Genomic DNA, 72,089 nt, shown 5'->3' with positions numbered 1-72,089 from the left:
GGAGAGCTTCCGGCTCTGTTGAGCCGAAAGCTCTCTGAGGCTTGCGATGAACGAGACCCTACCACAAGGGTCTCGTCGCAAGCCCGTTGGTCGCGATGGTCTTGACCATTGCAACCATCGTCATGGCCGCTCGCTATAGCTGTGGGTGGTTACCCACAGCTATGCGAGCGGCCAAGAGGCCGCTCCAAAAAAAATAAATCCTGGCCCTGATTCAGAGCGAGCACTCTTTCAGAGCGAGCGGCTCTGAATCAGGCCCTCAGAGAAGAGTCTTTATCGAAGACTCTGAGAATCTCTAAGTGTGTTCCGCAGCTACAGATATTTTTCTAGTTTTTGTTTACTGTTTTTTTTCTTGTTTGACTTAAAGTGTGGATGGATTGATCCATCCATTGTGACAGATTTCTCTTCTCGTGCCATGGGTGTTTTTGGGCGGCAACCGGGTGGGAACAGTGTGAATGCACAGAAAAGATCCGTATCATAGAAGTAACAAAGGCATGCAAGTCAATTTCCATGCTCATTTGGAGAGTGTGAACGGAGATGGGACCTGTTTGTGATGGGTATGGTGTGGGTGAAAGTCCAGATACTATACCAATGGGCTGCGAGGGGGAAAAGTGGACAGTGCAGCCTTCCGCATGAAGGTGGACGGATAATCGTCACGATGGGAATATATTGGCATTAGCATATGTTAGTAAGCTAGTACTGCAGTCCTGAGGCAAAGTGCATGCAGATGCATCCGACACAGAATCAGCATCAGAATGAGGGTCGGCAAATAAATAATGGTTGAATTTTAAAAAAAAAAATTTAAGATTCGATGAGTTTTCATTATTTTTTATAATTATTTTTATTTTTCATTTTATACACTGAGCAGGAGTTTAAGGACTGTTGGTGTGTTATACAGGTACCCCATTAAAGTAAACCCAATGTATAGCGTGTCCACTCACATCCCCTATCGATTGTAAGCTCAAGCAAGCAGGGTCTTCCCCTCCATGTGACACTGTTACCTTGTTTTTATTAGTCTCTACTCATGTACCGTATTGTTAGTTGCATTCCTCCTGTTCAGCACTACGGAACCATTTCTAATGATAATAATAATAACCTTAAAGGTGGCAATAGATCCATAAAAAGCAAAATAAATACACACTGTCTTGTTTGCACTCCTGATTCACCTTGACAGTATCACACCAGCCTCAGGACTGTGACGCAAAGAGCCAAATATACTCACAATAAATATTCTACCACTCTGCCCATGATACCATACACTGCTCTTTACTGCCACCATCACAATTGCGCAGGCTCTGCGACACAGACTACTACACAGTTAGTTGGTATCCCCCTGCTTCTAGCATAAATAACGGTTATAGCTTACACTCTATCACAATTGCGCAGGCTCGAGACATAGACTACCATGCAGTTAGTCTCCCCCTGCTTCTAGAACTCAATTAATAGTTATGGCATAACCTGGGGCGTTTCTAGAGAGGAGGGGGCCCGTGTGCAGTCTCCGTCACGGGCCTCCTCCTCTCAGTGTGCCCAGGGTCTATAGTGCATACGCAGGTCACTGGGAAAATGGCCATTGGATCATAATGAATCTGCATACTAATGATATTACACAGGATCACCTCAGGGCGTCCTGAGGGTAAATGAATCTACCTCTTTGTCTACGTGGTCACAATTATAACAGTACATCAAAAGAACATAACAAAAGCATGCAGATTATCTACCCTAAGGGGTAAATTTACTAAAGTGAGAGTTTTTAGAAGTGGAGATGTTGCCCATAGCAACCAATCAGATTCTACTTAACATTTAACTAGCACCTTCTAATAGATAATAGCTAGAATCTGATTGGTTGCTATGGGCAACATCTCCACTTCTAAAAACTCTCAATTTAGTAAATTTACCCCTAGGTGTGAGGCAGATCTACCTAACATCAAACTAAAAACGGAACTCTCAATATGTCCAAATATATCTATATTTCTACACACATAAACAAAAAGGATAAACAGTATGTACTGTAATAGTAATAGTTACTATTATTATGGCTAAATAAACTAAGTGATCAATAATTTTTACTGATTTTTCATCAGCTTATTGTGCAATAATGATTATGAATTATGAAACTAAAGTGTGAATTTGATACCCTTTCTCTAGCTAATAATGAACAGAAACCACCGACCTTCCACCATTACCACTTACCCGAGAACCCATTACACCCTTGTTAAATTAATATTTTACATCAGGAATTCTTTTTGTGCCCTTTATTACTGACCTTAGCCCAGGTGGACGTTTAATATTTATTCACCAATGTAAGGCAACAGAATGTTCTCATTTTGCTTGTTACCATCAATGCATCAGAGTCTAACGTTCCCGGTATCCCTATTCCTAGGCTGCCGTTTGCAAACACGGAGATAAATACTTCAATGGATCCATTGCCAACGGCAGAAATCTCACTGGGCACCTAATGGTTCTCTCTCAAACTGCTTCATAAAGTACAGATTGCAGCAAAGCTCAGAGAACATTTGATTTTCCCAAAAGTATTCTGTAACTTATTCTTCATTGGAAAAATGAACTTGTTTAAAAGGCTTCTGAGCGTCTAGTTCAGAAACCTAATAGAAGTCACCATTCTCCCACTAGCGACAAATATTGAAATATTGACAAAATAAAGGTCCCTTGTACTCCAACAGTCTTTGTAAAAATCAGATTCCTGTGTTTCCCCCAAATAAATTGTTACTATACAACTCATTGCTGGCTAATGACATGTAAATGTAATGGGCGAAAAAGAGAAGAACGTATTAAACTAACAAATAGGAGTCTACGCTGGTTGATTAAAAGACACATTAAGTAATTAAGTGATGTAAAACATGAGAGATTAAATGCATTAATTGGTTGTTTAATGCCTCCAGACACAGATATTGCCAGCAGTCTCTGTTAAAGGTAATAAAATGACAGTGTATACAGCCCGAGGCTTGTTCACTCTCAGGATAATCCATTTTACAGGAGAACAGTATGTTTTAAATACTGAAAGTAAAAGGTGCTTAAAGGATTAATATACCATTTTATCAGCACGAGTTAGTTTCTTTCAGATTAGAAGAAAACGGTTTATGGAATAGTCTGACTTCAGTTGTTTCATACTGTATTTCCGATCATACAGAAAACTGTATATAGATTGTGCTAAAGTGGGGGTTATTATATTGGTAAATAAATAAATATGAATTCCAGAAAAAAAAATATTTTCAGAAATGACAATATAAATAATGGTTATTTCAACCTAAAATTTCTCATTATATATTTTTTTAACCTGATACCCTTTTTCCATTGCTGCTAAGACCTGGATTATTACCGTGTCAACCTGGCTTGCGGCTCAGTGGAAAAGGCTTCTAGGAAAAAAATCCCGTGGCGACTGACCCAGCATTTCTTCCCGGGTCTAGAGCAGGGTTTTATGTGGGTTAAACCCGGGTGAGGCTGACTAGAAACAGAAAAAGGTATTCTGGGCCATCTGAGCCGGGTCCCGTTCACAGCATAAGGAAAGATGCATTTGCTGGAGCTTGGTGATGATGTAATCTCCAAGCGCCGGTAGCGGTAAGACCTGGCAATATCCCGGTTCCAGTCTGCAGTGTAAATGGGGTTCAAGCCGCTGTGACACAACTTGAGACCCATGTTTTGTGTCATGGGCTGGACCTGGGATTTTGGTGGAAAAGAGGTATAAGAAGATCTGTTGTATTTCTTATTTATAAGGTATACAAGTAAATATACTGAGGATATAGTGGAGTGATGTCACTTTGTTGTGTGGTAAAGGCCAGGCACTGTGTTAAAATATGCCATTAGGAGCATTGTGTTAAAGTGGCACTGAGTTATTAAAAAAAATGCCATAGGAGCACAGTGAGGCACTGTGTTGTTTGTTCAGGGATTCATGCACTTTGTTGTGTGTTCAGGAACTTTGTTGTATGTTTAGGCACTTTGTTAAAAAAAAACCATTGTGTTGTGTGTTCAGGGCTTCAGGCAGGCACTGTGTTTAAAAAAGCCATTAGAAGCACTGTGTTAAAGGGGTACTATGTAATTAAAGAAAAAAAATTAACCCCATAGAGGCACTATGGACTGTAGGCTGCAGCACTGTTTTCTGTTTTGTGTGCTCAGGGCTGGACACACTGTTAAACAAATTAAAATAAAACTCTGTGTTAGTGTGTTGTGTGTTCAGACACTGTGTTAAAAAAAATCAAACTGTTGTGTGTTTGGGCACTGTGTTAAAAAATAACGTCAATAGGTTGACATTACTGGGAGTGCCGTGAGGTAATGTGTTGTGTGTTCATGCACTGTTAAAAAAAAATAACATAAAACATGTGTGTGAAAAAGTATATTGACATTAGAGTGTTACCATTACTAGGAGTATCATGAGGCAGTGTGTTGTGTGTTCAGGCACTGTTATAAAAATTTTAAATAAAACTTGTGTGTTAAAAAATATAATGTCATTATGGTGCCACCATTATTATGAGCACTGTGAGTCTATAGAAGAGCACGAGAAACATCCCCAGTACTAGTGTTGCGGCTGTTGCCAGCAGTCATGATAGTACTTACAAACATCTAAAGGTGATCGAGTGGAAATTAAGGGCACCTGCAACCTAAACAATATTTTACATTGTTAAAGAAAGCATCACCACTAATAATAAAGAGAAAATGTATTGCCGACAAGCATAAAATTGGCAACATTCCATACAACACATGCAGTGGCAAGGAAAGGCTTAGGTTATGGCCTTCACTTGTGTGATGGTCCTGCTTCTGCTACTTCATGCACTTGAATGCCTATTTCAGAAGACAGGGCAAAGCACAGAGCATCTTCTGAAAGCTCACATGCAACACCTCTCTTTATTGTCACCTTTAAAACAGGCAAATCAATTCACCAAAACAAAACTAACTGAGTGTTCACAAACTTCTCAAATCCCTGAGGAGAGTCTAAGTGAGTCCACCTGTGCAATATGTGAGTCTGACATTTCTGACACTGCCCTCCTAGAAAAGCCTCCTTTCACCATTTCCAAACCCTCTGCAAATGTGGGGATGAGCAGCAATAAAACTAAAGATGGTGACTTAGAAATTGAGGATGCTACTGTGGACTTGCATGATGAGGGGGATATTTGTGCTTCTGAGACTAATGAGTATGTTAATGATGAGGATGTTGTTTGTGTCAAAGTAAGTCAGCCACCAGTGGCAGAAGTTCCTGCCCATGATAAGAAGAAAGCCATTGTCATGCATGAGCAAAAGAGCAAAGAAGACCCCTCTTTCATTGGGAATTATTTTTACCCAAATCTGACAACATTTGTCAAGCCGTCTGTACCAATTTTGAAGCTAAAGTAAGTAGAGGCGTTACCCATCTAATAACCTCCTCCCTGTTATGACATTTGCAACAAGTTCATGCAAATTATTTGGGAAAATCTCCAAAATCCTGTAAAATTATACCAAGCAGTCCAGCATCAGCTAGTAGCAAAATGGCAGCAACATTGATCCCAGCACATGCAATCTCCACCACCAACACTTTCAATATCAATATTCTCATTAATAATGGAGGTTGTTATTCTGCATCCAGTTTGCCAAAGCTAACTGACTTCTCCCTGAACCAGGATTCCCCAGAAGAATTCTTGTCTGCTAGAGCTGCTGCAGCTGAAAACTAGTTTCAAGCAACAATTGGACTGTGAAACTAACCTTTTCAAAGGAAGCAAGTATGAAAGCTGCCATCCAGTTGCTCAGCAGATCACTAAAGCCACGATGGCTATACTAGCATTAAATCTGCATCCATTATCCACCATCAATGCATGTGGTTTTAGACGGTTAATTAAGGTTAACAAAATTAAATTTTACCAGAACATCAATACCTCGCCTGTACAGGGATGTTAAAAAAAATTGTTTTTGGCCTACAAAATGCCATTGTATCCACTATCTATGTAATAACAGATATGTGGATAAGTGGTACTGGTCGACCTAAAGATTACATGACTGTTACAGCCCGCTGGGTGGATGTATCGCCTTCAGCAGCATCAGCAGTTGGTAAAACAAAACACCAGCTCATTCATAGGCAGGCTACTATCTGTATCACTGGCTTCACTAAAATGCATATCAGTTTCAACCTGTTAGAAAAACTCAGGGATGCCATAGCAAAATGGCTTACCTCGCTAGGACTCTCCTCAGGGTTTGTCATTTCCGGTATATAATATTGTGAAAACATTACAACTGGGTAAATTTGAACATTTACCATGTTTTGCCAACACAATAAACTTTGTGGTTTAGAATTTTTTCAAAAATCAAAGGGGCATGTGGGAGATGCTGTCTCTGGGCTGAAAAATTTCTGGACATTTTTGGCATTCAGCAACTGCATATAGAAGATTGCAAGAATAGTTCAGTGTACCATGTCTTCAACTGAAGCAAGAGGTAGTGACCAGGTGGAATTCCAGTATGCTGCACCTAATGGAGGAACAGCATCAAATCATCCATACAGTACTTACACAACAAGCCATGACATAGGGAGAGGAGGGGGAATGTACCTTAGTCCAGCACACTGGAGATTACTCTCTGTTTTATGCAAGCTACTGAAACCATTTGAAGTAGTAACTAATTAAATTGAGATCAGACACTGCCAGCTTGAGTAAGGTAATTCCCTTAATAAAACTACTGAAAAAGCAGCTAGAGAAACTGGAGGATGAGATGAAAATGAGGTTATTTCACTAAGTATGTTGGACTTGTAGATCGATGTTTTTATTCGCTTTGCCAGATCCAAATGGTTGTCAATATTTTGCAATTGGATTACTACATTTTGGTAACCATGCTTGATCCCAGGTATAAATCTTACATAATGTCTTTATTTCCAACTGACACAGATCTTAAGAGATGTAAAGAGCTCTTAACTAGCAAGTTTGTCAGCTCAAATGGCAAAAGGTATGACAATGTTTCCTGCTTCACTTTCTCCTGGAAATGCTGCTGACAGAAAAAAAAAATGACAATTTTCCAGAGACACATGATGAGTCAACTCAGCGCACCAAAGTAGAACATCATTTTGACATCTGGTCACGCTTAAAAGAATTTCCCCCAATTATTGACACCCCTACCGTCATTCAATCTGATGCACAAAGCATCAATAGGATGATGGAGGATTATTTAAGGTAATTTGAAGCCCCTTGTACAAACTAGTTTTGGTATAATTAAGATGCCCACCCTCCAGTGTGTACTTGGAAAGAGAGTATAGCACTGTCTGTAACCTTGTGAGAGATTGGCATAGGAGGCTACAGTAGTGAATTATATGAGAAAGACCTTTGCTTACAATTGCAACAAAGTACAGAGATTTCTGTAATGGCAGATTCCAGTGGCAATGAGCTAATATTGTATGATGCTGATAATAACACTGATGAGGGTTTCATAGATGTGCTATTTTCTTTTATACTGTTGTGTGTTTGTGCTGCTGCTCTGTTGTTTAGTTTAGACTAGAGATGTACGCCGGCCCCCGTGTTTTCGTTTTGGTTTTGGATCTGGATTTGTTTTGCCAAAACCTCACCTCCATTTTTTTTTGTTTTTGTGTTTTGGTTTTGGATCTGGATTTTTTTCTTAAAAAATTAAAAAACTGCTAAAATCACATAAAATGCATCTTTTTTTGTTCCTACAGTACTAATAACCTCAATGACATTTATTTCCACTTGTTTCCAGTCAATTTTGGTTACCTCACAGCTCACAATATTGATTTTTCTCCATCTAGTTAAAGGGCCAAAAGGTTGCATCCAGCTTGCTGGCTCAAAACTAGGGATGTGCAGGCTCAGATAGGTTTGAGTTTGCACGCCGAGTTCGGATTTTCCCCTCCAAAAAACGGGACTCAGAAAGAGGCAAAAACACCATCTTGCATGGACAAACATCATCATTCCTGGACTTTTGTCCAGGAATGATGATGTTTGTCCATGCAAGATGACGTTTTGCCTCTTTCTGAGTCACGTTTTTTGGAGGGAAAAATCCGAACTCGGCGTGCAAACTCGAACCTATGCGAGCCTGCACATCCCTACTCAAAACTGATTGATATAATTATTAACAGAGTTGAGGACTGTGCAGAGATGATGGTTGGGATACCCTTGAGGATTGAAGGCATAGGCCTTCAAACAGGACAAGGAAGTTGATGGCCTTGCATTATCATGATGACTGCTGGTGGCAGCTTCAACATGTGGTTCTTGGCCTTGCTCTCCTGTCATGTGACAGCCCTCCATATTTTCTGCGGTCTTGAAGCAGTGTCACAAGCACCAATAGTGTAGCCAAGGTGCGGTTACAAAATTCACACGTGCAGTTGTGCACACACAGAAAAAAAATATACAAAAGACACTATTTTTTTTTTTTTCGGGTCCAGAGCACAGATTGGTGACGACTGGAGTCGGACAGCACTAGGTTGCGTAGCTGTATCTTGTGGAGCTCAGCCTAACACGCGCACACGCAGGGGGGGGATTTTCAGGTCCAGAACTTGGGCCCAGAGCACAGATTGATCACGACTGGAGTCGGGCAGCACTAGGTTGCAACTTGCATTGCTGGCTGGATCTTGTGCGGTACTGCGGTTAAGCCTAACACGCGCACACACAGAAAAATATAAAAGACACTTTGATTGATTTTTTTTTTTGACTATATATATATTTTTTTTTTTACTCCAGAACTTGGGCCCAGATGTATCTGCAGTTCTGCACCAGCCCATATGGACACAGCAGACAGCACAATGACAGCTGTCACAGCACCAGCCCAGAATGGATCAGCAATCACCAGCCCAGTACACAACAGACAGCACCAGCATCTCTCCCAGCCCTACACTACCCACTCTCCCTGTTCAGTCTCTACAGCCGGAGTGAAATGGCGTCCGTCGCGTGGTCCCTTATATACTACATTGATCATAGAGACGAAAGCTTAATTTCGTCTCTATGGTTTTGCCTCGATATGAGACATCCGAGCCGGCTTGGATCCGACTCAGATCTGCTAAATTCGGGTGGGTTCGGATCTCTGGAAACCGAACCCGCTCATCACCAGCTCAACAGTATTGTGAGCTGTAAGGTGGTCAAAATTAGCTGAAAATGACTGGAAACTAATGTTATTAAGCTTAATAATACTGTAGGAACAAAAACAGACCCAAGTTACATGATTTTAGCTGTATTTATCAATTTAAAAAAAAAAAAAGCTATATCCTAAATCAAAACACATGAGGGAGGTTTTGCAAAACCAAAACAAGACGATAAATCCAGATCCAAAACCAAAACTCGGGTCAGCACACATCTCTAATATATATATATATATATATATATATATATCTATATATATATAACAGCCCTTCTAGTCGTGCCATGCCGTGGCACGACTTGGTAGTCCCAAGCATCTTTTCATGCAACTTTTTCCCTTAAAATGCACCTTATTCACAAAACAAATATTCTGTGTGCGACTGTGGCTGTATCTGCATGCAATATGCTACTTACTTTACAGTGTCACAGCTGTTGACACTGTAACGTAGCACTTTGCATGCATATATAATCGCAGTCGCACACAGAATATAGACATGCTGCATATCATTTTAATCAGCATAAGCTGCTTGTGTGTCCTATTCACACTTTGCGAGTAAGAATCATTTTATGGGAAAAAGTCGCATGAAAAGACGTAAGGTGACTTGTAGCGCACGGAGTATAGATGTATGTGTATACAAATGTCGTGTGTGTATATATATATATATATAGAGAGAGAGAGAGAGCGAGAGAGAAGTAGCTTATAGACAGATGTTTATAAGCAGAAACCAAATACTGTAGATGCTATCTTAAAATAACATCTATGGGTTCTGCAGGGACAACAGTGATTATATGGGGGAAGATTTTATTTTCCAGATTCTCAGCTGCTAACCAGAATATATCAAATAATAAGTAAGCTCATACCCTCCTCATTTACCAGCTCATATGCATTTAAAGTATCTACAGTACAGTATACCTAGGACTAGCTTTTCACTTGAACTAAATTTAGCCCCCAGCGTTTCTACGTACTGTTACCATGAGAGTGTGGGGAGTAAATTAATATTTATGTATGTATTTATTTATTTATATGTATTTATCATTTAAGATGTTACAAAAAAAAACTGGACAGGGCCTAAAAAAGGCAGAATCTAGTAACTTTAATGATACATAACTTACTGAATTATCCTTGAAGACTGGTACAGTATGTACAGATGGAGTAGACTCCTGTTCACGTTCTCAGATGTACCACAGGCAGGACGCCAGGAAATGTCACTAAGGAACATCTATTTGCTTCACTGGAAAAACGTTTTCCAAATAATTTATTTTCCTATTTGGTGGTAATGATGGGTCAGATAATCAAGGTGTTTCAATAAAGACTTTCTCAAACATACACTTGTGCCTGTTTCAATGGTTCTTTGGTTGCATATACATTAGTAATACACTTTGTAAAGCTATTTATCTTTTACAGATATTGTTTGAGTAAAAGCAAATCAGTTAACATGGCAAATGTTAGTAGAATTTTTGGAGAAAACTCATGGTCAGGGCTGGATAAAGGTTCATGGGGGTGATGTTATTCCAAATTACAATATGTAAATGCCCCCAGCCTCACAAATGTGCTGAACACACTGTAGTGCCCCCAGTTCACATTATGCCCCCAGTGCCCCCATTTCACATCATGCCACAGGGTACCCCCAGTTCTGTATGGTACACTGTAGTGCCTCTAGTTCACATTATGCACCCCAGTGCCCCCATTTCAGATCATGCCACAGGGTACCCCCAGTTCACATTACAGTATGGTACACTGTAGTGCCTCCAGTTCACATTATGCATCCCCACTGCTACTCACCTCCCTGTGCACTTGGTACCTGTCAGCTTCAGCAGGATCTTTGCAGGAGTGTCTGCTATGCTGTATATATACCACTGTTGCCGCCCACTACCTTTTCAGTCCTCCTTGCCACTCCCACTTGACTCCTCCCACCAGCATTTTTGCACCTTGGCCCCAATCTCAGGTCAATCTGACACTGGTGATTTATATATGTGTGGCCCTCCCTAATCTGGGGACCCCTGGGTAACTTCCAGCCTGCCCTGTTATTAATCTGACTCTGCTAATCTTTATTTCCACTGAACTTTAGCAACCAATTAGCAATTACAATATATCTGCTTATTGTAAGTTATTCAATGTCAGCAAGTATCTAATTGTTGATGTCATATGACAGCATCCGCTGATTGTCTAAGAGCAGTCTGATTCTTAGCCAATTATGGCTATAGTGCAGGAAATCTTGTGGGTCCTATCTTTAATCCATTAACCCGCACCCACCTCCACCAGAAGTGTGGTAAAGAACCCTGGGCTGGTTGATCCTTGGAAGGGGTACCCCATTTTATTTTGGGGGTCCCAACTTTCCAAGAATTGCTAGCCCTGAGCTGACCAGTTTGGGGTTGGATAATGCTTTGGCAGGCGGTCTACATGCTGTGTCTCACCCTGCTATGCCATTACCACCCTAGCTGGTTCAGCACAGTGCTTGTTATAGCCCCCGATTTTCCTCTACCAGAATGGGCTCAGAGGTGTAGGATTGTTTATGCTTTTTGAGGGAACCCCATAACATTTTTTATCTTAATTTTAACTCTTTATTTCACCTATTACACACGGAAGCACTTAACAGATCTCACTGAACTGTGCAGAGTTTCTGCAGAACATGCTGCTCACAGGCAGGGTCTATTCAGGTTCTTCTACATGTTCTATTCTGTTTTTTTAACACAATTCCTATTAAATCTGTGAGTTCTGTTCCTGTCTATGGATTTGCGTGTTGGTTTGATGGTCTATTGACCTCTATTTGCCAGTTTTGCCATCTATTTCAGTGCTGGACCGTGTTTTTGCACACGTGTTTGCCTTAGTAAATCTTCGAGTTTGAAAAACATGGAAAACTCACATAGGAATGCAATCTTGGCCAGACGCGATTCTTAGTAAATATACCCCTTAAATATATAAAAGTTTCTTTCACAATGCTGACCCTGGTGTAGATGTGTCTGAGATTCAATTCAATGCATTGCTGTTAATATTTTTTTAAGTTAAAAGCTGTCCTAGCTTTTCCCACTTTATCTCCTCCAAGTCCGTGTCCCCAGCTTTAAAGAGTTAATATAGTAGATGCTGACTGCTCTAAATACTTAGGAATGCATTTAAAACAAGATGTTGTTAAACAGGAGGATCTACTTTCAATGGTTTCAAGGTAAAATGCAGGAGATTCCATTTTAAGGGCGTTCAGGGAGCTCTTTTAGTCCCATAAAGTCCAGATAAAAACACATGGTGGCTTCTGTATGAACATCCAAAATGGTATGCTCCAATGTATGCTTAAAACAAGCACACATTTGCCCATGAGAAAATGTGCATTTGTGGATAACCCTCTAATGGTGGGATGTCTCCCATAGCAGCTGGAGTTAATTATTGCCCACCCCTGCTCTAATGTCTAATAAATAATAATAAAAATCTCAAAGATATATTTACCACTAGGTGGCGCTGTTGTTGACATCCATGGATGAAGCACTTTCATACCTGAAGTGAATAAGCTGCCCAGGAATAAAATATCTACAGTATGTAATTAGTGACATCTGTTCACTAGATTTACAGAAAAGACAAACAGGCCAAAACTAAATTGTAGTGTGGAGACATAGCGGTGAAGCTCCGGGAGGAATAATGGATTCTAATTTTTGAAACTTTAGGCTCCAAATTCCTCTTTGTACCAAGTAAAATTCCAACCTCAACGAAGCTCTGGAACACATTGCTCGTCACACAAGCAGCCTCTGAAGCCGAAGCCACGGGAAACAGAAGCTGATGGCTTGAATTGCACGCAACATTCTTCTTGAAGTCATAAAGTTTTTATTGGGAAGTTACGTTAGTCAGAAAGTTTGAAAGAAATATTGAAGACGACGACTGGAATAGAGAGAGGAAATTAAACAGAACATATAAATTGTGACGGATAAGTGGAATGTTGATTGTTTCTCTTGTTCCCAACACTTCCTGTTTTTATTTTATTTAATCTGGCTCTGGGAGGCATAACTGGTGGCCTAGTTTTGGAAGGACATTTTTAGCTACGAGTTTCATCACGTGTAGTGATGTTGTGCAGTATGTACAATGCTAGAGTGACTTTTAAACTTGTCCTCAGGTATTGCCAACAGCACATAGTATACATGCATTCGGTATGATTTACCGCACTAACCTCCCCCCGGGGGTGCCTAACCCTAATTCCCCCCCCCCCGGGAGCCCTAAACTTAACCCCCCCCCCACGGCTGTCCGAGCCCAGTGTCGGTAAAATGACAGGCGTCTAGATTTAGACGCCTGTCATTTAACCATCGCCGGGATTAAGTAGTCTGGAAGCTGACGGTCGGCATTGCGTCCGCCGGCTTCCTGAGCGTATACCGGTTTGCATATGTCAAAGGACAGACAGGTTATGGGGAGGGGCGTACAAGCACGTAAATATTACAGTGTCTGACAGAACTGAAGTCATCATAGATTAACCCCTGTGATCACGATAGATTAACCTGTGTTGTTTGTCATGAATCTCTCTTATCACTGTCTCTCTCTCATCACTGTCCTCTAGATCCTAAATTTCTTACTCGCATTGAACCTAACCTAAATATCAACTATCAATATCAGTCCTCAACTGCAAAGCATTGCAAAGGATATAGGATACAACTCCAATAACTCACCTATCAACATTATCCTGAGCTAATTATCCTGAGCTAATTATCTTTAGATATTTAGCAGGCAGTGTGGTTTCCCAGTAAAAATGTTAATAATCACAGTACACAGAAAAAAGAAAATTGCCCCCCAGCACACTGCAGATAAATCAAAAATACTTGAATCCTACATGATAATAGAAATTCAGAGGTATTGGTTTACATACATTTGCAAATATATGAATAAGCGCTGGGCCATCATCAAGGCTCCTCTATACCAGCGTCCCTAAAATTAAGGGGTTCACGCCCGAAAAGCAAGGCACCCCAAAAAATTCCAGCCAAGGACCATCCCCAGGGCATCACACGAAAAGGGGAAAAAAGGTGATAGTGAAGTGTTGAAGGATAGGTGTGTAAAGATAAATCAATAAGTGTTAATGAGATGTAAAAGAATTAAAATAACATAAATAATACACAAACGCATAGAAAAGTGAAAAAATATTCTATGTGAATTAAGTGGTGATGCCATGAGCAAGGTCCAGCCAGAACAATCCCGGGGGCCCCACTCCCAAACGCTCACCCCAAAATAATTATTGCTACATAATAGTAGCACCCACTCTGGGTCATATAATAACAAATTGATGTACTGCATGATAACAGTACATGTATGAGCTGAGAGCTAACTTACCTTGGAGGTACCCCAAAAAACCTCCACATGGCACTATAAGGATCAGCACCTCCTCCTAATGCTGACTCCTTTCATGCCTCCAAACTGCAAGCAAAAAATTATTCATATATTTGCAAATGTATGTAAACCAATACCTCTGAATTTCTATTATCATGTAGGATTCAAGTATTTTTGATTTATCTGCAGTGTGCTGTGGGGCAATTTTCATTTTTCTGTGTTCAGTGTAAACCCCGCCCTTTACAAGCACCTGTGGTCTATTAAGCTGATTGAGCAACTACCATATTTTTTGCTAATAATCACAGTACACAAAGATAACCGAGGTTTGTATAGAACAGAGGGCATATAAACCTCTAGACAGGGATGGATGGAGTTATTAAAGTGAAAGGAGGGGTTATTTAGGATTGACAGTTGTTAAAGTTACAGGGATAGGTTGTTTGCTGTTAAGGTGGGAGTGGTTACTGGGAGTATGGGTAATGTCTGTAATTTATGCATACACAGTAAAGTAAATGGCATAATTCGATTGGAGCATGCGAGATGCTAGTGGAAAAAGACGCAAATAACATTTTTTAACATGTTTAGAGTCCGCACAATTAAACATATGACTGGCCTCTCCATTCCTTAACAGAGGAGGAAACATAATGGTGTCGTGCAGATTTTAATTTTACAATTTATGTCTCAGCCAACCATCCGGCTTCGACACCTCTTTACCGAGGTGAAGCAGGAAGCACTACCGATGAGATGTATGAACATCTCATTGGCCGGAGAGGGGGAGCGTTAACTACCCCCTCCGGCGCTACCCGCTAGTGACCACAGCCTAGTGCTGATGCGCTCTGTCTCAGTCCCAGCCAGCTCCACAGCATGCGCGGGATCTCGCAAGTATCACGAGATCCCGCGTGCAGTCTGGAGCCGGAGCCGCTACAGCAGGAACAGCGCTGTCCCTGCTGCAGGGATAGGGCAGCACCAGACTGTAGCTGTCGATAGCAACAGCTACAGCACGCCGAACGGTCAGCCGATATGACCGTTCATACATGGCCCAGGCTAATGGCGCTGCTATCTTGTATCTTGTAGATAGCAGCACCGATAATGACAGGGGCGCATAGCACCCCTGTCATTTACCGCCCAAACCCCGATCATGCATCGGGGAGAAGCGGTATCAGCGCACATAACGTGTGCTGATACCGCTTCTGAGTATCATACATCTCCCCCAGTGTCTCATATCAAATTAATCAGCTCAGTCTGCTGGTACGTCAAAATCACATCATATTGTGACTAAGATGCATTTTCAGGTGAATAAGGCAACAAAAAGACACCCTGTGACAGTAGAGTCACACAGGACCATGTCCGCCAAGATGGCTGATTTTGGCGTGATTGCAACAAAGATGTTTGAGGACATCTGTATATATTCCTGCTCTCACAGTTAATCATTGCCAAATAAAAGTGCAGCTATGATTACCCAGGTGCTTTTTTCTACTGCTGCTTGCGTGCCTGGATTTTGGACTTTGATTGAACTCTTCCAGCCCTGACCTTGCCTTAGCCTGCCCATCTTTCTGCTTCTGTCGGTCCTGACCTCAGTTCTGGTTCTTTCCTCTCATTCATTCTCTACACTAAAATATTAAACAATAACAATTCTGTCCAAAAGCTTGGTTACAGGATAATGGGTTGTTACAGCTACATAGTTATTTGTGTCTATAAATGCATATGAACACATTACGGTCATGGAGGTTGTTCTACTCCTTGGATAACCAATATTAATGCATTATACTGTACTCATTTCAATGATCATGGCTTTGTTTTGGGAATTTTATGTATTTCACTGAGTTTCTTAAAAGTTTTCATTTTAACAAGCATCTATTGTATGACCTATTAACTCTTAGAATAGCAATGAAGGCATGTAGCAAAATAAAAATAGAATAAATGTAATCTCTTTCTACAGGTCAGGATCTAGGGCCTGATCCAGTAAAGATCGCTATTGCGATCGCAGCAGCGATTACGCACGCCGTCTCACCGTGAAGATATGCTAATGATTGGAATCGCAATGCCGTCGCAGCCTAACATAAGGACGCCCACTTTACCTTACACATATCCGTAATCTTTAGCAAGACTGCGAAACCATCGGGTACCATCGCAGGGTCCGGTTACAGGCACTTTGCTAGCCAGATGCAGGGACCGTGGATGAGTGGTGGCGCCGCCCCCACAGAGCTCTGCGCAGCCGCACCACTCGCAGTCTCGCACACCTTTAGTTGCTGCCCTGTATTCTACAATTTTCAGTTAGCTGAATATCCATAAAGTGCCAAGATCTAGCAATTGTCATCTTAGTGACTGTAAAAATGAGATCAATTACCTTTCTGATTATGGGGGAAGGACAGGTGTGTTTATGAAGTATTGCCTCTAAAGCAGCGGTTCTCAAACTTTCTTCTGCCATGACACTGAAGAGTGACATCTGCATACTTGACACAGAATTTTTAAGATATAAATATAAATGTAAATAAAAATAAATGTAAATGAACCAAATTGCACAAAAAGCACACACTCCCCAAGCAGTTCTTTACTTACCAGACAACCCTTCATTCCTCATCTCTTATTAACCATTGTAGTTTACTCACCTTAGGAATACTTTTTTTGCCTGTTACCGAATCTTCTGCGTGACAGACGCAATTGCTGTGGCTGGCTGCCTGATCCCGGCCCTCTCTAATGGTGCAGGTACCCAGGGGGCAGATGGGACTTTGGTTGACAAGCCTGGGTAATATCCACCTTACCTTGCTCTGCTGATTGGCCAGGGCACGTCCCAGAGCAGGGGGGAGAGCAGGAAAGCACACTCTCCTGCCCTTGATCTGCTGATTGGCTGGATTGGCTGGAGCGCATCCCACATGACACGCCCTATTTTTCTTATCACCCAACTGTCATTGTCCAGGGACCAACTCCTGACACACAAAGGTGTCGCAATACACAATTTGAGAAGTGCTGCTCTAAAGTATATTTAGGTGTCATGTACTAAGCCTTGGAGAGAGATAAAGTGGACAGAGATAAAGTTCCAACCAATCTGCTCCTAACTGCCATTTATAACTGAGCCTGTAAAGTGACAATTAGGAGATAATTGGTTGGTACTTATCTCTGTTGATTTTATCTCTCGCCAAAGCTAAGTACATAGGCCCCTTAGAGGTCTATTCATTATCATTAATGGGCCCGTTACTCATGCCCTGATGAAAATGTTGAATAAACATTTAAATCATACCCTAACCCTACCCTTCTGCCCCCACTAGCCCTAACCCTCCCTTAAGGGTGCCTAACCCTAAAACCCTCAGGGCAGTGCCTAACCGTTAGTCCCCCCCAGGGGTGCCTAAGCCTAACCCTCACCCCCGCACTCTAAATCTAACTCTCCCGGGGGGTTCCATCCTAACCCTAACCTCCCCCCAGTGGCGTCTAACCCTAACCCACCCTTCCCCTAGCCCTACCCTTTCCGGGGGGGTGCCTAACCTTACGTCCCCCTGGGGCTGCCTAAACCTAACCCCCCCCACCCGCCACTAAGAGCTAAGGACGACCGGTTTGATCATCCATTCTTCGGCATTTTGACATCAAGATTAAGATAGGCATCAGTATATCAACTACTATCTTAAGTCTCTTGTTGGGCTTCTGCTGTCATGATATAGACCGGCAGCATTTAGCCGCCGGTCTATAAACTACATCCCTCCGACTTTGTATGAAGCCTTTCCAGGAGCAGCCCGGAAAGCTGCTGTTGCAGGCCGGTTTGGGGGTGGGGTCGGACAAGTGACATAATTAGGCCCCGACCCTTTCCCAGAAAAGTCTGTGATTCGCGGGTCTGCGCATAGGGGGCGGGGCTAAATGAAGCAAGTCTCGTCGTTTAGTCCCGTCCCTCCTCGTGGACACGTGAATTCCTCATTAAATCTCCCTATCCTGCCCACTTCACTAGGAAGTGGGCAGGATGCGGGAGATCTGCCTACACTTCCGGAGGTGCGGGGGATTGCCCAAAAAATCTGGAACCTTCCGCGATTTCCAGGAGTGTAGGCAAGTATGATTTAAATGTTGGTTTAAGCCCCAAGCAACTGTTTATTTTGCCTCCTGATGTATGTTTTACTGATCTCCAGGTGAGACAAAATGTATCGGAGAGCATCTGCATTACTGCAATTTTTGTGAATTGGGGAGTTCTGCTTGCTACATTGTGAATATATACTGTATATGCCACTAAGTCATAACATTTAGGCTCCTACCACCCTCATCTAGAAACCTTACAGCAGCAGTGGAGTCTGGACAACATTTTGCATCAGACATCCATGTGTCTGGACTGCAGCCTTGCCAGCCAGGAGCAGGTAAGAATTATTATTTTTATATTCCAAAAGTGGGAAGTGGGTAGGAGGGTTGGTAAGCTAAAATTTTGCCCAGGGTGCCAAGAAACATGACACCAGCCCTGATTGCTATCTCTCACCGCTGTTACTTTATGCGCGATCCCGGCTGATGTCACATACTCTTTACTTCTCTACTCACTTATAACATCATCTCCTTCCCTACTGCCAGCAGCAGCACCAAACCTTTGGGATTGGCTGCACCAATACTCATTTCAGTGTTATGATCACTTCTGCAACAATGTTTGTAAAACTTGTCCATTTCCTGTAATGTTCTTCTGTACTGTGAGTCACTTTTTTCTTCATACTGTTTCTGCCTATGTATTCTGTAAGGCACTGTGGACCCCTTGTGGTGCTATATAAATAAAGAATAGCAATAATAATCATAATAATAGGGACTAAGGGCCTGATTCAGAGCCGGATGCTATTTGCGCTCGCTCGTTCAGAAAGAAGGGTGGCTATTCAAATGAACCGTTCGCTCTTTGCGGTCTGTTCACGCCTCTAGGTCTGAACAAGCGTACAAAACATGCGGTCGTTTTTTGGAAAACTACGCCCCCTGGCCGCTCGCATCCTACGTCATGTCCGCTATTTATTAGATTAATCGAGTACATCGACCAGCGTATGAACTGCTCGCTATTCTTGTGGTTGGTTTTTCCTACCGCAATCTTGCGAGCAGTTCTGACTATAAAATAACCCAGTGACGTGGTCAATGACGCTGCTGTATTAATTATGCACACCCATAAAACGCCAGTTTTGACCTTTAAGCACACCTGCGTTCGGATCTCCACTCCCCGTTTTCAAGCACCTTTCCCTGTTACCACCCACATACGCCTCCTCCTGTCACTCAAAATAGCAGGCATTCGCTATTTAGCGAACAAACGATTTTTGGCCGCACTGACTGGTTCGCGCATGCGTATTATGATCCGTACGCATGCGCAGTTGTGCAAACATCGCTCGGAACGAACGAGTGGCCGCTTACGAGTGGCTCTGAATCAGGCCCTAAGGGCCTGACTCAGACCGGCTCGCTAGATGCGGCCGCTCGCTCCCAGCGTATGCAAATTCAGCTAAGTGACGTCAAGGCAGGCGATCGCACGGCAAGGCATAAGCACTCCCACTATGTCTTGGTGTGCGATCACTTTGTGCATGCAGACGCCCACCAGCCTGTCTTTAGCTGCACACTTGCAAACGTCATCTCCAGGAAGTATGTACAACCATCGGTACATCGGGTTCCATCGGATCTGACCGCAGCGCTTGCGGTTGACTGTACCCTTCCACAAGCACTGCGAGCACTTCAGTGTATATTTCAACCTGGTGACGTGTACTATGACGCTGCCTGTTAATTATGCATGCCTCTGAAACGGCTTTAAGATGCTCAGGCACGCCTGCATTCGCACCTCCACTCCCCCGTTTCCAGTGGCTGCCCGTTACCACCCACAGACAGCTTGACCTGTCACTCATTCAGCTGGGCTGTCTATGCTGGGCGACTGATTTCTACCCGATCGCTCGGACTAGTTCGAGTACGCGCACTGCGATGCGTACGCATGCGCAATTGCATAACATCGGCCAGGAACGAGCGAGCGGCTGCTTGCGAAGGGGTCTGAATCAGGCCCCAAGTTCAAAGTCTTCCTGCTACTGATGCATGCACAAAGTATCACACCACTCATTATTGTGTCCATTCCAGCCGCAAGGGAAGTAATCATATTGCCGACAGGCTCTATGACAGTGAATATGCTGATGGGAGACTGCAGTTGACATAATACCGACATGGACCCGTATTCAATTTGAGCCGAGCCGCGATACTTTTTCGCAGCCCGGGCTTTCTGCCCACTTCGCCTGTTCTGCAGGCGGAAAATTATCGCGGCCGTCCCGGCTTTACCCCGTATTCAGTATGGAAGTTCGCAAAAACGGGACCCGGCGAAACTTAAACAGACAAAAAGTACTGTAATTTTTGGGGAAATCAGCCTGAGACCCCCCAAAAGATGCTCTGAGATGAGAGTTCCCTATGGTACCCCCCGATTTGGCTTGCTGAAGGTATTTGGTGTTTTTAAACGGGCTGAATAGCTGCTAAATAGCGTTTTTGTATACGTGGTGCAGAATAGTATTCAGGAGTATTTTTTCCAGAAAATAAGTTATCCCAGCAAATTTGGGGTACTTGAAAATGGGGGTCTGCATATTTAAAAGTTGCTAAAGTGAAGTTGAAAAATCATGAAAAATACACTTGCCGCAAGCACCTGCAATCAAAAAAACACTTGGTTCATACTTGGGGACCCCCCCCCCCCAGAGTCAAGTTCGCTAGTTTTCAACTTTGTACCCCAACATTTTTTTTGACACAGTTTACCTTTGGGGGACTGTCTGAAGGCTGCAGGGGGGTTCCCGCAACGTTGCACCTCAAAACCCCAATTCTGCACTTTTTTCCGCCTGCTATTCATAGGCGAAACTTTTTCGCCTATTACATTGCATTGACTTTCCGCCTAGGCGGAAAGTTTTCCAAATTGAATACGGGGTAAAAGTCAAACAGGCGAAAATCATGTCATCGGCCAAAAGTTTCCGCCAAAAACATGCGGAAACGGACTTTTCGCTCCAAATTGAATACGGGCCATGGTTGTAATGTTGCTTAAAGCATTTTAACCATGTCGGCATTATAACTTTAAACATGCTGCTTTATGATCATGTTTAAAGTTATACTGCTGACACTGTTTAAATGCTTTAAGTAAAATTACAAATGTGCTCTGTGGGCATATTCACTGTTAACCTAGTGACTGTCAACTAAAAATATGTATCCCCAACCAGAACTGTCACCACTCATCAGGAGTAGACTGAGGCTTAAAAGTGCACCGGCATCCCTCCTGTGCGCATACATAAGGCACGCATCATGGAGGCCATAGGGTTGTGCTGTAAGTCACAGGACATGGCACACATTGTCCAAGCATGCAGGGTGGAGCTGCTCAACCAGGTATCCATACCGCCGAACCGGCCCATCAAGCCATCGGCCCTACTGGCATGTGAAAGATGGCTAGACCAGCCATGCCCGTCACTAGGTTACATCATCTACACAAACCCCCTTCTGCGGCATGACTGTACCTTTTTAAACAGAATCAGTATCCCGACATCGGAAGCCCCTAACCCTAATTCTCCTTTTAGGGGTGCCTAACCCTAACCTCCCCCCTCAAGTGCCTAAACCTAACCCCCCCCTTCCCCGTAGCCTAAACCTAAGTCTCCCAGGAGGGTGCCTAACCCTAACCTCTCCCCGGGGATGCCTAACCCTGACCCACCCTTCCCCTAGCCTAACCCTAACCTCCTGGGGGGGTGCCTAACCCTAACCCACCCTTCCCCTAGCCTAACTGTAACCTCCTGGGGGGGTGCCTAACCCTAACCTCTCCCCGGTGGTGCCTAACACTGACCCACCCTTCCCCTAGCCTAACCCTAACCTCCTGGGGGGGGCCTAACCCTAAGTCCCCCTGGGAGCCCCTAACCTAAACAGCTGTCCACGCCCGACTTACCTTCGATCCGTAAGCTGGGTGTCGGGCTCCCGGCGTAGGTCTAATGACAGGCGTCGGGATTTTGATGCCTGTCATTAGTACCTTGCCGAGATTAGACAGTCGGGAAGCTGGCGGTCAGGATTTCGCCCATCGGCTTCTCGACTGCTTCCCTTTTTACACACTCCTGGTCTGGCAGTGACTCGCTGCAGTTGTGATGACCCAGGGGCCATCTGTCAGTCGTTAACCTGTCATTGTTGCAGCATGTATATCCGGATCCGATGCCACCCAGAGTTGTGCCCACAGCAAATAGCTACATCTCCTACAGAACAAAGGAGTGTTACTATACTGTGGTGGCATTTTTAGCAAACCCACCTGGCGACATCTAAAAACACAAACAATATATATTATAAAAACATGGGAACACACTGTAAGCGCAATAGTAGTGCGCACATTAATACACAAGCTAGTGAGCAGGTGCTGTCTTGCCGGCTAAACCCTCATTTTAAATGCCTGGAGTCCCTGATGTCATCACAGTGTTGTCATGGTTCATTGTGTCTTGAGTGCTGTGTATTCAGATTATGCGGCATCTGCTCAGGGCCAAATATAGGGACAGCAGGCTTCAATGTGTTAACAAATGATGTTACTGAACTGAATACTAGAAGAATCCTTTTATTCTTTCCAATCTGAGAGTTTTTTTCTGCTATTATCCTTTCAAAAATAAAGATTCATTAAGTTAAACATTGTTTCTGCTTAGTACTTTATCATCGTTTGCAGCAGACAGCGGCTAATCCCAATTTGTGCTTTACAGATACTCATTCTTTACCATTTCAAAACAGAATAAACACAGCAGGTAGCCATAGAGTTGCATTGTGCCTGGAGCTTGCAGTTCCTCTGATAGAAAGAAGTAAAAAAAAAAAGAGAGAGATAAAAAAAAATAAGCAACACATTCAGGCAAAACACTGCCTCGCATTTCCCAGCTTGGAATCACTCAGGGTGAGCAATGCACACGGGTTCTATCTCAGTGTTAGGCAGCGTGTTTGGATTCCGCTCACCGATAGAAACCCTTTCGGTGACAGCAAACAATCATTCATAAGGGCCTAACCTCCTAGGTGGTCTGCAAACATTTTTGGGAGTTCTCCTGGACCACCGACATACACATCTGTGGCAAATGGCACCACGCATGGCACGATTGGTGCACCAGTGAGCTAGTACGTGCGCTGCATTCGCACCTGCGACTCTATTGATTTGCATGATGTGAACGCAGCGTGCGGTGTGGCGCATGCAGCCGCGGCCAATTGCATGGCACGATGCTGTGCACGTTTTCAGCGCGGACGGGTAAGATGCAAGCGGACACAGCTGCAGAAAGCCACTATCGTGGTTAGTTTCAAATCATGAGTTTTTAAAATACAAAAAAATAAATATATGAATGCTTCCCACTGCAGCTATAAATTGTTCTACCGTCCCGTTGACTGCGAATGTACCGAAAACTGCAAGTGTGGTCTGTGCAAACTTAGCACGTAACTCTGTCTGAGCTGAATTTCAAGCAGGCCATGACTGGGCAGCGATTATTTGGATGCACAGAACAGATGTACCTCATGGGAGTATCATGGGAGTGCGGTAGCTGTGTAGACGGGATGTAGTCAGGAAGCCGGCGGTCGAAATGCCGTCCGCCGGCATCCCAACAGTGAAATCCCGGCATGGGACTAATGATAGGCGTCTATAATTAGCCCCACGCCAAAATCCTGATGCCCGGCATAACGAACGTAGATTAGCCGGGCGACGGGAGCTGTTAGCCCCGGGGGGACGAGGGTTCGGTTTAGGGACTCCCGGGGGGGACTTAGGGTTAGTCACTCCCCCCAGAAGGTTTAGGCTAGGGGACGGGGGGTTAGCGTCAGGCACCCCTGGGGGGAGGTTAGGGTTAGGCACCCCCCTGGGGGGGTTAGGTTTAGGGTGTTGGGAGGGAGCTTAGGTTTAGGCACACCTGGGGGAGGTTAGGCTTAGGCACTAGGGGGGGAGGTTAGGGTTAGGCACCACTAAGGGAGAGTTAGGGTTAGGGGGGGGCAGGAGTAGGGATAAGGTTAATACTTACCCTGTCGGGATCTCCATCTGCCGGCCTTTCGGCATTGGTATTTCATCCACCGGGCTAAGGTCCGGCGGTATAACATACCGGTTCTGTGTAGACCAATGTCTGCACTTGTTTGATGCATCCGGATGAAACTAAGGCCCTCATTCAGACCCGGACGCAAGTGGGCGTTCGTACGTTTGGCGTACGTACAGAAATATGTTAATTCAAGCACTCGCTCGTAATTTCGAACGCATCTAAACATCCTCCCCAAACTCTACCAACCCCTCCTCTAACTAACGAGCGTGCCAAATAGCGAGCGTACATCCCCAATGTGGCTTGCAGGGAACGCACGCACAAGTTCAACCCGGAAGTGGGCCTGTCAGATTCCGATTACCTGCTCCTTTATTCTGCCTACCTCCCTCAATCGTATCATGCCAATCAATATATCAATTAGCTTAATTGCTTGTCTATTTTTTTTTTTTTTGGCAATGCAATAAACTTTACTCTTGTCCGTGTTTGTGTTTACCCGCAGAATACGAACGGCTTAAACATTCGCTTTTATTTGTCAAAATACATGTTTGAGCCAATGAAACATTTGTTTTATTTGTTTTTAACCACGCATATTTTACTGGGTTCATTTCTTTATTTAAATTAGCTTACGCATGTCACTGCATCAAGCCTATCATAACTCGCAATAGATTTGTGGCCCTGTCGAACACATGACTCATACACTAACCAATAGAATTTGTCCTGTTAATTACCCAAATACATTAGCCAATCAAATTTTTTTTCGGGTCTTTATTAAAATTGTTTGTTATAAAATACACCATTGCCATCATGAGAGCCTCGGCATTCACCAGGCGCGAGCTGATGGTGTTAACCGAGGTGATGGACAGGCGGATCACCAGCCAGCCTCCCCCCATCACCAATAGGGAAAAGCGTTCCGCATATGCGGAGGTACGTGGCCGCCTGCGTTCCTTCGGCTCACGCCGCCAGATCGGCCAGCTGGAGCGCAGGTGGTCCGACCTGTAACGGCGGACGCCCCGCTTGCTGGCATGCTTTCGCATGCAGATCGCGGAAAGTAAGTTTTTTGGACTCTGGTTTTCATGTTTATCTTTGTGGCCCTAACTGCATGTGCATGTTTTCATGTATGGCCTATTTATTCTTTGTACTCATATCTGCATGGGCATGTTTTCATGTATGGCCTATTTATTCTTTGTACTCATATCTGCATGGGCATGTTTTCATGTATGGCCTATTTATTCTTTGTACTCATATCTGCATGGGCATGTTTTCATGTATGGCCTATTTATTCTTTGTACTCATATCTGCATGGGCATGTTTTCATGTATGGCCTATTTATTCTTTGTACTCATATCTGCATGGGCATGTTTTCATGTATGGCCTATTTATTCTTTGTACTCATATCTGCATGGGCATGTTTTCATGTATGGCCTATTTATTCTTTGTACTCATATCTGCATGGGCATGTTTTCATGTATGGCCTATTTATTCTTTGTACTCATATCTGCATGGGCATGTTTACATATTTGTGGTGTAAAAAATTAGCTTTTAACAAGGTCATGTTCGAAAATAACCACAATTTGTTTTCCATCTTTTAGGGGCACAGCGAAGACTACGGCGTCATCGCCGTCAAAGACGGCGCTCTCGGCCCCTCTCCCCAACCCCCAGCCAAACATCCACACCCCAAAATTCCCTAAATTCCCCCTCCTCCCTAGCCTGCACAGACCCTGTGGCACATGTGTCGGGGCTCCTTCCCCTCCATCCCAATTCCCCCTCCCCTCCAACCACCCCTCTCATAACTCCCTGAATCCCAAATCACCCCTCCCACCTCGTTGGGGAATGTTGGCACCTCCGAGGAAGACGAGGGAGTTGCTTCTGGGCCGGGCGTCATTTTGAACGGTATGTTTCCCTTTTATCTTTTTTTTATTTTTAAATATTTGGATCTAATCCTGTGTCTGTGCCTTTTACTTTTTTTGGTTTGTCAGAATTTGGTGTAGATTTCTGTTTGTCTTTATCTTTTACTGCTGATTTCCCCATACACATATCCCACCTGTCAAAATCTGATGTTTTTTGGTGCAATTTTTTGGGTGTCCATTTTTGTGTCCTTGGATTTTTTGGGTTAAATGTGCTTTTGGTCACAATATTGTCATTTTTGGATACCTTTGTTTGGCTTGTTTTTTCATTGGGTTTCATTAATTATGTATAAAGCCCCACACTTTTCTAACCCACAGAGGACCAGAGGAGTTTGGCGGACCTAGCCGGGTGCGTCGAAAGGATGCGGGGCTACGTCATCGGGCTGCTGGTGGTCCTTGACCATATGTCTGTGATCCTGCGTCCCTAATTTTTTTTTTCTTTTAAAAATATTTGTATTAATAAAAATTTTAAACTTAGCGTTCTGTCTCATTCCTTGTCTCCAAATCTTAGATTGTTTACACTGACATAAGTAGACTCTTCCAGCAAGTATTTGCAATTAATGTCACTAAGATTGTGTGTTGTAGTTTTTTGGGAAACAGGCACATGAAACAGCTAACAGTAACAATCTGCTTGGCCTTTTTTTGAGTGTGAAAATTTATATATTACTACATTTTACATGTTCCAATTTGGGGGGCAACCTGCTTAGGCCGAGATTACAAAGCCTACTGATTGTACAGAATACCTTTTGGTGTTGGTTTTGACCCAGAAAGCATATTTAAATTTAGATCAAATTGCGTCATTACAGGATTAACCCTTAAGCAATTTTAACGTGGGTGAACCTGGTTACACTAGCTTGCAATGGTCAAAAAATTTGCAACATTACACTTTCAAAACATTTATTCACAACATAACTAAAAAACCAAAGTGTGGACTCACAAACAATAAACACAGTGATAACAAAAAATACAACCCATCAAACACCATATGAAAAAAATAAAGAAAAATCAAGAACTGGTTGACGAAGGAGCATGCCAACATGATTCCACAAATGTTGCGTTGCAATATTGGTTCCAGAATATATATCCAATGTGTCCCCATGAAGGTTTGTTTTTGGTAGCAGGAAGTAGTCATCGTTTGAGTCCCAAAGATTATGAAATCAAACAGAAGATGGGAAACAAAAAACAAATTAATTAGATGGTCTCCAAAAATCCTTACCACATTGTGTCAAAAAACTTCTTTGGTGCCAATAATTACCTAAAATATCTGGCCACCACATCATCGCGTATGGCCCCCCACATACTGACCTCCGACCAACCTCGGGGGGGCCATCCTCAGGCAAGGCATCCTCTGGCTGCATTGGGACACCACTCCTTATGGCGATGTTGTGAAATATCCCACACAGGACCACAACTTTCAAAACCATATCCGGCAAATACATGAGCTCGCCACCAGAGCGGTGGAGGCATCTGAATCGGCCTTTTAAAAGGCCGATACAGCGCTCCACCACTTGCCTGGTGGCTGTAAGTGCAGAATTAAAATTACTTTGTGGCCCTGGTGTGGGAGCCAAATAAGGAGTGAGCAGCCAGGGCGTGCAAGGGTAGCCACTGTCTCCTGTGAAAAAGAAGTGACAACATCAGGATCACTGTGTATCAAGCTTAACATTGTTATGTACTAAAGGTCTCCACTTACCCAGAAGCCATGCATCACCAGCTTGCAGGTTGTTTAATTTGTGCCATATCCCTGATTGCCGGATGACGAATGAGTCATGTGCACTTCCGGGTAATTTTGCATTCAGGGACAGGATCTGGAGGGAGGCATCACATACCACCATTACATTCAGGGAGTGATAGTGTTTCCGGTTGCAAAATATGGCCTCCAACCATGCTGGAGGCTGAAGTGGTATGTGAGTACCATCCACAACCCCTATGATGTGTGGGAAGCCAGCTATTTGGTAAAAATTTGCCTTGGCCACACTAAGGGCACTCATATCCAAAGGCATTTTAATAAAATGATGGAGGTGCTTGAAAAGGGCCTCCATCACTGCCCTCAGGATCCGAGAAAAGGAGGACTGGGAGATTCCCGCCACTATTCCCACCGTTGTTTGAAATGATCCTGAGGCACAGAAATGTAACACCGCCATAAATTGCGTAAGTGGTGGTATTGCTGTAGGACTGTCAATTTGCCGCTCAAGATCACTCTCTATTAATGAGAGAGTGTCTATGATGATTTGGGGCAGAAGACGGTAGCGTCTTAACACCTCATCATCGGGCATTCCAAAAAGGTGACACGTGTTCGATATATCTGGGGCCTTGCACGCCTACGATGCCTACGCCTGGGACGAGATTGAGGTTGGTCAGCTTCCGGGAGCATGGCCAGAACAATCCGACCAAGATCAACCTGAAATGGCAAGAATTGAATGTAAGGTTTTTTTGGCCAAAAATAATTTAAAAATTACTTAGCTTGACGATACAATCCAATGATGCTTACATGCCGTGGTATTGTCATGATTTTCCCAACCTATAAATAATAACAAATAAACAATGCTACAATTTAGGGTGGGCATTTAGGAATCTAAATTGGGTGCAAGACAAAACAGAAAAAGGGAGAAACACATATTTGGGCAAAGAGCAAAACGACAGTGCGCAGACTACCTCAATTTTGGCCCAAATGTATTAAAAAAATGCTAAAGGGAAATCACAACCAATTTCACGATACAAAATAAGCAGATAAAAATGCACTAATTAATCGGCAAATACAAGTCAATAAATAAGCAGATAAAAATGCGCTAATTAATTCGCAAATACAAGTCAATAAATAAGCAGATAAAAATGCACTAATTAATTCGCAAATACAAGTCAATAAATAAGCAGATAAAAATGCGCTAATTAATTCGCAAATACAAGTCAATAAATAAGCAGTTAAAAATGCACTAATTAATTCGCAAATACAAGTCAATAAATAAGCAGATAAAAATGCACTAATTAATTCACAAATACAAGTCAATAAATAAGCAGATAAAAATGCGCTAATTAATTCGCAAATACAAGTCAATAAATAAGCAGATAAAAATGCACTAATTAATTTGCAAATACAAGTAAAAAAATAAGCAGATAAAAATGCGCTAATTACTTTGCAAATACAAGTCAATAAATAAGCAGATAAAAATGCGCTAATTAATTCGCAAATACAAGTCAATAAATAAGCAGATAAAAATGCGCTAATTAATTCGCAAATACAAGTCAAAAAATACGCAGATAAAAAAGCGCTAATTAGTTCATACATTTCGGAATCACAAAACCAAAGTTTAAAAGTGTAAGGTCAAACAAAGTTGCGTTAAAAAAAACATGACCATTTAATAAACAAGTGAAAAAATAAACTTACCAATAGAGGATGTATAAGTCACCGGATAAAAAGGTCGTTGGGGCAGAGCCAAAAGAAACCTAACAAAGGAGATTATTGAAAAAATTAACGAGCCAAAATTCACAAAAAGAAGGAGACACAAAGTGAACAAAAGTAAGACGGGCAAAAACTTACCAAAAAAAAACACATCAAAGAAAACAACCACACCAAAAAAAGCGAACGGAAAAAAAAACTCCAAAAAGACAAACCAAAAACAACTCCAAACAATGCCAAATACAAATCCCGCCAACAATCCACTCCGACCAACGTAACCTCCAACAACCAACAACCGCCACCTCGACTCGAGACGCCCCAAGCCATAAATAGTGTTTATTTTCCCGCACAAATTAAGGAGGGATCATAGGAACGCACAATCAATGATGCGGACAAAAAATAAGGACGCATGTATAAATACGTCACGACCCAAAAAAAACGTTCTGGTGTATTTCTTGTTTGGAGAGAAGAAATGGCTAGAGACCAGGGAAACAATGGCCAAGAGTCCGCCGGTAAGTATTTCATGCATTTCCAAACAAGGATTATTTTGAAACATAATATAGTGCAAGTTTGCAAGCTTAAATTTCTCAACGTTTAAACAAATAGGTGAGGAGGATGACATGGAAGAGGCTGCTGGGCCCAGTATTCCGGCCAAAGCAGGCAAAAAGAAAAGGCAGCCACAATTCACAAGAAAGGAGATGGAGGTTTTGGTTCAGAAGTGTGTGGACATCCTGCCACAGGCAGACAGGAATATGGGTGCAAGCCAGAAGTGGAGAATGTGGGAGGAGATAGCCAGTGCTGTCAATAGGGTGGGTGATTATGTCCGTCTAGCCCGGGATGTCAAACGCCAGTAAGTAAAAACTTGACCAACACAAATAAAAAGGGTCAAATAATGCAGGAATAATGCCTACTTTTTCACCCACAGATGGCAAGACTTCAAATATCGCCTGAAGCAAAAAATGGCGGACAGGGCTAGGCATGCAAGGGGGACAGGTGGGGGTCCCACCCCTGTGTCATTGGAGTTTAATGATTTGGAAGAGCTGGCACAGGGGTGTGTGCAGGATGTGGAGGTGTTTGGCGTGTCCAACATGGATACGGACATGCCAGACTTTGCGGCTCCTCATGTTGTCCCAGATAAATATTGTGATGTCACCAACTCTGAAATGTTATTGTGCCAATATGTAGATTCTAATGTGACTCTTTTCCCATTTTTCAAACAGAGACACAGGCGGATGAGTCTGCTCCAGAGGGGAGCCTTGGCCGCAGAATTTCTGCTGGCTCTGCAGGGGAGGAACCAGTACATCAGGCTGAGGACCCTGCAGAAGCCAGTCCAGGGCAATCCCCCTCGCAGGCAGTGTCCCTCCTGACAGAACTCAATTTTAAATCGGATTTCCATACGGAGATTCTGCAGAGGATGGACGCCAGTCTGGTACGTGTGGCTGAGGCCCTGGAGCAAAATGCTGCGGCCAACGTGACCATTGGTCAGGCCCTGGCGGAAAATACCAGGGCCAACATCCGCATCACCAATGCCCTGGAGCAGCTCGTTCGCCAGCAGATGGTGGAGCCGACCTCCCTTTCTGCCGGAACATCAGGATCCTCCACCTCTGGCACAACATCAGCCAATCCTCCAAATGTGCCTAGCCCTGTGCCTAGTCCAGAGGCCACAACATCTGCCTCTGGACAGGCCAGCCCAATGACATCCCGGACCCGGTCTGGCTCCCTCCCTCCACCTGCCAAACGGGGGAAAAAACGTTGACAGCACTGGCTACTTTCCCACACTCCTTCTGTGCTTGCCCCATATTCCTTTCTGGCCAAAACTTCCCTCTCCTTTCTTGTGAATTGTTTTTCATTTTTTGATTTAAGTTTCCATACCTTTTATGTTTGCACAAATTATAATTTTTTTTATGAATAACACTGCCAAAAATGTTTGGGCCAAAAATGTGCTAGAAATTGTTTTTAGTTTCCAATAAATTGTGAAAAAATGTTCGACATTGTATTCTGACATTATTTTAGAAATGGTTTACATTTAATCCTGGCCCACAAGGCAAAAACGAGGTCCCAAAAAATTAAAACGAAAAAAAAAAAAAGGGCACTTTAAGGAACACTTTAAAATTTACATAAGGATGCAAATTCTCCAGACAAAAACAAATTGGAAAAATACACACAAACATGATGACATTATTGTTACAATAGCACAAAAACCAAATATCAACCAAAAAAAACAGACCAACAAATGTACGCTAATTGATTGTGTAATCCTGACATTAGCAGCTATGATTTCCACCTGCGTACGGTTTTGTGCTAACCAAAAAAACTGTTTTCAAAACACATTACAAGCTGGTTTTCAATACAAAACTGATTGTTTTTCTGACAAGCCGTGATTAATCGATGAAACATCGTGGTGGGCCGGGACGGAGGAGAAGGCCATCGCCAATGTGGTCGAGTAATCCAGACCCCAAGCTGTGCGAGCAGTTTGAACGGAAAGAGGATCATCCAGTGACGTATGACTTGGTACGAACACATTTGACGTTCGCATCAGATAATGTATGTATGCCCAAAAAACGCCTCGCCACGCCTGCGTTTTTCCATCTCCACCCCCGTCAACGCCCAAAAACGCCCTGTTCTGTCAATCACATTTGACATGTCACTTCCTGTACGCAATTTGACGAACGAGACAAAAAAACCTCGCAATATGCCGTACGCACATGCGCAGTGTTACACCGACGCATGCGCGCTTTCTCAACATCGGAACGCAACGAGCGTACTGCTGTTAACGAACGGCTCTGAATGAGGGCCTAACACCCATGTCTCAGATGGATATTTTGCATCTATCATGAGGTGGGTCAAGAGCTTATGTTAGTGATGATACTAGTGATGATGCTAGTGATGATGCTAGTGATGATGCTAGTGATGATACTAGTGATGATACTAGTGATGATGCTAGTGATGATACTAGTGATGATGCTAGTGATGATGCTAGTGATGATACTAGTGATGATGCTAGTGATGATGCTAGTGATGATACTAGTGATGATGCTAGTGATGATACTAGTGATACGGCTGCAGATGGAGATGACACCAAAGGTGGTATATTTGCTATAGATCGATTTTAGATTTTGTTCGATTTGCCATTCGGTTTTGGTTCGATTTCCATTCGAATTTGCTATTGGAGATTTTCTAAACCCAAAATCGAATGTCAAATCGAACAGACGTCCTGATTTAGAGCCGGACACTCTGACCAGAGAGCTCGCTCTGAATCAGTGCCCTCCTCCCTAAAAATGGAGCTGACCACCTACAGCTATAGCGAGCGGCCATGATGATGGTCGCGATGGTCTTTGACCATCGCGACCATCGGGCTTGCGAGGAGACCCTGCGGTAGGGTCTCGCTGCAGCAAGCCCAGGAGTGATTTTGGCTCTGTCAGAGCCAAAATCACTCCCACTGACATCATTACTGATGTCAGTGGGGCCGGACTCAGACGGTAGGCGTTCCCATGGGAATGCCTCCGTCTGGCAGCCACGCCCCCGGCATGCCCACCAAAGGTGGGTGACTGACAGTCGATGGTGACTGACAGCACGCCCCCTTTGGTGCGAGACCCCGAGCGACGTATTCCTCATCGCTCGCCGGGTCTCGCGCATGCGCACGACGGAGCTCCCACCGTCGTGCGCATGCGCATTCGGCAAACAATGACCCGCTTGTGAGCGTCCTTTGCTCGCGAGCGTCCTTTGCTCGCGAGCGGGTCTGAATGACCCCCTGAAAATGGAATTTCACTCAGAATCGAATAAAAGCAAAACATCAATGTTTTCCCTTTGAGCTTCTAAACACCATTCCTTTGGTTGGAAATTGATTGTGATGCCTTTAAAAGTTCCCAAGAGCAGGTGGGGCAGTCTGGCTATAGGAATAATGGCTGCTCAAGGCTATGCTATGCTGTGCACCTACCTGCAGTATCAAGGGCTTAACTAGCTCTGTGCGGGCCCATAGCAAAGGTGCAGACAGGCCCCCCCCATGGTGGGGTTCAGCCGACATTACCGGACAAACAAAAAAAGTTTTAAAAAAATTATATGTATATACACATGCAAACAGTATATACAGTGTATCCATATAAATGTATATATACATATATATGAGATATATATATATATATATATAAATATATATATATACATATAAACATATATATAAATACAGTATCTATATATATATATATATATATATATATATATATATATATTAGGGGTGAGCGGGTTCGGAGATTTCTGAAATCCGAACCCCCCTGAGCCCCCCCGATCCGAGGCAGATCCGAGTCAGGCTCGACTTTTCTCGCCTGACTCGGATCTGAAATCGAGGCAAAACGTCATCATCCCGCCTTCCGAGTCTCGCGGGTTTTGGATTCTATATAAGGTACCCGCGTTGGCGCCATTTTCTCACTCGGCTGTGGACAGTGAAGAGGGAGGGTGGGAGTTAGGGCTGGCTGGGCTGTGTAGTGTAGTGCAGAGTAGTGTTGTGCTGTGCTGTGCTGTGCTGTGCTGTGCTGTGCTGCGCTGTGCTGCTGTTGTCCACTACTTCAAAGTCCATAGGGGCTGGCTGTGTTGTGCTGTGCTGCTGTTGTTAATAGGGGCTGTGTCCACTACTTCAAAGTCCATAGGGGCTGGCTGGATTGTGTTGTGCAGTCAGTTCTCCATAGGGGCTGTGTCCACTCCAAAGTCTTGTGCAGTGTCCCAGTCCTAAAGGGGTGCTGTAGTGTTGTCCAGGGGGTGCTCTGTTCATCAGGGGTGCTCCCCCCAAGTGCTAAAAAAATAATATTTTTTGTGTGTTTGTGAATTGTGTGCGCAGTAGCCGCACGTGCATCAACAAAGTAGTGCCAAGCGTGCGCCTGTGTCATAAGTAAAGGGCCGGCTGGCTTGACCGTTAAAGGGTGCTTTAACCCCCAAAGTACACTCCAGTCCAAACCAAAAAAAAAATTTATTTTCTGTGTTTGTGAATTGTGTGCGCAGTAGCCGCACGTGCATCAACAAAGTAGTGCCAAGCGTGCGCCTGTGTCATAAGTAAAGGGCCGGCTGGCTTGACCGTTAAAGGGTGCTGTAACTCCCAAAGTACACTCCAGTCCAAACCAAAAAAAAAATTATTTTCTGTGTTTGTGAATTGTGTGCGCAGTATCCGCATGTGCATCAACAAAGTAGTGCCAAGCGTGCGCCTGTGTCATAAGTAAAGGGCCGGCTGGCTTGACCGTTAAAGGGTGCTGTAACCCCCAAAGTACACTCCAGTCCAAACCAAAAAAAAAAATATTTTCTGTGTTTGTGAATTATGTGCGCAGTAGCCGCACGTGCATCAACAAAGTAGTGCCAAGCGTGCGCCTGTGTCATAAGTAAAGGGCCGGCTGGCTTGACCGTTAAAGGGTGCTGTAACCCCCAAAGTACACTCCAGTCCAAACCAAAAAAATATATATTTTCTGTGTTTGTGAATTGTGTGCGCAGTAGCCGCACGTGCATCATCAAAATAGTGCCAAGCGTGCGCCTGTGTCATAAGTAAAGGGCCGGCTGGCTTGACCGTTAAAGGGTGCTGTAACCCCCAAAGTACACTCCAGTCCAAACCAAAAAAAAAATTATTTTCTGTGTCTGTGAATTGTGTGCGCAGTAGCCGCACGTGCATCAACAAAGTAGTGCCAAGCGTGCGCCTGTGTCATAAGTAAAGGGCCGGCTGGCTTGACCGTTAAAGGGTGCTGTAACCCCCAAAGTACACTCCAAACCAAAAAAAAAATATTTTCTGTGTTTGTGAATTGTGTGCGCAGTAGCCGCACGTGCATCAACAAAGTAGTGCCAAGCGTGCGCCTGTGTCATAAGTAAAGGGCCAGCTGGCTTGACCGTTAAAGGGTGCTGTAACCCCCAAAGTACACTCCAAACCAAATAACAAAATATTTTTTCTGTGTTTGTGAATTGTGTGCGCAGTAGCCGCACGTGCATCAACAAAGTAGTGCCAAGCGTGCGCCTGTGTCATAAGTAAAGGGCCGGCTGGCTTGACTGTTAAAGGGTGCTGTAACCCCCAAAGTACACTCCAGTCCAAACCAAAAAAATATATATTTTCTGTGTTTGTGACTTGTGTGCACTGTGGCTGCACGTGCATCAACAAAGGAGCAGCGCCAAGCGTTCGCCTGTGTCCCATAAGTAAAGAGCCAGCTGGCTCATTTCTTAAAGGGTGGTGTAACCCACAAAGTGCACTACTCTCCAGCAAAAATAAAAAATATTTTCTGTGTTTGTGTGCGCTTTAGCCGCACGTATATATCAATATAACATAAATGGAGGACCAAACTTTCTCCGATAAAAATAAAATAGGAAAAGATCAAGAACCACTTCCTCCTAGTGCTGTTGCTGCTGCTGGGAGTTGTTCATCATCCCAGAGAGGAAGTAGGAACATCACTACTTTTACTAAACAATTGACCCTCCAACAGTCCCTAGCGATGAGGATGAAGTACGACAGCAGTCATCCTGAAGCAAAACGTATAACTGAGGCCTTGACTGCTATGTTGGTGTTAGACGTGCGTCCGGTATCCGCCATTAGTGCAGTGGGATTTAGACAATTGATGGAGGTAGTGTGTCCCCGGTTCCAAATCCCGTCTAGATTTCACCTGCCTCCTCAAAGCAGCAGCGACAAGCGTGCGTCTGTCTGTTAAAGGGTGGTGACACCCTCAAAGTGTGCTACACAAACAATAAAAATATTGTTCTTTTTTTTTCGGTCTTTGTGAAATGTGTGGGCTGTAGCCGCACCTGCATCCTTAAAGCAACAGCGACAAGCGTGCGTCTGTCTGTTAAAGGGTGGTGACACCGTCAAAGTGTACTACACAAACAATAAAAATATTGTTCTTTTTATTTCTGTCTTTGTGAATTGTGTGGGCTGTAGCCGCACTTGCATCCTCAAAGCAGCAGAGACAAGCATGCGTCTGTCTGTTAAAGGGTGGTGTAACTCTCAAAGTGCTCCAAAAAATAAAAAACTATTTTTTTAATGTGTTTGTGACTTGTGTGCGATGTAGCCGCACTTGCATCCTCAAAGCAGCAGCGACAAGCGTGCGTCTGTCTGTTAAAGGGTGGTGTAACCCTCAAAGTGCGCTCCACAAACAATAAAAATATTCTTCTTTTTTTTTCTGTCTTTGTGAAATGTGTGGGCTGTAGCCGCACTTGCATCCTCAAAGCAGCAGCAACAAGCGTGCGTCTGTCTGTTAAAGGATTACATCGGTGACAGCATCCAAGTAGGCATGTCAGACAGTCCGTACCTGTACTGGCAGGAAAAAGAAGCAATTTGGAGGTCCCTGTACAAACTGGCTCTATTTTACCTGAGTTGCCCCCCCTCCAGTGTGTACTCCGAAAGAGTGTTTAGTGCAGCCGGGAACCTTGTCAGCGAAAGGCGTAGGAGGTTGCTTCCACAAAATGTGGAGAAGATGATGTTCATAAAATGAATTATCAACTCTTCCAGGGAGACCAGCCTCCAGAATGTACAGAGGGACCTGTAGTTGTGGATTCCAGCGGGGACGAATTAATACTCTGTGAGGATGAGGATGTACCCACTGAAGAGGGTGAGGAATCGGTGGATGAGGAGGATGAGGATGACATCTTGCCTCCGTAGAGCCAGTTTGTGCAGGGACAGATTAATTGCCAACTTGTTTTGTGGGGGCCCAAACGAACCAATCATTTCAGCCACAGTTGTTTGGCAGACCCTGGTCCTGAAATGATTGGCTTGTTAAAGTGTGCATGTCCTGTTTATACAACATAAGGGTGGGTGGGAGGGCCCAAGGACAATTCCATCTTGCACTTCTTTTTTTTCTTTGCATTATGTACAGTTTGGGGCCTAGTTTTTCAAACTGCCATCCTGTCTGCCACTGCAGTATCACGCCTAGATGGGTCACGTGTTATGTGCCACCCACTCGTGTCGCTTAGCATAGTCATCCAGCTACCTCGGTGCAACCTTTTGGACATAAAAACACTATTGTGAGGTGTTCAGAATAGACTGGAAATGAGTGGAAATTAAGGTTATTGAGGTTAATAATAGCATAGGAGCAGAAAAACCTACAAATTCTGTGATTTTAGCTGTTTTTATGCTTTTTTTTCAAACAAATGCAGATCCAAAACACAAAACCCAGAACCCAAAACATGGAAGGGTGGTTTTGGCAAAACCAATCCAGATCCAAAACACGAAGAAAGATCCAGATCCAAAACCAAAACACAAAACACGAAAAGTGGCCGGTGCACACCCCTAATATATATATAAAACGAGCAGTGCGGCACTCGTGGCATGTTGCAATAAAGACAAGAGACGGTAACGGTTTACCGTCTCTTGTCTTTATTGCAACATGCCACGAGTGCTGCACTCTGCTCGTTTTATTATCTGATACCCTGTGAGGGCACCGGCAGCAGCTATCTGTGTTTTTTGCAGTGCCAGTCCATATCATTATATATATATATATATATATATATATTAGGGGTGAGCGGGTTCGGATTTCAGAAATCCGAACCCCCCCGAGCCCCCCCGATCCGAGTCCGATCCGAGTCAGGCTCGACTTTTCCCGCCTGACTCGGATTCTGAAATCGAGGCAAAACGTCATCTTCCCGCCTTCCGAGTCTCGCGGGTTTTGGATCCTATATAAGGTACCCACGTCGGCGCCATTTTCTCACTCGGCTGTGGACAGTGAAGAGGGAGGGTGGGAGTTAGGGCTGTGTAGTGTAGTGTAGTGCTGCTGTTGTCCACTACTTCAAAGTCCATAGGGGCTGGCTGTGTTGTGCTGTGCTGCTGTTGTTAATAGGGGCTGTGTCCACTACTTCAAAGTCCATAGGGGCTGGCTGGACTGTGTTGTGCAGTCAGTTCTCCATAGGGGCTGTGTCCACTCCAAAGTCCTGTGCAGTGTCCCAGTCCTAAAGGAGTGCTGTAGTGTTGTCCAGGGGGTGCTCTGTCCATCAGGGGTGCTCCCCCCAAGTGCTAAAAAAATAATATATTTTCTGTGTTTGTGAATTGTGTGCGCAGTAGCCGCACGTGCATCAACAAAGTAGTGCCAAGCGTGCGCCTGTGTCATAAGTAAAGGGCCGGCTGGCTTGACCGTTAAGGGTGCTGTAACCCCCGAAAGTACACTCCAGTCCAAACCAAAAAAAAAATTATTTTCTGTGTTTGTGAATTGTGTGCGCAGTAGCCGCACGTGCATCAACAAAGTAGTGCCAAGCGTGCGCCTGTGTCATAAGTAAAGGGCCGGCTGGCTTGACCGTTAAGGGTGCTGTAACCCCCGAAAGTACACTCCAGTCCAAACCTAAAAAAAAATTATTTTCTGTGTTTGTGAATTGTGTGCGCAGTAGCCGCACGTGCATCAACAAAGTAGTGCCAAGCGTGCGCCTGTGTCATAAGTAAAGGGCCGGCTGGCTTGACCGTTAAGGGTGCTGTAACCCCCAAAAGTACACTCCAGTCCAAACCAAAAAAAAAATTATTTTCTGTGTTTGTGAATTGTGTGCACTGTGGCTGCACGTGCATCAACAAAGGAGCAGCGCCAAGCGTGCGCCTGTGTCCCATAAGTAAAGAGCCGGCTGGCTCATTTCTTAAAGGGTGGTGTAACCCACAAAGTGCACTACTCTCCAGCAAAAATAAAATAATATTTTCTGTGTTTGAGTGCGCTTTAGCCGCACGTATATATATCAATATAACATAAATGGAGGACCAAACTTTCTCCGATAAAAATAAAATAGGGAAAGATCAAGAACCTCTTCCTCCTAGTGCTGTTGCTGCTGCTGGGAGTTGTTCATCATCCCAGAGAGGAAGTAGGAACATCACTACTTTTACTAAACAATTGACCCTCCAACAGTCCCTAGCGATGAGGATGAAGTACGACAGCAGTCATCCTGAAGCAAAACGTATAACTGAGGCCTTGACTGCTATGTTGGTGTTAGACGTGCGTCCGGTATCCGACATTAGTGCAGTGGGATTTAGACAATTGATGGAGGTAGTGTGTCCTCGGTTCCAAATCCCGTCTAGATTCCACCTGCATCCTCAAAGCAGCAGCGACAAGCGTGCGTCTGTCTGTTAAAGGGTGGTGACACCCTCAAAGTGTTCTACACAAACAATTAAAATATTGTTCTTTTTTTTTCGGTCTTTGTGAAATGTGTGGGCTGTAGCCTCACCTGCATCCTTAAAGCAGCAGCGACAAGCGTGCGTCTGTCTGTTAAAGGGTGGTGTAACTCTCAAAGTGTTCCAAAAAATAAAAAACTATTTTTTTAATGTGTTTGTGACTTGTGTGCGATGTAGCCACACTTGCATCCTCAAAGCAGCAGCGACAAGCGTGCATCTGTCTGTTAAAGGGTGGTGACACCCTCAAAGTGTGCTACACAAACAATTAAAATATTGTTCTTTTTTTTTTCGGTCTTTGTGAAATGTGTGGGCTGTAGCCGCACCTGCATCCTTAAAGCAGCAGCGACAAGCGTGCGTCTGTCTGTTAAAGGGTGGTGACACCTCAAAGTGTTCTACACAAACAATTAAAATATTCTTCTTTTTTCTGTCTTTGTGAATTGTGTGGGCTGTAGCCGCACTTGCATCCTCAAAGCAGCAGCGACAAGCGTGCGTCTGTCTGTTAAAGGGTGGTGTAACCCTCAAAGTGTGCTCCACAAACAATAAAAATATTCTTTTTTTTTTTTCTGTCTTTGTGAATTGTGTGGGCTGTAGCCGCACTTGAATCCTCAAAGCAGCAGTGACAAGCGTGCGTCTGTCTGTTAAAGGATTACATCGGTGACAGCATCCAAGTAGGCATGTCAGACAGTCCGTACCTGTACTGGCAGGAAAAAGAAGCAATTTGGAGGTCCCTGTACAAACTGGCTCTATTTTACCTGAGTTGCCCCCCCTCCAGTGTGTACTCCGAAAGAGTGTTTAGTGCAGCCGGGAACCTTGTCAGCGAAAGGCGTAGGAGGTTGCTTCCACAAAATGTGGAGAAGATGACGTTCATAAAATGAATTATCAACTCTTCCAGGGAGACCAGCCTCCAGAACGTACAGAGGGACCTGTGGTTCCAGCAGGGACGAATTAATACTCTGTGAGGATGAGGATGTACACACTGAAGAGGGTGAGGAATCGGTGGATGAGGAGGATGAGGATGACATCTTGCCTCCGTAGAGCCAGTTTGTGCAGGGACACATTAATTGCCAGCTTGTTTTGTGGGGGCCCAAACGAACCAATCATTTCAGCCACAGTTGTGTGGCAGACCCTGGCGCTGAAATGATTGATTTGTTAAAGTGTGCATGTCCTGTTTATACAACATAAGGGTGGGTGGGAGGGCCCAAGGACAATTCCATCTTGCACTTCTTTTTTTTCTTTGCATTATGTACAGTTTGGGGCCTAGTTTTTCTAACTGCCATCCTGTCTGCCACTGCAGTATCACTCCTAGATGGGTCACGTGTTTGTGCCGCCCACTCGTGTCGCTTAGCATAGTCATCCAGCTACCTCGGTGCAACCTTTTGGACATGAAAACACTATTGTGAGGTGTGAGGTGTTCAGAATAGACTGGAAATGAGTGGAAATTAAGGTTATTGAGGTTAATAATAGCATAGGAGCAGAGAAACCAACAAATTCTGTGATTTTAGCTGTTTTTATGCTTTTTTTAAAAAAAATACAGATCCAAAACACAAAACCCAGAACCCAAAACACGGAAGGGTGGTTTTGGCAAAACCAATCCAGATCCAAAACACGAAGAAAGATCCAGATCCAAAACCAAAACACAAAACACGAAAAGTGGCCGGTGCACACCCCTAATATATATATATATATATAGATATATAGATATATATATATGATGAGCATATTATATTTATGAAGAAATTATAAATCACTTGCACTCTTCTAGGGTGTGCATGATACATTTAGCCCAATAATAATTACTGAGGAAGTTGAGTTCTATCTGGCTTTCTATTGTGCATTCAATTTTAATGTGGATTTGGAAGGGATTTCATAAACTGAACACAAAATCCCTTCTTAAAATCATCCAAAATCGAATTCGATTTGAAAATCAAATGCAAAATCAAATATTAGTATTTAGGATTTTGCAGTTCGATTTAAGGCCCTGATTCAGAGCCGGACGCTCTGACAGAGCGCTCGCTCTGAATCAGGGCCGGGCATTTTTTTTTTCAGAACTTCCTCCTGGCCACTCGCATAGCTGTGGATGACCACCCACAGCTATAGCGAGCGGCCATGATGATGGTCGCGATGGTCAAGACCATCGCGACCATCGGGCTTGCGACGAGACCCTTGTGGTAGGGTCTCGTTGCCGCAAGCCCCAGAGAGCATTCGGCTCTAACAGAGCCGAAAGCTCTCCCACTGACATCACTTGTGATGTCAGTGGGGCCGGCCCCAAACAGTAGGCGTTCCCATGGGAATGCCTCCGTGTGGGCAACCATGCCCCCGCCCCGCCCACCAAAGGGGGCGTGCTGTCACTCAACAGCAACTGCACGCCCCCTTTGGTACGAGACCCAGAGCAACAGAGTGCCCGTCGCTATCCGGGTCTCGCGCATGCGTACGATGGAGCCGGCTCCATCGTGCGCATGCGCACTGGCCTACCATCGACCCGGTTGCGAGCGCACAGCGCTTGCGACCGGGTCAGAATCAGGCCCTAAATTCGATTTCAGTCGATTTTATAGATTCAGAAAATCGTATACCAAATCAAACTTCAGTAAATTTACCCCCTGGTCCCTAACGCTACATGATAATAGTGCTAATGTGTACCGTCAGGGACAACCGATACAGAGGCGCATTGGCGGGGCCCGGATGGCTTAAATATATCTTTGCAAATATATGCAAAAAAAATCTCTGGATTTATATTATCAAGTAGAATTCAAATCTTATTGCTGGTCTATTGCAGTGTGCTGGGTGAAGATTTTTTCTTTTTTTTCTAGTTGATTCAAACATGCCTGTTTTCCATGTGGGGGTCCCTACCCAGCCAAAGACTGTTACCATTCCACAATTGTGCCAGATGACGGTTGTCGGTCCTAAAGAGGGCTCCATCTCTGGTGCGCCTGGGTCCACAATTTGTGGGCAGGTGTCATCTATAGCGCATGAAAGTATTAAATCAGCTGTTGATCTGCTGCGTGTGCAGGGGCAGAACTATGGGAGACAATGGAGGCGCCTGCCGCCGGGCTCCAGCTCTGAAGGGGCACCTCCTCCATTGTCCACAACATAATCACCCCACTTACCCACTTAGGGCTGTTATTATGTACCCGGAGTGTACCATCATGGCCGCCCAATACATTACACCTCTTCCCGCCACCTGAGAAGCCACCATACACTAGGAGAGCTCCATGTCAGACCATCAGCTGCTGCCTTCGTCTATCTGTAGCCTGTCTTCATGCGAATTGCTACATTACAGTGTCAGCGGCTGTGACGAGGGGGGCACCAAATTATAACTTGCCTCCGGGCGTCCGGGATGAACTTACGCCACTGCGCATGTGGTACTGGAAAAAGTGGAAAGGAGGTTGAGCTGGATCATATGGCCGGACCTCTTCCTCTTCCTCCATCAGCGGACCTGGTCCTTTCTTCAGTGTGTGTAGTGCCCAAGAATGAACCAGGGAAATACAGGCTGGCATCTCCATCAATAATGTGATTTCTCTGGAATTGTTGGGGTACCAATCGTTTGACTTGGTGATTGCACTTGTTAGAGAGGTCGGGCCAGGGTCATTATTAGCTAAGATTAATATTGAGTCAGACTTCCACTTGCTGCCCCTTCATCCTGATTCGTTCAAGTTTATGGGGCACCGTTGACAGGACGGCTTCTACATTGACAATTGCTTCTCTATGGGCCCATTTTTCAAGTGCATCAGCACATTCCCGCATTGGTGTGTTGTGGCAGGCACAGCAGAAGTCAGGTTAGCTCACTGCCTCGCAGATTCTCCTCGGTGTGTGTGTCACTGCTGTTCTCTGTGCAGGATTCGTCTGTGTCGTTAGGGATTCCGATTGCAGGCGGTCAGAATCCCTAACGTGTGCTGACATCAGCATTTGTCCGGTATCCTTGGCTCACGCCTTCCTGTCCATTTGACCTCTAAGGTCAGGGTCATTGTTGATGCATGCTGATGGGTCAACAGTTACTGAATACCAGTTTTGTCAGGTATTGGAGCGCTGCATGACTGAGGCCGATTTGTCCTTGAGCGAGTTCGGTACTCACTCTTTCTGCATTGCAGCCACTACTGTTGCAGCTTCCTCGGGCCGCTCAGATTTTGAGATACAATCCCTGGGTCAGTGGCGCTCAAGGATACATATACGTCCGGGTTTGCCCGTTTCTTCATTTTTTGTAGCTGCCCATGAGGCATTTTATTTCTCCTCGTTCAATTGGCATTTAATTCAATATACATACTGTATATGGTGATATTAATTAGTTTACTTCTCAGGGGTTTTTAAGTTCTGCCCCAGGTTCGATGACCTAACCTTCTCTCCCCCGTCTTGTTTGTCGCTTGATTTGCAGTATGTTTGAGTTTCTGTATTTTTGCCATTTTGTTTTATTTGACTTATCTTATTACTTTTACCAGGCCTTATGGATGCAAAACCAGTTTTGGGGCATTCTTTTTTTTTTTTTTGGTGTCTTACTTTGCTTTAGCTACTGATCCTGCTTTGTTTCCTCAGGCATCATTAGTTTGTTGGCTTGGCTTTCTTGACATACTGTATGCTGACATTCTTTGAAGGACAAGTTGTTGGAGGCTTTGGCATTCCGAAGCTGTTGGTGGTGCACCTAGGGGCAATGACCTACCACATTAGATCTGCTTTCAGTAGCGATTAGAGACATTGCCGAGGCCTGGCCTCCTTGTAAAATGTGATCGGCTATAGTTCCGAGACATGTTTGGAGGGATACCGAGTCTGGGGCAGGTATTAATGTTACTAGACGGTGGCGCATTTTGTTTTAGCCAATGGTGGCTGTGGGAACGAGTACACTTTAATTAGGTATACAGATGTCTACCTTTATTGGCCTGATGGAGTTCATCTTAGTTTACCAGGGCTTGCCATTTTCGTTGGGGATTTATTACAAAGAATATCAGATTTAGTTTAAGGGGTTTTGGTGTTTTCTTCGTTTTTGCTGGCGGCGCATCAGGCTACGCCTCGCTGTGGATGTAAAGAACGGTTTGCGGCTTGTTAATATTTAATTTAGGTTTAGCAGGTGCCGTCTCCTTCTCATGTGATCTATAGTTGGCCAAATGTCCTGACCGGGAAAAGGCTATACCACCATTTTATTTTTGCTATTGTATTTTGGTAAATATGGTTATTGTAGGTAAAATATGGGGCAATGCACAATGTTATTGAGTTTATTAGATATTATTACAGTAAATAAAACCCAACAACTTTAATATTAGCTGTCATAGCATGCACTTCTACTTAGGCTCCATTGTGCTGTTCGATCGATATAGCTAAGGTAAAATTGCAGTATTTACATTTTTGTAATAGAAAACTTTCATTAGGTAACCAAAGCACCTCTGCACCTCTTCCATTACTATTGCGCTTCCCGGAGAATATGCCAATTCCCCTCGCATAAAATGAAAATATGTTTTCCCCACAGGAGATTTCGAGACAGCTTATGTCAGACAGAGGCAAATATTTTACCTTTTGCTCTGTGCAAATTCCAGTAAGTATTCAGCCTGAATATTATCTATTCCTCTATCCTGGAGACGTGATTACTAATCAATCCTGAGATGATAATAACATTGTAAATATACTCTACTGAAAAGTCTTTAGATGTTCTGATAATATAAGCATTCATATTCAGATAACAACAGGGGGCAGGTAACACGATGGTTGCCATTCCAGCGGAAAGAGTGAACGCTGAACTGCACTGCATGATAAGTTTGACAAATATTAAGTGTCTAGACTACCAGACAGAGAGAGCGAGAAATTACTTAAGGAAACAAAATGCAAAAAAATAAATAAATAAAGATGAAAAAAATATTTCTTCAAGTTGCCCAGATTTATAAAAAGAAAAATAGTAAAACATTTGGTTTGTTATGTTCAGTTCCATATTAAAAAAAATCTATATTTACATCTGTTCTTTTAAAGCAAAAAAAATAAATTCTATATCACTACGTAAAAATATATTGTTGTCTTTTTATATGTACTTTTCTATCAATATTATGCAGGGCCGTAGCTAGGGTAGTGCAGCCGGTGCCATCGCACAGGGCAACACAGGTCAAGGGGCGCTGTTTGGGCCTGTCAAATTTCTGTTTATTATCATTATTGCTTGTAGCTCCCTCTTATTTCATCCCCAGCATCTCCTGGCCTCTCCTATCTCTTCCCTGGCCCTTCCCCATGAAGCTATGGCCCTTTTTTGGGTGCATTATGGCCCTCATTCAGAGGCGGTCGGAGGATGCAAGCGGTCGCTCAGAAACTGGGCGGCCGCTTGCATCCTTACCGGCCGCCTCTGTTTCAGTCGTTAGGCTGTGGGTTTACACCCACAGCTCTAACGACCGTCAGGGTGATGGTCGTGATGGTCATAGACCATCGCGACCGTCGGGGCTTACGACAAGACCCTAGGGTAGGGTCTCACTTGTCGTAAGCCCCGGAAAGCTTCTGGCTCTGTCAGAGCCGGAAGCTCTCCACTGACATCACTAGTGATGTCAGTGGGGCCTCCCCCAAACGGCAGGCGTTCCCATGGGAACGCCTCCGTTTGGGCTGCCACCCCCCCGGCCCGCCTTCCAAACGGGGCGAGCTGTCAATCAACATCGACAGCTCGGTCGTAGCGGGTCTCACGCATGCGCACGAAGGAGCCGGCTCCCTCGTGCGCATGCGCACTGGACAAACATCGAGGCGGCCGTGCGAATAAATGAAGCCCTATGTCCCTTTGAAATATGAGGGGGGCGCCAATGCTCTTTCTGGCACAGGGGACCGAAAAGTCTAGTTACGGCTCTGATATTGTGTATCTCAGATACTATACTGAAGATCTGTCTAAAGCTGGGTACACATTAGATGATATTTGGCCTAATGTTTACCCTCTATGTCGGGCCACGTCCGCTCCTGTTTGGTCGTCAGTCGCATCGACAGGTCAGCACTACATGCAGCTGGCAATGTGACTGACTATCCCATGAAGCGGGATGTGGCAGGGGCCGGCATATCGGGCGGTCGGGCACCAGATCGTGTAATGTGTACAGGATGCCCGATATGTCGGCCTGTCACCCAGGCCGTCGCATCGCTGGGTACACATATTGTCTAATGTGTACCCAGCTTAAGTCAGAGGTTCCCAAACTCCGCCATTACAGTAAAAGTTTTAAGGATGTCCATGCTTAAGCACAGGTGACTTAATTAGTACCTCAGTCAATTTGATTCAACCATCTGAGCTCAAGCGTTGATATCCTTAACACCTGGACTGTAATGGCGGAGATTGGGAACCTCTGGCCTAAGTTGGATATCCCACAATGATTTCACCTATCAGGACCGAGATTCAGAAATCATAATTTGTCACATGATTTGAGGATCTGTATTTCATTATGGAAGGATTCCACCACCTGATTGATTATCAGAACAAGCGTTATAATCACTATATGTATTATATTACATTTTATCTATCTATAATATTAGAAATAGTGGGGGAGATGTATAAAGCCCAGAAATGGTATCAGCGCACGTTAGGTGCGCTGATACCGCTTCTCCCCGATGTATGATCGGGGGTCTGGGCGGTAAATGACAGAGGTGCTATGAGCCCCTGTCATTATCGGCGCTGCTATCTACAAGACAGCAGCGCCGATAGCCTGGGCTATGTACGAACGGTCAGATCGTCTGACCGTTCGGTTGGATGTAGCTGTCGTTATCGACAGCTACAGCCTGGTGTTAACCTATCCCCACAGCAGGGACAGCACTGTCCCTGCTGTGGCGGCTGCCGGCTCCAGGCTGCACGTGGGGATATTGCGATACTCGCGAGATCCTGCGCATGCTCAGTGGAGCCGGCCGGGACAGAGACACAGCGCATCAGCACTAGACTGATGCGCTGTGGTCTCTAGTGGGTAGCACCGGAGGGGGGAGTTAATGCTCCCCCTCTCCGGCCTATGAGATGTTCTTACATCTCATTGGTAGTGCTCCATGCTTTGCTTCGGTAAAGAGGCGAAGCGGGAAGCATTATAGCGGCACATTAAGTGTCGCTATCATACACCCCAGTATGCTATAAGTACTTCTCTGGCTTCTTTTAATTACAAATATAACATTGTCTAATTTATAGCGATTTTGTGTATCCCAATTCCTATCTAAAAGCAGCTATGGAATATTGGATCAAGAGTGATTATGTGGAAGTACTATACTATGGGCCAAATGTAATAGGGTGAGAGTTTAGAAAATATGAGAATTTAGCAGTAAAACTCTCACCCTAAGGGGCATATGTATCAAAGCTTGATGTGAGATAAATTTGTAAGATATATATCACCAACCAATCAGCTTCTAACTCATATGTATCAAAGCTGGATGTGAGTTAAAATTCAGAGATATATATCACCAACCAATCAGCTTCTATCTGACATTTTGCAGAAATGATAGTTTGGAGCTGATTGGTTGGTGATATATATTTCACAATCTTATCTCATATCAAGCTTAGTTACATATGCCCCTAATACATTGATCGAGCTGTATTTTCAAAACAGGAAACACCTTAATGAGAGTTTAAATCTTGAGAGTTTTTTGAGTCTGAAAAACATGCAAGTTTGCCTGTTCTGTGACTTTATTACATTGGCTGAGTTTAAAAATGTGAGAGTTTTCTCTCACATTTTCTAAACTCTCACCTTATTACATTTGGCCCCATATGTTTATTTAAACACTATACATTATATTCCATTTCTGGAACAATTGAATAGTTAACTCTGCAGTGTAATAGAAGACAATATTTAAATATTTATTAGTCAGACAATAACCACTCCTACTTTTCAATAATCCAATCTAGAAGTGAAGATTTGAAGAATGGTGTTTATTGTGATAGTAGAAGAAATTGGTAAACCTGTAACACAAACAAACAGCAGAATGCAATTACAACTGATATAATGTAATACACATATAAGAAATAACATACTGTAACTGAACTGTAGGCAGATCTAATGATGACAGGTGTAGGTAGAATTCTTACCATTGATGCTGTGCTGAAAGAAGAAATATATATGCATATTTTTGGTGGGGACAATGTGAGAAGCTAAGTTTGATGCCCCCACAATCCTCTACTCAGGGTGCATTGAGAACTAATTACTGAGACCTGAGTTGTTCAATTAAACTGATGCTAGACTGGCCACTAGATGGAGCTTACACAAAAATAAATGCATATGAAAAACAATGTAGAAGGCATAACAATCGATCTATCTATCTATCTATCTATCTATCTATCTATCTATCTACCTATCAATCTCATATCTATCTAACTCCATTTATCAGCCTATTTCATATGTATCAATCTATTTATCAATCTCATACTCTAGCTACCCATTTATCTATATAGCTATCTAATTATATATCAAAAATATATTTATTTATCTACAGTAGCTATCTATCTATCTCATATTTACCTACAGTATCTATGTATGAATCTTTCTATCACCAGTTGTGGTCCAAATAGGAAAATATTGGGGACATACTGTATGAAAAAAAATACTCATTATCATTTATCATATGTCTTAAAGAATAATTAGCAGATCACTATGACTGCATATCTATATCTATACTATACTACGTGATATTTATTTGTTATCAGTTACTTATATAGCGCCAGCATGTCCTTTGTGCTTTACAATTGGGAACAAGACTGAATGATGTTTTCTTTAATATTTCAGTAAAATTAAATGGATGTAAACACTGTAAAACGACCAATGCAAAAAAGTGCAATTATTATTAATCCAAGACTGCTTATATTCCTCAAGATGTTTGGTAGCATATCAGCTAATTCTATTATGAACAACGTTTGGAAGGTTCTGATTTCTATACTTCTCATCAATGGTATTTAAACTGATCATTCCTTCATTCTGTAACATTTTAGCAACTGATACAGTATCTCATTTCCCAATACAAGAGCCTTTGATGATATTAGCAGTTATGTATTAACACTACTTACAGTAGGTGCAAACTTTGCACTAAGCTATAGAAACCGATCCCACACTAGCTTTTGTGTATTTTGCACTAGATCTCATACGCCTCGATGGTTACCGCTGGCAGAAGCATATTGGAATTGCATGGAGATCCATACAATTTTAATAGGCGTTCCTTGGCGGTGAGTGGGGTGGGGCATTTCTTCGGCGGGCATTTCGGGAGCGCACTCAATGGTGCGACTTTCAATACACGGCAGCGAATTAGAGCTGCTGCCGGTGGACATCTCAGTAGGAAGCCTATCGGCTGTGGCTTTAGCATAAATTTGCGGTAGTGGCTGCAACAAATGTCGTAGAAGCTACTGCCCCTCCGTCAACCCCTGAATGGGGCCCTGAGTCTTCAAGAATAACCAAGTCAGCACGGTGACAGTGACTAGTCAAAAATGAGTGAAAATGTAGCAGCGTCTGAGTCATTTCTGGAAGCCGAGCTCTGTGTGCGGCGATATGAAGACCAGCCATGCTTGAAATGATATGAATGGCTTTTGAGGTTTCCGGCGTGCGAGAGCTTAGATGCTGTGTTCTCTCTCCCAGCGCTACCTCTGCTGCTCACATTTCTCCAGCTGTTTACATTTTGAGTTCTTGCTTCCCAGAAAGATATTTGGGGGAATATTTCTATGAAAAATTGAAGTGGTGTTCCAGCATATGTCCTGTATAATGCATATAACTGTTATACAGTTCTTTTAAAAAAAAAAAAGAAAAGAAAGTACAGTGTCGTGTACTTTGCAAACATAGTAAAAAAAAAGTTAATCGCACTTTTATCATTTTCACCCTAATAGCCCGTTTTACAACCTGTTTAAAAGCAGCGATTATTAATATCGCAATTACCACCACTTTTTCTTTAAAAGATTTCTATAGGCAAATTGCTATGATTGGAGAATTGGGGGAAATGTGTCATTAAATCTATAATGGAAAATAACTTCTATTGAAAGTTCTTTATTGTTTAACTTAGTTTTTTTCAATATGATTTTGTTCGATAAGAAAAAAAAAATCTCTTTATTTTGCTTTTCCAGAGGTCTCCATTCGGTTGAGTGACCAGGGGTATTCAACATGCAGCCCTCCGACTGCTGTAGAACTACACATCCCACCATGACCTGCTACAGTTTTAGCATGCTCACTTGTCACATGATTGGGTGGTAGGATTTTAGCTGTGATGGTGTTTATTGGCTCCAATAGCTTTTTATAAATGCTGTTCCTTTACACATACAGTACTTGAAGTACTGGACGCAGTTTTAAACGCATCTAAATTGGGGCGGTATTAAGAGAGGAATCATTCTCCATGTTCCCCCCATCCCACTCTGCGAGGACCCCCTACCCCCCATCAGACAGGGAGAGAGCAGAGACTGCTGTTGGTCAGTGTCAGCAGTATCGCCAGACCCTCCCCAGCCCAGCACTCAGCAGCGGGTGCTGGGCTGGGAGACTGTTGGCATTAAGCAGCAGTAGTCTCTACTCTCCCCCTGCCTGATGTGCCACTGCTCTGCTATATATTGCCCTGTGGTAGTGGCCAGGCGAGAAGCGTCACGTGTAGGGTGGGGAAGCGGGTGATCATCCTGATCCCCCCTTCCCTGGATCCACCCCTGGTATGCACTGAGTAGTCTCTGGCACTGTGGTGCTGGCACCATTTATTCAGTGATTTCTCTACTGAGCATGTGAAGATCTTTGGGAAAATGCTGCCCTGACCACGGTGCATACAGAGGCGTTGGCAGAGAGGTAAGTTGAGTGGTGTAGGCTCCCCCTGGACACAAGGGACCGTGTGCAGCGCACACCCTGCACCCATTATAGATACATGCATATCACACCCATAAATATTCTAAGTATTAGCCACATACATACATGTACATATAGGGGATTTACATTGTTAGTCTCAGACAGTAATTGTAACAGTGACATCCGCAGATGACAAGCTGGTACAGTTCTAAAACTAAATACTGCAGAGACACAAAGATCTAAATAGAATTACAATTATATATTGTTCTAATTAAATTCAATATTTTCTATAATGAAATAAACTGCTTTGTTCAATTATATTTCATTTTATTGAGATTATAATAACACACTTTGATGATACTACCCCATTAAGATAATGTCATTTAAATGTATGCAATATAATGCAATAGAACAACAGTCTGGTAAGAGAATACTCCTGTTATGCCCAGGCCCGGTGACAGGGGGGGGGCAAGGGTACACCCGTACCACGCCTCGAGGTACAGAGGGGCCCCGAGGACCGGACGGCATAAAATGAGGTCGCGGCTGCCGGCAGCCGTAGCCGCCGCTGCCCAGCTCCAGCTCCGCCTCCCTCATAGCCTGGCCCAGGCAGCGCTGGACTCTTCCTGGTGGCTCAGCTATGGCCCAGGCCAGGCATGGAGTGAGCAACGCGGTGGCATGATGTCATAGGTCACGTTGCCGCACGTCTTCGCTGCACATCAGGCAGGCTTCCGCGAACTGCGCTGCTGAGGGGACTAGCTGAGGGGACCTTGAGGAGTTTAGGGGATGATGGATGAATAGGGGCTGGGGGCAGAGGAAGATAATAGGTGCTGAGGAAAGAAGAATGTGAAGGAGGAAGCTGATTGGGGCTGGAGGCAGAGGAAGGGGGATAGGGACAGCAGAAGGTGATAGGGGCTGGGGATGGAGGAAGGTGATAGAGCTTGGAGGAAGATGAAGGGGCAGTGGAAGGTGAAGGGGGCTGGGGACAGGTGAAGGTGATAGGGGATGGAGGAAGGTGAAGGGGGCAGAAGAAGTTGAAGGGGGCTGGGGCAGAGGAAGGGGGCTAGGGACAGCAGAAGGTGATAGGGGATGGAGGATGGGGAAGGGGCAGAGGAAGGTGAAGGGGGTTGGGGACAGAAGAAGGTGATAGGGGATGGAAAAGGGGAAGGGGGCAGAAGAAGATGAAGGGGGCTGGGGCAGAGAAACGTGTTAGGGGCTGGGGGAAGAGGAAGGTGATGGGGGCTGGGGAAGAGGAAGGTGATGGAGCTGGGGGCAGAAGAAAGTGATGGGGCTGGGGGTAGGGAAGGTGATGGGGCTGGGGGCAGAGGAAGGTTATTGGACTGGGGGCAGAGGAAGGTGATGGGGCTGGGGGCAGAGAAAGGTTATAGGGCTGGGGCAGAGGTAGGTGATGGGGCTGGGGCAGAGGAAGATGTGCTGGGACAGAAGGTGATGGAGGAAGATGATGGGGGCTTCTGGGCTGGGCTGGGTGGTGATGAGAGGCTGAATTTGAGGAAGGTGATGAGGTACTGAGAATGGCTGACTGCAGACACCATCCCTCTTAACCCTGAGGCATCCACAGCACTGTCTTCAAGAAGACCTTGCAAGAGACGTCAGACAAGAACTACAGCCTGCATCATCAGTGACAGAGAGACCGTGTGGTAAGTCATAGTATATTTTTACTTTATGTAAAGGCTGGTATATCTTTTGGTTAACATATCATGCTTCACATATCACACATGCAGGGGAGGGATGTGCGGGATTGGGGGTAGTGGTGAGAAGGTGGGGCCCCCAGAGACATCAGTGTACCAGGCCCTGAGATTTCTGTTTCTCGCCCTGGTTATGCCAGACAGTAAGGTACATTTTATATATCCTAAAACATAAATTTGTATTTGCACAAGTTCACCTAATTGTCCTTGCCCCCTACCCAGCCAAGGGAAAGACCTGTAAAAGGGGATGCACCTACACTTTGGGGGTTTAAATTTATGTGTTGGTAACAATAAAGTTACTACCAAGTCCAACCCACTTCCACTTTAAAAACATCCTTTCACTTAATAAATTTCCACTGTCCTTCTAATATACAGGATGGTGTCTATATTGGATGCACGGTACACATGGGCTCCTGGGTCCACGGGGCCCAAACAGTACACTCTGCACCCTTTCAATATACTTACCTTATGCAATGACTGCAGCCATCTCTGAAGAAATCTTTGGGAAAATGGTGCCAGTGCCATTTTCCCAGAGATATTTACATAATAGATGAATAACTGGGAAAATGCCATTGACGCTATTTTGTTTGAGATATGTGCATGCGCACTAGACTCTAACACAGTGCCAGTGTGTCACGGCCAGGGTATTTCAGCATGGCGCTAGGCGGGTGTTACCTGTGAGGTCGTTGTGGCGCGGGCTGTCTGGTGGCGGAGCTGGTGTCTGGCGGGGGGCTTTGGCTGCGCGCGTTGTTGTGCGGCCCTGTTGTCACTCTGCGCTGGTGAGGCCTGGCGGCGTCTCCATTCCGTTTGGCATGGGCGCCGCCATCTTGCCTTCTGGCCATGTGATGCGGCTGGCCAATCCTGGTGAGTCACATGTTCCCTCCGGCCAGTAACAGCACGGCATGGGGTATTTAGGAAGGGTCAGTGCCTTCCTTCTTTGCCAGTGCAACGTGTATCTCAGTCTAGCTGAGAGGGAGTTCTCTGTGCTTTCCTGTTCCTGTGAATTCGCTGTCTGCCAGTCTGCCTGTCAGCTCCTAGCTCCCACTGGACTACCCCGCTTCCTCCATCACCCTTGCCCATACCTGAGTGCCTGAGCCTGCTGACATCCTGCGCTTCAGTTCACTACCTGTATACCTGGCTTGTTTATTTTCAGTTTCACTACCTGCACACCTGGACAGCTCTAATTGCTTCTACTTGGACATTAACCCTTTTACTCCCACCACAGAACTCTTGTGCACATTATATATTCCTAGAATTTTATTTACTGCCATTATATGTCTGCTCAAGCACTTATTAAAAATTCTAGTTTTATTTTTAAATCTGCTTTTGTGATCGCTCCTGCTACCACCCCGGGTCCACAAACAACCCAGAACATCACACAGTGTCTTCACTGAACATGCCCCGGCGCAAGGTGGGGGCCCTCTCGGACACTACACATGTGCCCCACGCACTCATAGAAAGCCGCTGAACCACACTATTTCTATAGTTTCATAAATAAGTCATGATTAGAGTTAGTGTGGTATATATATAGTGGGTGCAATGCAGGGGCATATTGAGAAAGGAGTGGGCCTGTGTACAGCCTTCGTCCAGGCAACATCCTCTTTAGCCAGTGGTGCACGGAAATGGACTCCGGCAGCTTGCCAAAGTCTACTGGCTTACAGAGGACTCTGGGAAAAAAATGGAATGGCGGCCATTTTCCTGTCCATTTTTCTACAGAGCATGTGTAAATCGCCTGGTAAAAAAAAAGGCCACCGTGCCATGTTTCCGGTTATTTGTGCAGCACTGCTGTTGCGAACGCGGGACTCTGGAGAGGTAAGTATTAAAGCCTTGGTGCAGGGAATGTGGTGTGGGCCGCCGTGGACCCACAGGCCCATGTGCACCGCAAACCATGCACACATTATAGATACATCACTGGTCCAGTATTCATGGAGCACACAAGCACCTGGGTCCAGGTAACCACATATCACCCACCCTGCACCCATTACAGGTGCCTTGTCTGCTGTTGCCTGGATGGCGTTACCCACCAGGTCCATAAGGAAATGCGTCCAAAAAACAGAAAACAGCATTTTCTGAGTTTGGCCACATTTTATGCTTAGTACATCCCTCCCACAGTACGTCTTGCTGTCGAGAAATCCACATATTTTTTTTTTTACTTAAATTATAATTAGATACATTTGGACCATGATTCAGTAGTAGCCAAATTCCAGTAATACTACCCCCAATCACATAATAATACATTATTCCAAACATCTGCTCATCGCCCTAGGGTCATATGGTTCCAACTTGTTGCAGATCCAGACGCAGGAGTCAACCTGAAATGTGTTGCATCTGTATGTCTTGATTGAATTATTTATAACAAACCTTTAAATGTATGAATGGAGTGAGGGTTAGATCCCTGAGGTGCGCTCATATGCCATCTCCTTTATCATGTATTCATTGCTGTTACAGTATACAGTATCATCGTCCTGCAACCTTCCCAAGGTGCTGGACCTCTTGACCTCATCATTTGCTCTTAACAATGCTGCAGCGAGGAGTCATTTACTCACGATCAACTTTTCAAAAAGTTTGGTATTTTACTGTAACTTAAGCTTTCGTGCAGTTGTTAATGAGAAATTCTGGATAACAAACATTAAAAAGAAACCATATTGTAAGCAGCATTATTTCCCAGAGTTCTAAGCAGGCACATTGGGCCGGATTCAGACAGGCACATAATGTCCATGTCGGACCGGAAGGCAGTGGAGCGTTTTTTTGCTGTAGCATGCATCAAAGCTGCACTGCATAGGCGTGCCAATGGGCTAGCAATGGCGTTCACGGCGAGAAATGACAAAGTGAGTGACAGGTAGTCAGTGTTTAAGGGGAGGTAACGAGGGGTGGTTAGAAAATCACATGTGTGTCAGGACTGTTTTCTAGGCGCGCTCTTTGAGCCTCTGCGAATTCATATGTAGCTGCAGAGAGGCCCAAGCGTCTTACTCAGACGTCCAGATGTGCGACTGATGTGCAACCAATGTTTCCAATGTTTTCGCGATTGTACGTAAGCGGCGGATGTGGGACGCGTCTCTGTGCACAAAACGGCGGCTAAGTCATTAGCATAGTTTTTTAAGTCCGCTGCATATTGGATCGCAGCGGTGACAGGCATTGTGTGTACCTTTGAATCAGGCGCGTTATGCGGCTAACGCCTAGTATCAGACTTTGGGGTATCGGCGGGTCCCCACTCTGAACATCTGGTTGGTCTTAATTTGTGATTTGAAAATCCCTGCACATGAATTAAAATATATATATATATATATATATATATAAGAAAATGCTTAATAAAATGAGTAGTACACCCTTCTAATAAAATCCCTTTAAAACGGGACCAGGGATGCTGCAAAGGATATTAGACAGGACCTTGCGTTTGCAAAAACCAGCCCTGCTAGTGTCACATTGTGCTAAAATATTATAGAACGTTCATCAAGACCTAGGGCCTGATTCAGAGGTGGAAGCTAATGCATTGGGCGGTTGCGATTTGTTTGTGGAGATTCAGCCATGGTAATAATGCAAATGCTAGTATAGGCCTTTCCCTAGCACTAGCATGCGCCGGACAGGATGTAGTCATGTTCACAAGGCATGCTGACGGACTATATCCCGGCGCCGGCATCCCGACAGCAGTCGGGTTCCCAGCTCCAGAATACCAACCGCCGGCATGCTGAAGGTAAGTATCGGGGGGGTTAGGGGGGGTTAGAGTTAGGGTTTAGGCACTAGGAGGAGGATAAGGTTTAGGCACTAAGGGAGGAGGGTTAGGGTTAGGCACCAGGGAGGGGGAGGTTAGGGTTAGGCACTAGGGGGGGAGGTTAGGGTTTGGCACCAAATAAGGAGGGTTAGGGTAGGGAGAGTATGAGGGTTAACATACCAACCATCAAGTGTCGGTATGTTAACCCTATCGGGATCCTGGTGTCAAGATTCAGACCACTGGGATCCCGCCGGTCGGCATAACACCCCGCGCCGGACAGTGTGAGCCCTGGGACACCCACTTTCAATGGCAGTGGACAGTGCAAGTCTGCCAGTGGTTCCAACACCATTGGAACACCATCACATTCACCACAGACCTTTGTAACAGCCTATGGCTGGTGCCGTGTGTCCTTCTGAATTACCCTAAACATGGCTTCTAAGGCTGCGGCGCTGTGTTGTGAAATGCAGCCGCTTTCACTGTCACACCCGTAACTCTCCCACAGCACCTCCATGAGACAATCTTTTATTGCATGCACTGCAGAATCAGGCCCCCTCCCAGTCACCGCCCAGGAACGCCCATGTTTTTGCCTCGCCGGTTCTAAACCAGCGCCTCCAAGCGCAGTAGCGGACTCCGGTGGATGCATGCTCCGTAACAGTTTTCAGAACTTTTTGTACATGCATGCTAGCAAATAAATGCTCAACTGTGCAAACGCAGCCATTGAGTCCACCTCTGGTTGAGGCCCATAGTTAAATCAATTATATAACCTCCAAAAAGTCCATACACATTTTTTAAGCTGGATGTTATATAAACTGTATTATCTTAGCTTCCTTTCTAATTATTTTAAAAGAAGGGTAAATACAGTAATTAAGAAGTTTCCCATTGCAATGCGTGTTGGAAAGTCCATTGTACATTCCAGCAGGGATGGACTGGGGCTGCTAAGCAGCCCTTGCAGACCCCCTGTGCGTGCGCCGAAGGGGCATGGCCTCGCCTCTAAAAGGCCAGGCCCCCCGTCTTTCAGTATCCCAGCCAATTAGAGCGCCGGGAGGCAGAGCTGCTCGGCTGGGGTTTGATGCCGGACCGGTCCATCTGACCATCGGCCCATCTGGCATCTGGCAGAAGTGCCAGATGGGCAGTCCGACCCTGCATTCCAGTTTATGTATGTGCATCAACTATATTGCCCTATTAATGTATAGCAGTAAAAACAAGTCAAGTATCAACTCAATTTAGAACTTACATAATAATTGTATAAGGTCTGTCCTGACTCCTCAATGCGCGTGCAATGGAAGCATGGGCGAGCACCTCAATGACTCCTACTGTGAGGGAGACAGAACAGGCCTAGAAGAGGAGGACCGGCCGTCGTAGTAAGTATGGGAGATGGGGGAGGCGGGACTAAGAGATGGAGGGCGACTGGGGAGTCGGGACGGAGATGCAATGGAAGAGGGTAAGCAGGGGGGAAGTGAAGACTTTATGCTAGTTACACATATTTGTTGAAAATCTGGAAATATAAAGAGTAGTATCGAGGGGCTTATTTAGAGGTGAACATGCGCAAATTTGAGGAGCGTATTTTGTGTGGATTATCGCTGCGCATGCTCTGGAAATGAACGCAATGCAGAGTCAAATGCATTTTAATCGCATCCAAACAACAGATGGAGGAGGCGGAGCTGGGTTGTGACGTATAGCCTGGCCGTTCTCACATCAGCAAAGTTTATTGAGGCGATGCATCGGCGGGTTATGCTTAGTTGCACTTGAGTATAAATATGCCTGTTTGGTGACAAATCTTTTGCACATTAACTTGATTCAGTGATGGACGCAATGACGATGTTTAAGCAGTTGAGCGATTATCAGTAATGTACACATACGTATAAGTCGCACTTTGTACTCGTCAAGTTCTGAAACACCACTCACTAGCTGGGCTGCGACTTTAACTGCACTGTAATTAGTTATAAATGGGATCAAGTTAAAATACCGATGGCCGGGACACCGTCTGTTGGAATCCCGACCCGGGACTAAACATAGGCGGCTAAATCCCGAAGCCAGCCTACACACCGTAGCCGGAATCCCGAAAGACGGCATCCCGATTGAAGGTAAGTCGGGGTACCCTTAGCTGTTAGCTGTGGGGGGAGGGTTAGCTTGCACCACGGGGGGGTTAGGGTTAGGCTTTGGGGGGGGTTAGGCACCACTGGTGAGGTTAGGCACCACCAGGGGTGGGTTAGGATTAGGCAATACTGGGGGTGGGATAATGCTAGGCACCACTGGGGGTGGGATAGGGTTAGGCACTACTGGGGGTGGGATAGGGTTAGGCACCACCGAGGGTAGGATAGGGTTATGCACCACTGGGGGTGGGTTAGGATTAGGCACCACTGGGGGAAGTTAGGGTTAGACACTAAGAGGGGATGGTTAGGTTTAGGCACCAAGGGGGGAGGATTGTGGTGCAGGAAGGGTTAGGGGAGACGGGGGAGGGTTAACATACTTACTCAAGACAGTCTTGAGAAAGTCCCGGTTTCCACGGGACGAAACGCGTTGACGTCATCACCCAGGCATCTGAGATTTTTCCACAGCATATCAACTACTTGCCGCACGCCTATTTGGAGGTTTTTTTTGAGCATACCGCCAGCTGACACACAGCTACCGCTCCACCAGTAGCACCTGTCTTCGGCTGAGCTCACCGCCAGCTGACACACAGCCACTGCTTCACCAGCAGCTCCTGTCTCCGGCCGGGCTCACCGCCAGCTGACACACAGCCACCGTTTTATCAGCAGCATCTGTCCCTGGCTGTACGGCATCCGGCTTCATCCAGCCGCGGAATTACAACGTCCAGACGGGCTGAGCTGGGACGGATATTATTGTGATCACGGATTTCCAGGGGTGAGATACTCCAACTGTCATTACTTACCCGTTTATCCTCCAGCGTGACTGCATTTCACACTGGGACGCCAGTAGTGATTGCAATCTAAGCAGTGCAAGTGAGCTGCCTCACCATTGGAAACTAATTGCTACATTTGTAGCCATTGGTGTAGGAGCTGAACATTAGAACGTTATGCTGTAGAATCTCAGTGATACAGTTACTTTCTCCTAGCAATGCACTTAAGCTAGAGAGCCATTTGATTCTTGCTACTATATGATTGATTCATTCTGTTTGATTTTATATATGTACATTTGATTAATAGTGTCTATCTGTGGACCATTGTATTAAAGTAGATTTATTTCATTTTATTCAAGCCTCCTGTTTAATTAAACAGACAGCAAACCTTATATAGAGTTTTCTAAATTTGTAAATCCAACAGTGCATAGCGCAGTAAAACAATTCTATACTCTTTTCTGATTTTGTGGAGACTTCTGTCTCCAGGTTTTTGACCAAACCTGTATTACTTGCAGCTGGCACTGATTACAACCAAACAATTTTTGTATTGAGCTTTGACTGCAAATAGTTTTTTTCCTTTCATTGTTAACATACTTACCCGACCCTTGTCGGGAACCTCATCATCGGGATGCCGCTGTCGGCATTTTGACAGCAGGCATCCTGACTCCCGGGATTTCATACCCACCCCATTATAAACACATACTGTATAAAGTCGCAGATGAAGCACAATGGTACTTGCCATGAGAAAAAGTCACGCCCACTGCATCGTAGCACTTTGTATGCAGAATCAGACTCATTAGCAGGCGAATATACAAATGTTGCACATCACATTGATCAGTGTTAACGAGCAATGTAGTTTTGTCGATCAATTTGTTTTATTTACTGTATGTGAATAAGAGGCACTTTTTCAGCAAGAAATACGCCTCGCAGCAGAGTCGCCTGGTTCCTGGCGCGTCGATAGGGGCTGTTTGGCGTGCCTGAAGCCACACGGTATGAGGACACATCTGTAACATAGATATGTCTTTAGGTAATTAGAATTCATTGCATGCATAGTTCATACTGATTGTGCGCCATCGACATGCATAAGTTTAATTGAGGACAGTGCTTGGTGTCATGTCGTACGAGATAAACAAGGTTGTTTGGATTTTATCAGATCTGTTTCCCAGTTTGTTTATAGTTCTGCTTACTTAGCCATAAACAATGTGCAGTAAATTAAGTTGTATACTGTATGTAAATTCCATCCAGTCACAGTACATGTTCTTCATGTCCCTGCTGATAAAGATGGGCAAATCTGTTCATGAGCTGGTCTAGATTACCCAAAATAATTTGTTGTGTCAAGGTGGTGGCATTGGTCTATGGGTTCTTGGGATGCCAGTAAGGACGTTCCCTACCACCCCATCAGGACAAGACCCCAAGAAGTTGAACACTTAAATAAATAATATTTATTATCAGTAGTCAGAGAAAGAAATTTGGAAGGCTGAATGTACAAGAATCTGATTGACAAAAGCACTATAAATTATTATAGAAATAACTGTAAAAGGTTCTGTGCAATATTAATAAATTGTCCATAAAAATAAATAAATACATAAAAACAAATAAATTACTAAATTAAATGTGAAAAAATGTATATAGTGTTAATAAATGATCCCGTAAATGATGCTAAAGCACTTCAGCTTTATAGATCACTCTCTATACAATTCCTTAAATCAATTTTAAAATCTCTGAAAATCAAACCTTATTACTCTTATAATCATGATCCTTTTAGCCTGTCTCTTAGTAAGCAAATGTTTATGAAGGTACTATTACGGGAACAAAATATACAGAATATGTGTTCTCTCACTATAAAACCTTAGGCCATTTTTTAGCCCAGAACTAGGTCGCGGCTATTAAAGATCATTTCACTAGGGATTGGACTGGTTTTGGGAACAGTAACCCTTAGTTATCAGTTCAGTTTCAATGCATACTGGATTCTCACAATATATTTTATTATTTTATTTTATTGTCTATTGCTACTCAGTGGTGAAATTGTCAGTGTTGTGACTTTTGGTGAATATAGACTATAAGGGGTTGATGTACATTATTAAGCCTTCAAGAGAGAAGCAACCAATCAGCTACAGTCATTCATCTAGTACAGTCTATGAAATGACAGTTTTATAAGCTGTTTGGTCGCTGTGGGCAATGACTCCACTTTTATCTCTCTCCAAGGAGTAAATTTACTAAGGGTCGATTTTCAGTTCCTATCTATTTTGTGGTGCTTTTGAGGTGAAATTGTGGTGATTTTGACAATCGGGTATTTATCAAAGGCAAAACCGACTCGAAATCCCCAGAAATTCAACTTCACACATGAATAGAACTTTAAATAGCTTATTTACTAACAGTCGATTTTAAAATAGACTAAAAATCGACCCAAAATCACCATATTCAATAGAACCATCAAAAACAGTTCTATTTGGTTTAAAATTATGTAGAATTGACTGAAAACTCAAAATGATGAAAAAAAAACATGGGAGAGAAGCATTTGGGGCACTCTGGCTGCATAAATCAGGCATTTAAAGGCATAGCAATGACTTTTTAAAAATCGTGGATATGCAAATTAGCACTGGGATGGAGGTGTTTGTGGGTAATACAGTGCATGTGACATGTTTTGGCCAATAGGAATGCTTTTGTATAATTTTGTGTCGATTTTGTGTTTATTGAGGGTAAATAAAACGCATTTAGGGGTCTATTCATGATGTTAATTATCAGGATCCGAATATACCCCGATAATTAACATACTAACTCGCCGCGAGCACCGGAGCAATTCATCATTGCTTCGGCGCTGAGACAGCTGATCCAAAAATCAGCTGCTCTGCGTAGAGCCGTAACTAAACATTTTGCTGCCCTGTGCCAGAAAGAACATTGGCGCCCCCCCTCATATTTCAAAGGGACATAATGCACCCAAAAAAGGGCCATGGCTTCATGGGGAAGGGCCAGGTAAGAGATAGAGGAGGCCAGGAGATGCTGGGGATGAAATAAGAGGAGGCTACAAGCAAGAATGATAATAAGCAGAAATTTGACAAGCCCAAACAGTGCCCCCTGACCTGTGGTGCCCTGTGCGATGGCACCAGCCGCACTACCCTAGCTATGGCCCTGGTTCCGTGAGCACCTTCACTGCCCCTTTCGGAGCAGTGAGACAAGTGTGTCCAATGTCATGCAGAAGGAGCCGGACAGGGGTGAAGGGATCCAAAAGGATCCCTCTTCGCAACCATGGACTCCTTCCCATAGGGAAGAAGCGGGTAATGGGAGCACTAGCCATCTGAAGATGGCAAGTGCTCTCGCAATCAAGCTCCATAATTTCAGGGCTTGATGAATTTCTGTCCCCATACTAGTGTATGGGGACAGCGGGCCATTCCGCCAGAGGAAGGTAATATCACAGATATCTCCTGCTTTACCTCCTTGATGATGGCCCGATAACTTAATTTCTACAATTGCAAGTGAAAATGTTAATTTTCACCTGTTTTTGTAGAAATTAAGTGATGATGAATAGGCCCCTTAGAACTTCAAATAGAACTTTAAATAGAAACCAATGCACCATTGAAATCAGAATGGAACCCAAAATCGACTGTTAGTAAATGATCTATTTTGAATAGAAACACTGTGCTCCATTTTGTGGGGATGTTGGTTCTCCAAAATTGACTTTGTTTTCCCAATAATTTTTTATTAGTTTTCAAGCCAAAAAATTCCAAACAAGCTGTCTATAAAACACTAGTACATTTTCCCCTAAGGCTTGGTATATCTCCCCACCAGTCTTTAAGTTATTCCCCAGTTGAGATAATCGTTCTCCTCTCTCCTGCTCCAATTTCTGGGTACATAGAGATTATCCCACACTGAGCTCTCTCCTTGGATGATGGCTGGGTGATGGATTGATTACAAGGAAAGTCCTTGTTGTAGCTGCTCACTATGGAACTTATTCATTGGCATCACCATGGGGGTGCGGTCCGCACCCGAGTGTCACCGAGTGCATTAAGTGCAGCAGTCGGCTTCTGTCACAGTGAGGGAGCTGGGCAGTCCGCACCTCCGGCAACCCCTACCACCACCCCCGAGTGATAAGAGCGCCAAACGGGGGTGTGGGTGCGAGGCCACGCCACGCCCTTGCCAACGAGGTCACGCCCCCTGATGGCGAGACCACATCCCCTTTTGTCGAGGCACTCTAGCCATCCCTGCACTTAGTGTCATTGCGGCAAGGAATTCTATTCTATATTGGAAGCAAAGCAAAAAAAAGAACTTTGCACCTGGAACAAACCAAGTTACGATGCTAGGGGTGCAAATATATATATTATTATTGCATCCATGGTAAATAGTGCCTGCTTTTGCATGTAGCCCCCTTTATTCTTACACTGCAATTTAGATTTAATTTTGGACACGCCCCTCCCAAATCTAAACCTCTCTGCATATGTGTCATCTGCCCCCCCCCCTCCCCTGCAGTGCATCATGGTTTTACCCAGGTGTAAAGTTACTTGCTTGTTCTTGCTTGGCTCCTAATTCAGAATCAGCCCCTATTTATAGTCTACACCAATGGTTCCAAAACTTTCTCAGATCATGACGCACTAGAGTCTCTGCAATTATGTCATGGCACCCCTAGGCCAAACATTTTCTATGGAGAGTTTCAATGCGTTAAAGAAATGTACTTACCTGCCATTCTGGATTATGTTATGTGGTGAGGGACACTATTGTGCTTCTGTGTTTCCATGTTACTGCTGATCAACTGCCATCAGCAGCGGTTCTGCCAATCACATCGAGAAGCATAGGATAAAAGAAAGCCATGAAGAGTGTAGAGGTGAAAGACGAGTTGTGGGGAGGTATAGTGGAAGTGGACAGCAGCTTATGGGAGGAGATGGTAGATAAAGGAGGGTGAACACATGGGATGGATGGACAAAGTGTTGCATAAAGGTACATGAGGATAAATCTATAACTCTGGTTAAGGATATATGTGCGGCCTAAGCATCCTGATACACATTCCACTGGTGCCTTTTACTAGTCTCTATGGTTCTACACCAAAAAGGACACATACATCAAGACCAACTTTGGGGAGGAGGGTAGAATTGTACCTATCCAAAGGTGCACGCACAAAAAAAGGTAATGAACCCACAACAAATAATGGTGTTGAATTAAATAATTCACTACCTGATTATACATAAAGGTACAGTATATGTGTGGTGATGTAAAATGTGAAAGAATTAACCTATTATTGAAAAGTGTGTTAAATGTCATGGTCTATACCAGGACCGGCCAAAAGGTCGATCGCGATCTACCGGTAGATCGCAGAGCTCCCGCCGGTAGATCGCGACCGACCTGCTGCAGTTCCTGGGAATGCTGGTCTCTGAAGTGATCAGAGACTAAACAAGCCTCTGATCACTTCAGAGGCCAGCATTCCCAGTGATGCAGTGTGCGGGAGTGTGGGTGAAGTCACCCTCGTCTCCCGCGATGTGAAGAGCCTATGCGTCTGATCCAGCCAGCGGCAGACAGTGGACGTCTACGTGGAAGCGCTGGCCGGTAGGTAATTCACAGGGGAGGGGGCACCAGTACTGGGGGCAGAGCATAAGGGGCACTACTAGGGGCATTAGTGGGGGAACAGCATAAGAGGTACTACTGGGGGCCCTGCATAATGGGCACTAATGAGGGCACTGTACACTGTACACTGTACTACTGGGGGCCCTGCATAAAGGGCACTACTGGGGGCACTGCATAAGGGGTTCTAATACAGGGGGCATTGCATAATGTTCACAACTACAGGGGTATTGCTTAAGGGGCTCTAATACAGAGGGCATTGAATAAGGGGCACTACTACAGTGGGCATTGTATAAGGGGCACTACTGTGGGCATTGTGTATAAGGGGCACTATTGTGTGTCGTAACATGAATAAGGGACACTATTATGTGGTGTAATGTGAATAAGATTGTGCTGTTGTTGTGCGGTCGGCATAATTTGAATTTGGGATACTATGTGTGATTTTGCCAAGATAGACCCCACGTCTCTTGCTGTGAGGTCACGCCCCCCTTTTTTGCATACCACGCCCCCATTTTTGGCTCGGTAGATCACGAAAGGTTTTAAGTTTTAAAAGTAGATCACCAAATCCAAAAGTCTGGCCACCCCTGGTCTACACAGGACAGTATATATAAAAATAAATTGACAAAAAGACAAAATAATTGTTTCTCTCATTCAGACCATACAAATGAGTGCTGTTCATCAAATAAAATTAAGCATGTCTCCCTCTAATCATGAATGAACATATAGTAGACCAAACATACCACAAAAATAAATAATAAAACGTTTACTGAAAACACAAAATTAATGTGACTAATAAAAACAGTTAAACTACAAATATAGTGGTGTGAACAAGTAATATCTTATGTGAATAATGCCCTACCTAAATTATTGTAAAGTGGTAATTATCAAATTAAAAATAGCCCAAGTAAATTTTGTATATCTCATGTGAAAAATATTGTCTCTTTATCACAGAGACAATAGTAATTGCACTGTATTGTTTTACATGTTTTGTATTGTCTAATTTTTGTATAGCGGTATTAGTTACATTGATAATATTTGTATTCATTGTGATATGTCATCTTAAATTAATAAATATACCTTTTGCATAAAATACATGCTAGGTACTTTTTATTTCTGTATCTGAAAGTGAAGCGCTAGTAATATACTTCTTCTCCAAATCAAGGTGTTGCATGAAATAATGTATTACCTAAATTCAACACCATGCAAGCACAGTTACAATAATTAATTTGATTAAATCTGCATCTCCATGTAGTTCATTGCAGTGGAGTTTTGTACTGAGAGATTAGCAACATTGTACAATTGCAAGGTGCAACAAATATTGCAGAGACAAATAGATATTGGTGAGGTTGTTACATAGCTTCTGGAGATAGGTACAGGAGGGGTACTCACAAAAAGAAAAGATTTGTATTTGTTATGTGTGCTTTTCATGAATTCCTGTCCCGGATTTTAGAACTATTTTCTCACCCTGTTCATGTGAATATGATACAATATACGTAGGGTATATGGATGGGATCGGTATGGCGGAAGACCGGCAGTGAAGATCCCGACAGGTAAGTATATTTACTAGTAACTAACCTAACCCCTCCTAACCCTAACCCTCCCTTAGGGGTGCCTAACCCTAACCTCCCCCCCCCCAAGTGCCTAACCACAACCCCCCCTGTAAGTGCCTAAACCTAACCCCCCCTTCCCCGCACCCTAAACCTAAGTCTCCCAGTGGGGAGGTGCCTAACCCTAACCCCTCCCTTCCCCTAGCCTAAATCTAAGCCTCTCCGGTGGGGTGCCTAACCTAACCCCCCACGGCTGTCTACGCCCGGCGCCCGGTTTACCTTCGATTAGTATGCTGGGCGTCGTGCTCCCAGCGTAGGTAAAATGACAGGCGTTGGGATCTCAACGCCTGTCATTAGACCCCTGTCGGGATTAGACAGTTGGCGGTCGGGAAGCCGGCAGTCGGCATTTCGACCGTCGGCTTCCTGACTGCATACCATATGGATATGTTCATATTAACTTATTGGTGTTGGTATTGTTTTAAATAAATTAATAAAAGTTATATTTTAATGCATTGATATGACCAGTGCACCATTTCTTTTCCTCATATAAATGACTTGAACTCCTTAGTGGGTAGCACCTCTTTATTTGAAAATGAACATTAGCTTGAATGGAATATTAAAGAGCAGGTAACGCACTGGTGCGGTTGTTCTCTTTCTTTATCTGCTCATGTTATTCCCATTTTCACTGTATGTTTTCTTTGCATTGGTTCCTGTCTAGCCCTATTCTTATATTGACGGTTACCTTCACAGTCCCTCTAATTTCCCTGCTAGCTTATTATGTCCTACGACTCCCTAATATCTTGCCTACCATACTGAGGGGTCTAGTTACTAAGCAGTTTTAGGAGACAGAGTGAAAAGTGATAAGAAAGTGATAAGGTGCCAGCAAATCAGCTCCCAACTGTCATCTAACAGGCTGTGTTTGACAAATGACAGTTGGGAGCTGATTGGCTGGCACCTTATCACTTTCTTATCACTTTTCACTCTGTCTAATAACACTGCTTAGTAACTAGACCCCTAAAACACTGCTATTGTTGTGTTCCTGTTACCTACTGTAGCTGCCTCTCCATTATCCATTTTCCCTCTGTCTTGTCTCCAATGTTTCTGTCCTTCCCTTCTTCTATCTGCATAATCCCTTCTATCCCCCACAGGTAGATCCAAAGCAGTTATGAGTAAGCGTCCCTTCCCATGAAGATGCCTGTGGGAATAGCATGTAGTGTGTTCCTGCTGAGCAGGCTGAACATAAGGAGAGAGGAAGAGAGACGCTGATGAGGTGGTTGGAGAGAAAATGACTAAAATAAACGTATACAGATTTGCACACATTGGGGCTCATGTAGACGTGGACAGAAGTTGTGTCTGATTGGCTAGCACGTAAGGCTCCATGAATAGGGGCACATATTGCGTGGCAGGCACCAGGTGTAAGCAGCTCGGCCAGGGTAGACAGTGTGCCTGCTTTACTACTGAGGAGGACAGCAGTGTACACCAGGAGATGTGGTTGCACAGTGCTAGTAGTAAATGATAAAATGACAGTGCACAATTCATACACAATACAGTCTATGGCTAGACAGTGTTATTAATAAGTAATAATGTCGCATTCTCCATGTAAAAAGAAATTAGAACAAGATGTGGTACTTCCTCATATTTGTGGCTTCCTGCAGGAGGCGCTGGTTACGCTACTTACATATCTTCTAGCATAAAGATGAGGAAATACCATTCGGCCCCTTGCGGGCTCGCTTTGCTCGCCACGCTGCGGGCACGGTGGCTCGCATTGCTCGCCACATGGATATATTCCTGCTCCATGCCCACTTGGATGGTAGGGAATGACTTGGGACACTGGCTGATCTTTACGCTACTTACGTATCTTCACTGACTAGTGAAGATACGTAAGTAACGTAGCCAGCGCCTCCAGCAGAGGGCCACATAGAATAACATTTGTTATTCTGCTCTATTGTAATAATGAGCCTGATGCAGAGTTGTGCGCTAATCGCAGCGCCGCTGCCTATTTGCACCCAGCAGTGATGTAATACTATACTAATGCCGCAGGAGGCATCTGGTGCGAATAGACGCCTTACGCAGACTTCTGTGATCCGCAGCCGCATCCGAGAGTGCAGCCATGGGGTCACTGGCTTGAACATCGGCCATCTGAGCAACCCTCTTGTTAGGTTAGCCATGAAATTCATGCTCCTGGGGCCGCTCCATAATCTGGGATCCTGGTTGTCGCAGCCCCTTTCCCGTCTACCAAATGGCTTCAGCATGTCAATCATGCTGGGGCTTTGGAGCACCATACAGATCCTGCGCATGGGCCGTCAGCAACCATCGGAGTTGTATGCAAACCATCAGGCCCAATGAGAACAGATCCACCAACACATTACCATAGCATTAGCATAAGTGGGAGGGGTTCTAATGCATTCTGGTAAGCAGCAGCGACAACCGGCCGTCATCCTAATCAGTTAGCATTTTGCACCTGGGATTGAGCAACTGCAAGTGATCCGTCTCCTGACATGTGCATCTGCGCCATTCCTGTGGTCAGCGTGGGACTCATCTCAAGTCAACGTTCCCATACTGTACTATAGCCGCGCTTACAAGCCCTCTCCAAACCCGGTTCCTCCCCCTTAGCGCTAAGGGTGGTAAGCTCAAATGCATCACAGTCTGCATGGGAAAAAGGTGCCTAAGGATTTGTTGAACACTTGTAGTTGAAAAGAAATGCAATTTACTGGGAAGAAAAAAGTTCCAAATTGCATATTCCATCCAACGCTACATGTGCTTCGTACTGAGCTGAGCTCTAATGAGATGCAATTTACATAAGGAATTTTGCCTAGATACGGTATGTTGTCTTATTGTAGGATGCATTCTATCCTCAGGGCAATCATTATGTTTTCCCAACAGTAAGGGCAATCTGTGTGGCTGGAAGCTAATAAAACTGTCCTATAACTCTTCCCTGAGCTGTACACACAAGACAAGACACTGTATGTAGGTCACTGCCAGTGAGAGCTGAGTATTCAGGGGAACACTCCACACTTTCTACAGCTGACTGTAATCTCTGCCCCGGTGCTAACATTACACTCATATATATTATGTATCAGCATTCATACAAATGTCTCGTAGCCTGTGGTTAGAGAAGATGGAGAAATGTAATTACATCCCTGAAATTGTCTGACATGCCATAGGTGGGAAAGCAAACCTCTTCTAAACAGCCAATATACAGTATATTTAGCAATGACATATTTTTAAAGCAATTAGCTTTGATTAAAATAAGGTTAAGCACAAGTCTGCTTTGGTAAAGCTAGATTAGCCAGTAGGGGGCGCTGTTAATTTTGTCACTGGTTCTCAGAAAACAAAATTTAGAAAATAGTTTTGTACAGACATTGGGGCCTAGTCATCAACACTAAAATACCGGTTTTAAGGACATTTTCCTTAATTACCGCTGTTTTAGTATTCATTAACACACTTAACACAAGGAGATATCACTGATCTCTCCTGGGTAAGTCCGCCTGAGTTAATTTCCACACTCCCCATACATTAGTACATTAGTATGGGGATATAGAATTAGGCTATTCATCAAATTCCAAAAATTATGTATTTTTTCGGAATTTGATGGTGTTACTATCCGCCACTCTCAGGTGGCGTATAGTGTGTGATACTTACCTGCTCTCAGCTGGGAAGGTCCTCCTCGGCTCCCTCCATCACTCCCTCATCCCTCCTCCGGCACCGGCTGCTGCTCCGGCTATGTTCTTCCGGCAGAACACAGTAAAGTTTAAAAAATATATATATATTTAATTTTTAACTTTACTGTTTTCACCTCTTCAGACGGGAGGTCAGGGTCCGAGGCTGCAGCGACCAGGTAGGTGGAGGACAGGGGGGTGAGTGGAGGGGAGGAGGGGGGTGGTTCAGGGGGACACATAATTACTGCAGCTGTAGTCAGTACTGCGCATGCGCCGCTTCTGTGAAGGTAACGGAGTATGCGCAGCACTGAATACAGCTGCGGTAAGGTAGAGCAGGCAGGGAAAATTATCTATTTCCCGAAAAGCGGTCATCGCAAAAATTACAGCTTTGCGGAATAGATACTGATGGAGAGGAGGAATGATGAATTCCTCCGGTAATCAGGTAGAACTCTATGCGAGTACTAAACCTAGTTACCTCCATCGATTTTTGTAGTTATGATGAATAGGCCCCTCAGAAGTAATTTGTGTTCTTTAGATGCATTGATCTTTTGGGATGTAGCCAGGATCACCCCTTGCACACAATGCCGGTGGTCGAAAACCCGGCACTGGAATCCCAATGGTAAATATTAGGGTTAGTGTTACAGGTCAAGGGTTAGGCACTAGGGGGAGCGTTAGGGTTAGGCTACGGCGGGAAGGGCTAGGGTTAGGCTGTGGGAATGGGCGTTTAGGGTTAGGCTGTGGGAGGTTAGGGTTAGGCACTAAGGGGAGGGTTAGGCTACAGCGGGAAGGGCTAGGGTTAGGCTGTGGGGATGGGCGGTTAGGGTTAGGCTGTGGGAGGTTAGGGTTAGGCACTAGGGGGAGGGTTAGGCTACGGCGGGAAGGGCTAGGGTAAGGCTGCGGGGAGGGGCGATTAGGGTTAGGCTGTGGGAGATTAGGGTTAGGCTGTGGGAAATGTGGGTTAGGGGGTAGGAGAAAGGTTAGTATACTGACATGCATGCTTCTTTTCACCATCAGGATTACGCTGTCGGAATTCCGACCGCCGGCATTATCAGCGCCGGGATCACGTACCCAACCCAATATTTTAACATTAAAACTAGTGAAAGACATTTTTGTTCTGAACTAACATCATATAAACTAAAATTTTGCCAAATCACTTTGCTCATCCTTACCAGGGATTATTGGTGCCAAAATAAAAATGGGAAATATAAGGGTTGCCCAATTAATGGCCTGAGGGCAAGCTGCACCCCTGAAATACTATATTGCGGCACCCAATATTGCAAATCTCCATATAGTTTATAAAATTACATCATTTATAACTATAACATGTACAGTGCCCATTTCATAATAACACTTGAAAGTATATGATCCCTGCAATGTAGATAATGATTTCAATTTGTCACATGGAATAAAATACTGTGTAAGTTTCAATGGAATTTTCCAAAGTACATTCCCATCAGTTAAATACAGTATAATACAATAAGTGTATTTTAATATAGCTTCAACTTACACTGTGATGTTTTTTTTAGTGTATTAAATGTATCTCTTTGTGTAATGATGATTTTTTGTATCCAATGATCTGTGCAAGAGATGTTCTGTTAGAAAGTGGAGTAACGCTGTTAATTCACTGATTTATTTCATCTATATTATTATAAAATACTCCAGAGTCGGACCTTATTGGTTTACACCACAAAAGATTCTGCCCCAACCAGGTTCCGCC

Source organism: Taudactylus pleione, unplaced genomic scaffold (assembly GCF_031769625.1).
Source record: "Taudactylus pleione unplaced genomic scaffold, aTauple2 ptg000070l, whole genome shotgun sequence".
Taxonomy (NCBI): Eukaryota; Metazoa; Chordata; class Amphibia; order Anura; family Myobatrachidae; genus Taudactylus; species Taudactylus pleione.
This window is presented reverse-complemented; position numbering follows the sequence as displayed.